Genomic DNA, 70,951 nt, shown 5'->3' with positions numbered 1-70,951 from the left:
TCAATTTCACGGGAGAGGTATTAGTTGCTGCTCCTTCTTGTGTTGGCATCATTTAGAAAACATGGTTGTGTACCCATCAGTTAACTGATATAAGTGGAGTAACTATAGAAAAACACCCAAGGGCTTGCTGTTTATCGCTAGGAATCTTTAGGTCCTCCAGATTGATTCTGTGGTCAACTTTCTCTTGTTTGAGGCGTTTTCTCAGATAAAAAATAGCAAATTTGGTGTCTGCAATATTTCATTGTTGCGGGTGTCTTGTGTCCCTAATTCCAGTGAATATGGAAAGCCGACTGTAGATTGAATTAGAGCCAGATTCAAAATGCAGCATGTTTATGTGATGTGATTATCGGATTCTCTGTTGCTTTATGATTAATCAGTTTTAAGCAGAGTGCGAACAATAGTTTTTTGATGTGTTGTCAAAGGCTTTCATGGCCGGGATCACAGGGTTGTTGTATGTTTTCCGGGCTGTATGGCCATGATCCAGAAGTATTCTCCCCTGACATTTCAATAGTTTTTTGATAAACAGATTTTGAAATCCAGGTCTCTCCTCTGGAAAATTATTGTTTTAAAGCCAATAGATGGGACCATCCATTATTCCTTTCCATGCTGTGCACATAACTAGGGTTAAGTCAAACCTAAATCAAGTTTAAAATGTGTACATTTCTGTGCAATTCTTCCTCATTCAAACAGTAAGGAATCTGTTTTCCAATGACGAGGAACCAGGTCCTGACATGTTGAGACACAGCGGTCATTTGTTTATATCAGAGTTAGATTTGCATGCATTCATTGTTTTGAAATCACTTGCAGTGCCTGGAATTGGCAAGGTAACTATAGAGGAATTGACAATACTCTCTCCTGCCCTGGACAACTGTCACCATATGGGCTGGACTGAAACAATAAACAATGTGTGTTGCTTCACAGTTTGCCTTTCGGTTCTGTCCTCAGTTTCAGAGGCGCTAGTCCCTGATGCCTTTTCGCCTCTACCTGTTTATCTTCATTCTTTTACAGTCTCAGCTCTGATCTGAAACAACTCTGTAGGTGGATTGTCTTTCATTCTGATTATAGATAGCTCTGCATAGCTGGGACTGAGTGGCTTGGGTCCACGTGCCACACCGACATCCTGCATTTGTCGAGTCAGGCAAGTTTGTCCTGCTTTATTGCCTGGCAGTTGCACACTTCACTTTGGCATGCTGCCTTCACCATAAACAAATCCTTGGCTTTCCATGTCAAGGAAATTCTGCCTTCGGAATCTTTCATAGCTTTCTCTTTAGTAGTTAATGCCAGAGGCTGGATCATAAACTTTTGTGGACACAGACTAAATTAAGGCCGACAGGTTGAGTGGGGGGAGGGCAGTTAGACAGTCTATGCAAATGGGTTCATCAACAGTGTATTTTTTTAAAAAGAAAGGAAAATCGAGGAAATGGAGGAAAAAGTGATATCTGAAATGTAGTAGCAGGATTGGCTTAATCCTTTCTAAAACTCTCTTTCCTTCTGAAAACATCACTTCCAAGTGGATCCCCCCTCCCCAAACTTATAAAACTGTGTCATTCAGGCTAGAGATTCTTAGGCCCCTTACACACAGCTATATACAGTCAAGCCCAGGACTGTCATGTACAGGAAAGCCAGGGTTATGCCTGCAAGGAACATGGGCTGGTTGTAGTAGGGGACCCATCCATCATGGAAGGTGCTGAAAGGCTCAGCCATCCGAGAAAGGCAGCTGACCTCTTCTTCCTCTGGGCTGGGTGACACAATGGCCACTTCCTTTTCACCAATGAGTTGGTCACCTTCGGTGGGCTTCACTTCACCATCTGAGGAAAGAGGCAGGGGTTAAATATTGCCAATTCTTGTTCTTGTTGCTGTTGTGTGCCTTCAAGGCCTTTTCCATACAGCAGTATAAAATCCACATTGAACTGAGTTATATGGCAGTGTCGACTCAGATAATCCAGTCCAAAGCAGATATTGAGGATTATCTGCCTTCATATTCTGGGTTATATGTCTGTGTGGAAGAGCCCCAAGGCCCTCATCAGATGGAGGTTGTCTTCTGTTTCTATACACTTAAAAGATGGAATCCCTTGGATCCCATCAAATGACACACGACCAGTTCCATGAGTTGTCTGTGGGACTCGGTCTTGGAAGTGTGTAGAAATGGGTGGATTTTAAAGATGGGCTGGGATTCACTCCACTCCATGCTGAGAAATTGGTATTTTCTTGTGAGGTGGGAAACGGCGCAGTAGTCCATTTTAAGTTCATATTCTGATGTTTCTGATGTTGAGTGTGCATGTCGGTGGTCTTTCCATGCCTCTCAATGCTCCTTCTGTTGCCATTACTCTTTGGACTTCTATCTTCATTAAAAAAAATTGTTGCGGTAACTGCAATTTTGACATTTTAAAATTCTACAACTTCACTTAAAAAAAACAAAACCCTGTGACATGGGCACTCCACGGATGACGGAAGGGGAGGAGAAATGAAGTCCAGGGTTTAACTAGAAATGAGAGGACGTGATCCTATGTGATGGGAGGGAGTAAATCTGTTTTATTTCAAGACAAAACGCAAAATAATCCACGGGACAGTGATTCCTCCCACTCTCCTCCCATCCCACTTTGAGGAATTAGGTCCTTAGTGGTTTCAGACCTCCAATGCATTGGCAAGATGGCTGAAGTTTCTGGGAGTTGAAGTCGAAAACCTGGAAGACCAAAGTGTGAAAATCATTGATGGAAATACATGATTGCTTTGTCAACAAGGCAAATGATTTAATCTTCATATGCAGTTTAAGCATCCTTTAACTGAAATGCTAGGGAACAGAAATGCTTTGGATTTTTCCAAATTTTGAAATACCTGTATTTAGATATAGATATTTAATGAGATATCTTGGAGATGAGCCCCAAATTTAAACATGAAATTCATTTATGTGTCACATATCCCTTATTCATATAACCTGAAGGTCATTTTATACACAATATTTGAAAAATAATGTTGTGCATGAAACAGTGTTTGTATACATTGAACAATAAAAAACCAAATGTATCATTTCCTCAGTCACCCATGCATTCAATTTTGGATTATGGGAGTACAGGCAGTCCTCAAGTTACGAACAAGATAGGTTTTGTAGGTTTCTTCTTAAAATGAATTTGTATGTAAGTCATAACATACACATTTTTAAGTGTAACTCCAGCCACACACACACACACACACACACACACACGTTGAATGAAAAGTAATGTCCCCACCTTCATTACTTGGGTTTGGATGGGAATATTTTAATAAATCAAACGCAGAAATAATCCTTAGAATGTGCTCTTTAATTACCACTATTCACTTTCCCACATAATCACCAGACAATTGGATACATTTCTACCAATTATGAACAAGTTTTCTGACGCTGTCACAGAAGAAGTCGACACTCTGTTTCCGCAACCAGCATCTCACAGTACCCATCGTGCACAGATCTTCCGATAGCCAAGCAAAGCAATAATGTGACACACACGTTCTTGTGAAATGCCAATTATGCTTGAAATTTCTCTCTGAGTGATACGACGATTGTCCTGAATCAATCTGTCAACCTTTTGCTTGTGAAACTCGGTGGTTGCTGACACAGGATGTCCAACTCTTTGCCACGCAAGTCAGATGTTCCCACCTCAACATCTTTAAACTTACTCGCCCAACTACACACAGTACTCATATCAACACAATCCCCATAATCAGCTTGCATTCTTTGTTAAATCTTCTTTGGGGCAACACCTTCTGCTGTCAAGAATTCAGTGACTGCACGTTGCTTAAGTCGCATTGACCGACAGTCTGCGCAGGGTTCCAAACTTCGCACTTTAACAACACAACTGTTCAATGCTAAAGCTTCCCACCAAATGGAGAGTCTACTGAATAAGCCAGTACCTGCCGCATACCAAGATTGCCATCTGTTGAGGAGTAACGAGGTAGAGGCATTACTTTTCATTCAACCCTCGTGTATATATGTGTGTGTGTGTGTTCATTCTTTGGATAGCACAGGAGAGAGTTAAGACCCTTGTGGTGCTTGTTTTGCTGTCTGTGTCTCTGTTTAGAAGATTTCCCCTCACTTTCAGAAGATTTCGCCTCACTTTCTTGCACTGGATTTTGAAACAATTGGCTTGCTGTGGAAACAAGGATTGGTGATAAAGCTTCATTTGATACACCTTTTCCCCATAATAATAACTCTTCCAGGAGTGATTTTCCCTTCCGAGGTAGATTTTTCTCACTTCCCGTTGTCTCACCCTGTTCCTGACTAGGAATAGTTTGTAAGTCGAATGTTGGTAACTCAGGGACTGCCTGTACTGTTTTTCAGAATTTCACATAAGGGATGCTCAACCTTTACTCTGATCTACACAGATGCCTTTTTCTTCTCCCAAAGCCCTCTATGTATTAAAGTTAGCAGTCATGGGGTAATAAATCAGGTTTTCTGAAATGGAGGACAGCCCTGAGAGGCAAGAGGTGACATGACTTTTAAAAACTGTTTAATCTTGGCACTTAGACCTTCCTGTCAATCAGTAACTGGAATGTAAAAGAACTGGGAGAAGAAAGGAATAAATAGACAGTTCTCTCAAATGGGGTATGCAAGTGGGAGGTTGTTTATATTGGGGCCGGTACTTTCCAAATTATTAATAAATAGCCTGGAGTGGGTAGTCAAGTTTATTGGCAACATTAAAATCAAAAACAGAGAATAAAGAATTGCAGTTGGGAAAATTGTTTGCGTTACAGATCCCACAATTCCTCAGCCGGCATAGTTCAATTTTATTATCTGGGGAATTCTTGGAGCTGTAATCCCAAATGTTATGTTTCCAAACTTTCTTTATATAATTGGCATGACCTTTCTTCTAGTTCATACGACACAATAAAAATGATGCCTATAGGTCTTGGCATTTTAGTTGTCATGTAATTTGCTAAGAAAAAGCATCAGAATAACCCAGAAAACGTAGTCCCATGCCATGCATTATCCTATCACGATTAACATATGAATGTTAATAAATTGACTGATGTTCTTTTGTGTGCTTATAATGATCATTGTGTAAGGCCATGTACATCCACACAAAAGCCCTACTGTTTCCTTTTCCTATCTCTTTCCCTCTTGAACTACTAATTTTTATATGACCTGAATGTGATTAATAATTCTTCCAGTTTTTATAGAGTAGTTTGACCCAAAGTTTCACAGCACTTGACCAGGTATGGTCTATTTAAACCTGCTGAGGTCCCATAAAACAGCTTGTTGTATAAATAAGTGTCAAAACAATTGTCATTCTATAATTAGCATTATTAGCATCACTGTCCATATACACATAATACTTTCTCCCTACTTTACAAGTTACATCATAAGAGAAACCAAAGAGCTGTGATCAACTTTGGAAAGATTTGGTAGTAATAGTTAACCCCGTGTTTTCATTTACAGACTGAAATCGTCATTTGAGCATAAGAAGATTCAGAAAGTTTGGTCATCAAAGGTAGCAATAGGGACAAAAGTAGGGAGAAAAGGATATCATATTGATGAATTAAAGAAGGAGGTGAAGCAGGGTATTTATACAACCAACCAGAATCTGGAAAAGTTACTTTTGGGAACTATGGTTCCTCAAATCCCATTAGCAGTGAGTGTGGATTCTGGTACTTGTCTAGAACAGACTCCGTGCACAAAACCAAAGGCAAAAGCCCAGCAGGAAGAGACTGGAGGAGCATGGAAGATGTATAGAAAGAGAAGATCCTGGGAATAAGGGCAAGAAGGAAGAGAGATGTTTGTCCTAATGACATACTAGAGGGCAAGGAACCGGGCACTCCCTAAAGTATAATTTTGCTCTGACCATGATTCATTGCGCTTGGCTTGGGAGACTCTCTTAGCCCTTCTCCTTCTATTAAAACATGTAAACAAAGTTAATGTTTGCCTTCCAGTCTTGCACCAATTAAACTTCATAATACGTATCCTGCTTTTAAAGCCCTGTGAAGATGAGAGTTTAAATTTGGCACCAATTAGCCGAGTGGCATCCTGTCAGCATGTTTATGCTTGGAACAACAATACTCATGGCAGAAAATAAAAAGAAACTATACGAACTGTGGATTTCCCTTCCTACTATTTCAGGTCAAGGCAATTCTCCCCTTTGTCCACAAATCACCAATGCTTTGGAGTAAGACAGAGACATTTTTTATGCTGAGATATCCTTGTCAGTTGATCCCAGCATACAGGAACAATTTGTCATTCACTGATAGATGCTTTCAGTGGATTAATCATTATATTTAGTACCTGAATTCATCATTATATTTAAATCATTGGTGGTTGAGAAACTGACGTTCATCTTTGGGGAAGCGTGCTCAAAAGCCCTTCATCAGAGCCAAGGTAAAAGGTAAAGGTTTTCCACTGACGTTAAGTCCAGTTGTGACCGACTCTGAAGCTGAAGAGCCGGCATTGTCCATAGACACCTCCAAGGTCATGTGGCCGGCATGACTGCATGGAGTGCCGTTACCTTCCGACCGGAGCGGTACCTATTGATCTACTCACTAAGGCATGTTTTCGAACTGCTATGTTGGCAGGAGCTGGGGCTAACAGTGGGCGCTCACTCCCCTCCCGGGATTTGAACCTGGGGCCTTTTGATCTGCAAGTACAGCAGCTCAGCGCTTTAACATACTGTGCCACCAGGGGCCCCATCAGGGCCAAATGAATGAATTTTATTATTACAGTCACAGACCAGGAATCATCAGGGCTATCCCTACCATTTTGCAGAATGAGACACCTGCCTTAGACAAAAGTTCTCTCTGGTCATCCACGATAGTTTCCTAGCTAAAGATCCTTGGCCATCCCATCTTTTTGGATCTCTAGCCATACCACCATTGTTACTCAGCTATCTGACCGGGAAGGCACTCCTCTTCGGCAACTGGTTGAACTCAACTACCACTTAGATTGTTGTTGTTGTTGTGTTCTGCTAATGCATATCTATATGTTCCAATCAACTGATAAGAACTTCGGGGAAGTGGGACAAGATTCTGCTCGCCCCTGTCCTCCCTGCGGAAATAACTGAGTTTAAACAACCTTTGCATGTTGAACTTAGTTTGCAGCAATGGAAGCAAGCTGAAGGCCAAGAATGAAAGTGGGAGGAAGAGAGAGATAGAAACTAGAACATTTTAAAAACAGGTGAAAATGCAGAATGGCAGAAGATTTGTCTTTGCCAGACTGAGACAATATGTTGTTGTTGCCTTAAGTAACAGACACAAAGCTCTTCATCCCACTTTTTCTTGTCTCAGGAGTGACTTGAGAAACTGCAAGTCGCTTCTGGTGTGAGAGAATTGGCCGTCTGCAAGGACATTGCCCATGGGATGCCCGGATGTTTTTCCATCCTGTGGGAGGCTACTCTCATGTCCCGGCATGGGAAGTTGGAGCTGACAGATGGGAGTTCACCCTGCTCTCCGGATTCGAACTGCTGACCTTTCAATCTGCAGTTCAGCCAGCACAAGGGTTTAATCCATGACCAGGAGAAAAGCAAAGGAAAGCGAAGGGAACTGTCTTACCCTGTTCTCTCCCATCTTTTCCCGTCTTCTGGGGTGGCCAGACATCCCATGTCTTTGCCCCGTTTTCTCTCGCTTTTCTCTTTTCTAGAGATGGATTTAGAGCTCTGTTTCCATGTGCTGTGGAAATGGATCCACACCAAAAGTGCATCATGTGACGGCCTCCATAGTACTCCAGTTTTAAAGTGTGTAGAAACGGGGAAAATTCTGCATGTGATGAGGTCTCAAGACATATCTTTCTCTATCTGGAATGAGAGGTGGAGGTGGAAACTGTTTTTCTGCTTTTAATGTCTACCAGGTCTTCTCCAGTCAGTAATGAGTTTGTGACTGATTTGTTTTTGGTTTTTTTTTTGTTGCTGTTAGAGTGTTTGAATTAATGTATGGTATATTGTTTGGTATTTCTATAACTGTGACATGAATCTGAAATCTAAACTACTGAGAGATTTTAAGTATAAATGTATCGCTATAAATAATGGCGCAGTGGGTTAAACCGCTGAGCTGCTGAACTTGCTGACCGAAATGTCGGGGGTTAGGCCCAGCTTCTGCCAACCTAGCTGTTTGAAAACATGCAAATGTGAGTAGATCAACAGGTACCGCTCTACTGATCTAGGAGGTGTCTATGGACAACACTGGCTCTTCGGCTTAGAAATGGAGATGAGCACCAACCCCCCGAGTCAGACACTATTAGACTTAAAGTCAAAGGAGAACCTTTACTTTACTTATAAATAATGCACCTGACAAAAAGCATAAAGGTAATAGAAAAGAGAGTCTGCCTTCACCCTTCTTGATTCTACTTCTTATACCTCCACCTAGCCTTTTCCAGATATTCCCTGCTGTCTGCATTGCAAATGTTGCTTCACTGCCCTCTCGTCTCACCTCTCTTGCTGGTCAGTGTGCAAGTAATCCCAAGGATTCCTGGCATGGTGCTTTGACACTTAAGACTTAAGCCTGAGGTGGAGTTTGGTCTGGACAGTCTGATACTGATAAAGCCCCAAATATCCTCTATTAAAGTAAATGATTTATTTTTGTTTTAAGCCCTTGGCAGCTGGAAGCATAGCTCTCCTCCTGATTTCTTTCTTGAAACCAAAGCAGAGCTTTGAAAGTTACTTTGAAGACAAGTGGACATACAGAGGGCATGCTATAACCACTTAGAATGGAACACAAATACAGTAGAGTCTCACTTATCCAAGCTAAACAGGACGGCAGAAGCTTCGATAAGCGAATATCTTGGATAATAAGGAGGGATTAAGGAAAAGCCTATTAAACATCAAATTAGGTTATGATTTTACAAATTAAGCACCAAAACATCATGTTAGACAACAAATTTGACAGAAAAAGTAGTTCAATACACAGTAATATTATGTTGTAATTACTGTATTTCCGAATTTAGCACCAAAATATCACAATATATTGCAAATATTGACTACAAAAATGCCTTGGATTATCCAGAAGCTTGGATAAGTGAGGTTTGGATAAGTGAGACTCTACTGTACCGAATTCTTCAATTCTCAGGTGCCATTGATTGTAGGATGGACACTAATTTTAGTATTGCGAACAGAAGAAAAATATATATGGATGATTCTTCAATTCCGAGACACCCCATTTTTAGCAACGTGTCTATGGGGTAAAAAAGTGCATCTTAGAATGGAAAAAATACAGTATGTGGATGTTGAGCGATCAAAAAGTATCATCCAATCCATGCTCCATTCTAAATGGTTTCAACATGTCATTGAATTCATTCTACGTAAAAGTAATATTTCAGGCTCTCAAATGTGGCTTCTCTTTAAAAAGGTGTATGTGCTGTTGTTGAACAAACAGTAGTTTGATTCTTGCATCAGAGGGAAGGCGTATTTCTTATTTCCGTGAGGTTTTGGTAGATACAGGACTATCCTGATCCTAAGATATAAGGGGGAGCCTGGAAAGGTGTGAAATAATTCCAGATAACCACAAACAGGGGATGTTTATCAGTTGGCGCTCTAACCAGCCAACATCTCAGATGAGACCTGGGCCACTGTGATTCATTCAACCTCAAGCAAACATGAAGCTTTAAGAAATCTATAATTATAGGAGCAAATATTTTCTCTAGCGACGTCCCCACTAATTCTGACCTGCTGCAAATCCATCTTGAAGAGCCACGTTGCATCATTCATTAATTTCCTCCCGGTCCTCTAACCACTCAAGGACAAATCCCTTCCCTTTGAGGCCCAACCCTATAATAATCCTTCAGAGTGACGGATATGGTATTTGTTTTCTGTTTGCATTACTGTGTATCAGTAATTTCAAAATGACAACAACTAACTGCTTAATCACTGCTCAAATTACTGTGTGCCAGCAGCAGGTCTTAAAGTGTTGGTGGAAGAACTTGTCTCACACACTTTTTTTTTTTGTCAAGAAGTGATTTATAGCCATTGCGGATATAGAGTAGCAACCAGGGCCAAGCACCATTTGGACTGATTCAGGATGACTAGCAGAAACATTTGAGTGTTTTCCTTTCTCAGTCCTTATTTTGTTTAGGAAATGACTGTACTGTTTGACCCCTATGTCTGCAGGTGATACGTTCCTGATCTTACCATGAAAATATACCATGGTTGGACCTGTGCCCAAGGTGTGGAACAGATTGGTAAATTGGGGTATGAGCCACTTTCCCCATCAATATTATTAAGGGAGATGCTCAGTTCTATATGTGCAATTGCAAGTTAGCAATTAGCATTTCAAGCAGACAGTTTCAACATTATTCATGCTTTGTTGCCAGTATCAAGGTTTTGTATTGCCAAGTATTTCATCAGGTGGATAATAGCAAACCCTATTGAAAGTTTTGTATTGCCAAGTATTTCATCAGGTGGATAATAGCAAACCCTATTGAAATGAATAATATCTGGTGGAATTTACTATATCCTCTTCAGGAATTTGCTAGTGGCAACTCTATGACAACTTCTGGTGGAAATTTGCCATAGAATCACCCAGGGAACTGTAAACATTCATTGACAGAATATATTTTGTTAGAGATAGCTGAAACCATGGTTACTGGCCTCATACTGTATTGTAGAGGTAGAGAATGGAGGTAGGGAATGGGGTGCAAACTTTCACACTTTGAACTCAGTTTTGAGCAACTGAAGTAAGCTGAGGATCAATGAGGGAAGAAAGAGAAACTGGGAAAACAGTTGAAAAAGTGGGATGAGAGTGGAGTAATCAGGACCTAATTGGGACAATTGGAGGATATGCAGGTTCAGAGGCCAGCTTCGATTCCCCGTGTTTTTGACATAGATTGCCAGAATATCCCAAAATCCCAGAAAAGCCTAGAAGCCCCTTTCTGGTTTTGAAAAGAACATGTAAAAAACCCTTCAATGTGTTCAAAATTGTCACTGCTAAAGGGTTCCTTGGACCACAAGAAGAAATGCCTTGGACTGCAAGAAGATCCAACCAGTCCATACTCCAGGAAATAATGCCCGACTGCTCACTGGAGGGAAGGATATTAGAGGCAAAGAAGATGTACTTTGGCCACATCATGAGAAGATAGGAAAGTTTGGAGAAGAGAATGATGCTGGGGAAATGGAAGGAAAAAAGAAGAGGGGCCAACCAAGGGCAAGATGGATGAATGGTATCCTTGAAGTGACTGGCTTGACTTTGAAGGAGCTGGGGATGGCGACAGCCTACAAGGAGCTCTGGTGTGAACTGGTCCATGAGGACATGAAGAGTTGGAAGCGACTGAATGAATAAACAACAGAGGGTTCTGGGAAGTCAATTCACTCCATGCACACCCAATAGGGTTTGGAGACTCTAGGGCATTGAGGGCTACAGAAACAGCCTTGGAAGCCTCATGTAAGATCTGGATATGTAGACATTGCAAATTAGTCCCATTCAATCAGTCATTGCTCATACTATCCCAGCTGATAATGACTCAGTAGCCCAACCTGAAGGTCCTTGTTAGTCAATCATGCATTGGGGTTGAATGGCCAAAATGGAACTCCAGTTGGACACAGGTAAGCAAACCTGCTAAACTGGGGCTCAAAATCTTACAAGGAAGCTTAAACACAGCAGCTTTATACCTACCAACCTTTCACAGAACAAAAACCTGGACACTTGTGGGCAAGCAACATCAGAGTAAACAGAGTGTGGTTAAGATGGGACAACAAAATCAGCAAAAACAAATAATTTATGTGAAGCTACAGCAGGTTGTTTAGTCTTGAGCCTCCAGTGGCCTAGGGGATAAAAGCCATGTGACTTGAAGGTTGGGTTGCTGACCTGAAGGCTGCCAGGTTCGAATCCCACCTGGGGAGAGCGCGGATGAGCTCCCGCTATCAGCTCCAGCTCCATGCGGGGACATGAGAGAAGCCTCCCACAAGGATTGTAAAACATCAAAACATCCGGGTGTCCCCTGGGCAATGGCTAATTCTCTCACCCCAGAAGCAACTCCGGTTGCTCCTGACACACACACAAAAAAGTCTTGAGCCTACTGAGAAGGCAAGATTCTTCCCTCCTTTCCTTGGAGCGGAAACATACCTTGGCATTTAAAACTCAGTTTGCAGCAACTGAATGGAGGGCGAAGTGACAGTTGGAGGAGGAGAGAAGACATTTTTAAAAGTAGTTGAAAAAGAGGAATGAGAGAGGACTAATTGGGTCTGCCTCTGCCAAATCAGGACAGTTGTGGGGTTTGGACTCAGTGATTTCAGATCTTAAATAACTATTTGCATTCACCCCCTTTTCTCACCTTTGCACTATTTGGAACTGTGTGGGAGCAACTACATTGAAAGTGTGATAACAGGACAGTTAATAATAGGTGAAATAACTTGCCATTTCTGAACCTACAACTTGAGAAGATGTCCTGATCAACAGGTTGGCCACTTCAACTTCTCCCTGTAGAAAGAAACGAAAACAGCCTTTGTTGTACAGGCACTTACCTTCCCTCTCTAGTTGACAAAAGTGAGACCTTGTCTTTTGATAAAACATATAAAATTCCCTGAACACTTAATTAATCACCAAAATTAGAATAGCTGGCCTTTCTCCTAATCACAAGAATGGAAGAAAGCCTGTTTTTACAATACAGTCATTTATTTCAATTCCACTCCAAACCTGACTTGAAGTGATTTCCTCTACTTAAGAGAAACATATTAATCACCTTTTAAAAACAACTGCCTTTTTGTTTTCAAATTGTTTGGCATCACTCAGGGCTCTGAATCACTCATGCCTTTTAGATAACAGATTGGAGCAAGTTGTATTCCAAGAGGTCCGAACAAAATAAAAATGAATTGCACCTGGACTCCTTTTTGTGTCTTTCCAAGGATAGAGTGTTATTCTCATTTGTGTTATTGTTATTACAGTCTCAGGAACAGCAGCAGTCTATTGTCTAAGGATGGGGGAGGCAGTCTCTCATTCTGGCACTATGGAACTGAGTCAGCCTTTCACATTGCCATCTTATAGCACTATGATTCTACATGGCATGGCAGCACCCTGTGGACTCTTGGCATTAACAATTTGGTCAGAGGCACTAGAGAACTCTATGGCTGAAGAACCAAAATGTCTCTAGCTGAATTAGGCCAAACTATGGCCAACAGTGGTTTTGTTTCAACCCTCCAGATTTTGCTGTACTGCAGCTCCCAACAGCCTTAGTCATAACAGTAAAGAATGATAGGAGTTGCAGTTCAACTACATCTGGAGGAAGACATGATGCCCACACTTCCACTATGGTTGTGCATGTTTCTGGCCAAATCCAGTCTAAAGATGAATGTGAGATGGCTCATCGAGGAGAAAACTTAAATGTTTCCATTTATAGCACCCGGACAGCATGAGAACCAGCAGCAGATAGTAGTTTGAGTGTTGCGCTATGATTCTTGAGGCCAGGGTTCAAATCCTTGTTTAGTCATAAAAACATACTGGGTGACTTGACCGAGTTATCCTAAGCCTCATAAAACTCCATGATAGGCTTGCCTTAGGATTGTCCTACATTAGAATTGACTTGAAGGTACACAACATCAACATCATCAGTAATAACAACAAACCTGGACAGCAAACTAATCAGGAGGCACATTAGTCACTTGGTCCTGTCATGAAATTATTGTATTTCTACAATAATTATTACGAATTATTTCTAAAATTGCATCTATATATAAAACCAAGACATAATTTTAATAAATATTGATCCGTTTGTCCTCTTATTGGTGATACATACAGGTCTATAGAGTCATCATTAGACAAAGCTGACTTGAAGACAATTAATAACAAATAAATGGACATTTCTAGGTATTCTTTTAGTAGTTTTTTATTTTATAAAATCAGTGTGTACGCAGACAACATGGTCTGCATAATAGAAAACCCACTGGAAACTTACATTTATGGGTAGAAAAAATTTTATTATTTATTTATTTACATCATTTATATTCCGCCCTTCTCACCCCGAAGGGGACTCAGGGTGGATCACATTACACATATTAGGCAAACATTTAATGCCTTTTTAACACAGGACAAAGACAAACAAACATAGCTCCGAGCGGGCCTCGAACTTATGACCTCCTGGTCAGTGACTCATTGCTCTCCCGTCTGCGCCACAGCCCCGGGCGTGGTTGAAAATTTTGGAAATCTGTCTGGCTTTAAGTTGAACAGAGGGAAAACTAAAATAATGTCCAAAAATCTGGATAAAAAGAAAATGAAATAAATGGACATTTTAGTGTATCAAGCGATGATGATGGCTCTCTGGATTTTGTTGTAAAAACCTATTGGAGTCAATTAAAACATGACAAACTAATGAGAAAGTGTACAGTTTCATGAGAACACTTAAGAAAACTAGACCTTCAACAAAATATTGGCAGTGCAGTTTGTTCCAATTTTATTTCTCGTGATTTTATAATATTATTGTATTATTTGAAATTGCATGTCCTCCCTGGACCTCAGTGGGCATCACAGTTATTTGTATGTGATTTTAATAAGTAATAACTTGAATAAATAAAACAGTAGTGGGCGTTGGAGTGGGAGACAAAAAGGTTTCAACCAAAACTCACAGACAAAAGTTTGAGTAGGAGGTGTTATGGAGACTTCACTGGATGAAGCTCCTGCTAAAGGCAAAGCAGACCTCAAATTGTACCAAGGGCTTTCAGGGTGGAGAACAATAGGAAATTCCACCTTTGGAAACATAAATGGTAGTAATAATTCAGACTGAAATTACTTCTCCATCATTATAACACTGCTAAGCAGGTATTTGCTGGCAAGCAAGACTCCAAAGCATGTAATCTGCCTTGCTTTGTTCCTATGAGATGGAACAACTTTGGAGTGTTTATTTATTTCCATTATTTCTTTACCAAAATGTATAGGCTGTTTGGTAACATTAAATATATCAAAGTGGTATGCAAGATATAATATTATAACAAATATTAAGATGGCAAAACCAATAGAGGGCTTATCTGCTGCAACTCTTCAATACAGCAGCTGTTTTGCCTTATTTGTAGAAAAACAAAAATGGATGGAGAAGATTGGAAGACTGCAAATGGAAAATTATGGCATTTAGTGTGTATATTTTTGCGCACATATGCCTTCATGTCACTGCTGACTTATGGTAACCCCATGAATTTCACAGGGCAAGGAATACACAGGGTTAGCTTTGCCAATTCCTTCCTCTGAAACCTAGCCTACAGAGACTGGCATTCATTGGCAGTATCCTATCCAAATATGGCTGATCCTATTTACCTTCCAAGATCCGACAAAATCTGGTGCCTTTCGGATATTTAGGACAGGTATAGCATCTGAACCTTTTGGATGAGGACTTAGTTGAACACATTTCATGGCCCATTCACATAATTTGATGGCTTCCGGACCCCCACTCAAATGTATACTTTGCACATATCTATAGGAGTGTTGATGAATTTCTTGTTACACCACCACACAGATATAGCTAACTTTACTCAGTTATATAAAAAGTACTAGGAGCCATTGTTCTAATGGGTGGAATTAAGTTGGACACATATTTGACATGAAAAGTTTCAGTGGCAGTTACAAGTTTGCATGCTTGGTCTGGATTATGCTCTAAACTTTAAGTGAGCTGTCCAAGGTGCTGAATCACACCCAAAAATACAACTTCAACATCTGACCAATATAGCTCTAAACCAGTGGTTCTCAACCTGGGGTCCCCAGGTGTTTTTGGCTCACAACTCCTGGACATCCCAACCAGTTTAGGATTTCTGGGAGTTGAAGGCCAAAAACTTCTGGGGACCCCAGGCTGAGAACCACTGCCCTAAACAAAACTATAAGATGCAGGTTTCAATAAAATTGGAATGCAACACTAGTATGCAGGCAGTACATCACTGTCTTGAATTTCTTAGATTTCTCATGTAGGTTTCCAAATAGCATCTGAAGATGAGCATGAGTAGGGAGGATGTGGCATTGCAACATGGGCTATTGTTGAGATTGGCCAAACTATACTCAGCAAATTATGGGCAGTAACACAAATAAGATCTCTGATGATATGAGACTTGTGAAGTTCAAATCCAAAAACTCAATCCTTGCACAGCCAGTTAGAAAAACAAAAGCTTATTATGAATAATCTTTGAGGTTACACTGCGTTTTGTGTTGATCCAGCAGCTGAATCCACTCAAGTAGACGAAGGCTTAGAAGCATTTGCTCTTTGTTTACTGTCATTTGTATTGTTATGATGGTACTTTGTTAGATTTAGAGAAATGAAAGAGACTGGCTTATTTTAAAACCAACCCTGACCAAGGCAGGTGCAAAATTTTAAACGGGATTGAAATAATATGTTTATGGAAATCTTGCTTTATATTTTGATATATAATGCCACAAATGAAGGAATAACAAAAGAGTCATTTTCTATTTTCAGCTGAAAAACCTTTGACTGAGGCAAAAGAAATGTAAACTCAAAATTATTTTGTTAGCAAGGCTTTATCTTCACAGAAAACAGAAACAAAAAACAAGATTGAGTAAATGCTTGTAGATCAAATGTTGGTTATGAGGTGGGACCTTCATGGTGCACATCTCATGGCCCATTTGCATAATTTGATGTCTTCCGGACCCCCCACTCACATGTATACTTCGCACATATTTATAGGGGTGTTTATGAGTTTCTTGTTACACCACCAACTGATATAGCTAACTGAACTCAGTTATATAAAAAAATACTAGGAGCCATTGTTCTAATGGGTTGAATTAAGTTGAACACATATTTGGCATTTCTGCCAACCTAGCAGTTCAAAAACATGCAAATGTGAGTATTTATTTATTTATTATTTATTTATTTACTTCATTTCTATCCCGCTCTTCTCACCCCGCAGGGGACTCAGAGCGGCGTACAACATATATTTAGGCAAAAACTCAATGCCACATTATACAAAGCAAATAAAACATAACAAAAAATCAATAGAAACAATCAACATATAAATATAATTTAAAACCATTAACATTAAGATATTAAAACATAAAAATATAAAAACAGCATCTGGGTACACTCTGGAGTAGCTCAATAGGTACCGCTATGGCGGGAAGGTAACGGCGTTCCATGCAGTCATGCCGGCCACATAACCTTGGAGGTGTCTACGAACAAGCTGGCTCTTCAGCTTAGAAATGGAGATGAGCACCAATCCCCAGAGTCGGACACGGCTTTACCTTTTACATATTTGGCATAGGAAGTTTAAGTGGCAGCTACAAGTTTGCATGCCTGATCTGGATTATGCTCTGAACTTTAAATGAGCTGTCCAGGGTGCTGAATCTCACCCAAAACTACAACTTCAACATTTAACCAGTATAGCTCTAAACAAAACTATAAGATGTAGGTTTTAATAAAATTGGAATGCAACACTAGTATGCAGTGAGACAAATGATGTTCAGTTCACAAGCTATCCATATCAACGCTTGTTATTATTTATGACAACTTTTAAAAATTGCTCTCTTTTGCTAGGCTGACTTTTCTAGTGATTGTACAATTTTTTTTGCCTTGTCACTCCATCCTCAAAACAAAAACAACCATACTCCTATGGCAGGAGACCATAAATAATAATGTGTGGCTTTTTAGTAATGTGTACTCAGCACTCACAAACAAGGGTTGTGTTCTCCTGTCCAGGAGGTTCCCCTCATTTACAAAGATGGGACATTTCCTCCATTTCCTTTGAATGACAGGAGTTGGCTATATAATACACAGGAACCCTGCAGGGTTCGCATGCAAGGATCCGCCCTGTCACACACCGCTGTGGCATCTTAATACTATGCAAATTCCTATTGCAAGACTGCTAATTTTCTAGGTAATGCTAAGCCAAACAGGAAGTTAACTTCATCTAACTTCCAGCTATTCAGTTTCTTTCTTAAATGCAAACATTAAGTGGCAAAGAGTGCAATGAACTCATGACCCTGCAGCAAAATATGTGTTCATAAAACTATTTCCTAGTACTTGCTTTTTTATGGTGTTTGCACATCACACTAATTCATAGTTTATACTAGTTTGGTTTGTTGCTTCAGCCAAAATTGTTTGCAACTCCTACAAATCCTGCAATTATAGGAAATGTGTGGCTCTCCAGATGTATTTGGACATTGACTCTCATCAGCTCCAGATCAATAATGATGGATGTTTCAGCCCAATATTGGAAGGCTATGCATTCCCTATGCCAGGATCAAGAAAAAGGACATTCAATCAGAATAATGCATGAGCAGATCTTTTTAAAGCAATCCTTGTTTAGAAATAGAATCTATTCCTTTTTACTACACCAAAAAGGGGCAATATGTTATCAGTTGCCAACTTAGATTCATTAGAAGGATTTACAGAAGCCTGGTAAGCAAGGTCCACAAATGCCAATCAAAAACAAGGTCTGGCATATAATATCATTAGATGTCAATCATACCTGAGTATACTATTCATAACAATTAAAGGTCTCAGAAATGTATGGGAAGCTAACAAATTGAAAGGGATTATAAGTGGCAGATTACTAGCTGAGGTATATTATATCTCAAGAGGATCTTCAGATTTCAAACAGTGTAATGCAGGGTTATTTGAATGTATGATCTTTCCTTTCATTAACAGACTGAGGATGCATAGTCTATGAAAAGCAAATGCATGATGCTCCATCACAATGACACTGTTGTTGTCAAGTCCCTGGTCCCTCAGTGTCCTAGCCCAAAGTTAAAGCCATTATACTATGCTAGAGCCCTACAAAGGCATTAGGAATACTTTATTATGTCTTCATTCTTCTGTGTTTTTTTTTAAAGTCTGTGAGAACGTTGATTAATCATTAGCTTACTCCCAAATGCATAACCAACAAACATTCAGTGACAACACAGAATTCTGCCTACACAGAGACAGATCTGAGGCTTAATTTGGGGTGCACAGATTCTGCTGGTCTGGGGTTCAGCTGAATGAAAAGGCAAAAATATCAAACTATGATGGGCTGAGAGAGGATCACAAATCTGTAAATGGCTGGGAAAATGGCTATTTGTTGATATTACACAATGTGTCGTGATTTGCAGCCAAGTTAAAAAGTGCATTACTAGTCCTAGAAGCATCCACCTTATTCTGATAAGAAAAATGGGACATTTGGAGGAATCTTGGAGGTTGGAGCCTCTGTGATGTGATTTTATATGTTTTTATGGTTTTAACCTGGATTGTTTTAATATTAATGTTGTTAAATACTGTTTTAATATTTATATATTTACATATTTAAATTGTATTGAAATGTTTTTAGTTGTGAGCCACTTTGAGTCTCTGTATGGAGAGAAAAAGCAGGATATAAATAAACATAATAATGGTAAAAAAATTGTGTTAGGAGCAACTTGAGTCACTTCTGGAGTGAGAGAATTGGCCGTCTGCAAGGACGTTGCCCAGAGGATGCCCGGATGTTTTGATGTTTTACCATCCTTGTGGGAGGCTTCTCTCATGTCCCCGCATGGAGCTGGAGCTGATAGAGGGAGCTCATCCGCTCTCTCCCCGGGTGGGATTTGAACCTGGCAGCCTTCAGGTCAGCAACCTGTAATAATAGTAATAATAACACTAGTTCATACTTTGCCTCTGAGTTTTTTCAATGGTATAATAATAGTAATAACACCAGTTCATACTTTGCCTCAGATTTTTTTAATTGGTATGTGTGTGTGTCAAAAATCTAAGTTTGCAATGACAGTCGAATCTCAACTTTTATGGCTGAATATTTAATGGATTTGATTATCCGCATGTTTGCCATCAATAATTAAATGTGATTTTTCTTGTAGTTCCACAGCCTACTGTGAAAAATCGCATTCTAGAAAACAAAAACTAAAATGTTTATTTATTTTACTTGATTGTTGTACTATTGTTTTTAGTTATTGATATGCGTTTTAATTTGTTATTCTTTGTTTCTGTGTTGGGCTCTGCTCCCTGTTAGCCGGCCCGAGTCCCTCCGGGGAGATGGTGGAAGGATAGAAAAATAAAGTATTATTATTATTATTATTATTATTATTATTATTATTATTATTATTAAGCCATACATGCATAAAATACTGTATGTGTACTTTCTGTGCTAAATATTGTCAACACTCTTAAGAATTCAGGTTTTGTGGTATAGAGACACTCATAGTTTCCCTACTTTTGTGGGTTCCTGTGTTCCAAACCTCAGAGAAGCGAAGGGCCATTTGATATATGGGCAAGTTTGACATGTTTCCTCATGAACACCCTTTGAAAAATTAATCCCACTGATTTCAATGGGACTTCCTTCTGAAATAGGGCTCCTGTAACTTAAGATCAGAATGTGAACATTCTGAGAAGGAAGTTAGGACAAAATCCCCAAATGACTTTACATAGTGGCAGTGGGGCAGTATATCCATCCCAAGTTTTAGTCTGAATCTAAGGCCCCTTTTACACTGCCTGGGAATCTAGTTGTACATAGGGTTTGCTTGCTTTGATACTGGACTGGAAATACACCAGAATCAGTGGAAATTGGAGGCGACTGGTGCATCCATTCCTGATTTTAGTGAGTTTTACAGGAACTATCCATAGTGCTGAACCTTAAGCTCTCTGAGTGCTGAAGCCTAAGTTACTCTAATGCCCCTTCTGCATTGCCCTATATCCCAGGATCTGATCCCATTTTATTTACTTTGAACTGGATTATATGAGTCTCCACTGCCATATAATCTAGGATGAGTAGATTTCTACTGGTTCCAGTGTACTTCCAGTCCAGTTTCAAAGCAAGCAAACCCCATGAACAACTAGACTCCCAGGCAATATTTAATTCATGGAGATGTTGTCAAAACTGTTGGAGCTGATCAGAGAAGTCACAACTGCTCTTGCTTTTTTTCATGTCCAGAGCAACTTGAGAAACTACAAGTCGCTTCTAGTGTGAGAGAGTTGGCCATCTGCAAGGATGTTGCCCAGGGGACACCCGGATGTTTTGATGTTTTTACCATTCTCGTGGGAGGCTCCTGTTATGTCCCCACATGGAGCTGGAGCTGATAGAGGGAGCTCATCTGCACTCTCCCCAGGTTGAATTTGAACCAGCAACCTTCAGGTCAGCAACCCAACCTTCAAATCATCAGTCCTGCTGCACAAGGGTCTAACCCACTGCACCATCAAGGGCGCAAACACAGTTTCTGTAAGCTGTAGGGCAATGATGGGCAACCTTTTGCGCTTGGTGTGTCAAAATTCACCAAAAAAAAACCTAGCATGACTTGGGTGGTGTACCACTTCGAGAACCCCCCCCCCCATAATTTCACAATATGTATAGTTTAAATAACAAAAATATATAATTGTAATATATAACTGTATTTAATAAATCAAAACTATTTACTACCATTATTACCATGTACAACAATCTATGGTACCTCGTACAGTTTCTGTGCTGATTTCTCTCTATTCTAATTTCAGTGTAGTCATGAATAATAAATAATATAATAATATAATAATAATAATATGATAATATACTACAATAATAATAGAATTATAATAGAATGACACACACACACACACACACACACACACACACATAAATGTAATGTGCATAATTCCCATGGAGTAAACAACAAAACCACTAGACCAAATCACACCAAATTTGGCCACAAAATACATAGTCATCCAATCAATCTGCATGCGGCAGCGTGTCAGCAAAAATGGCTAGGTGTGTCAATGCTGACACGTGTGTCATAGGTTGGCCATCACTGCTGTAGGGCAATGGTTTCCAACCTTTGGGCCTCCAGGTGTTTTGGACTTCAGCTCCCACAGTTCCTAACAGCTGGTAAACTGGCTGGGATTTCTGGGAGTTGAAGTCCAAAACACCTGGAGTATTTTCTGTTCTGCTGTGATTGTTCTGAGAACTGTTAATGAACAATGGAATGGTGCACCAATACTACATGACTGCCAGATATAGCTGAGATGACTAGAGCTTGTCTACATGCATTGATCTCAGGAGGAGTGAAGGTGGCATTGTGGCTTTTTGTGACCCACAACAGAGCCAGTACTTAGGCAAGCCAAGCCAATTACCATAGAAGAAAGGTGATATGTAAATGAAGAAAAGATGTTTGCGAGGAGGGCTATTCACACCAGCGAAGATGTTGTCCCATGGTCAGCATTCCCAGATGGAACCACCAATCCATTTTACTTTTCTATATGGAAAGGGGAAGAAAAGTGGGATCTAATTCCAAACGTACACCTGAATAGCCACATTCACAGAAGAAGGGAGCACAGAACCCCTGTAAATGTGGAAAAGCCACCAAGATCTGTAGACCGCCCAAACCTGTTCATCATATTTAATACATATAAGTGCAGTACATATATCTCGTACATTTCTAATTTAAACCCTTTTAAAAAAAAACACTTTCTAGTCTACATGCCATTTGCAGTAGATCATGTAAGTCCACCCTTCCCCCCCCCACCCCACCCCCCAAAAATTAACTATCAAGGCCAAACTTGTGTATAATTGAATCTGCAGAGGTTAAACCCATAAATGTCAAGGTTGGAGGGTAATAATTTAATACAGTAGAGTCTCACTTATCCAACATAAATGGGCCGGCAGAATGTTGGATAAGCAAATATGTTGGATAATAAGGAGGGATTAAGGAAAAGCCCATTAAACATCAAATTAGGTTATGATTTTACAAATTAAGCACCCAAACATCATGTTATACAACAAATTTGACATAAAAAGTAGTTCAAAACAAAATAATGCTATGTTGTAATTACTGTATTTACGAATTTAGCACCCAAATATCACGATTTATTGAAAATATCGACTACAAAAATGCAATGGATAATCCAGAACGTTGGATAAGCGAGTGTTGGATAAGTGAGAGTCTACTGTAATACCACCATGTTTTGCTTTACCCAAATGTATGTTATGGGCTATCTCTAGCACTGTGGTGAAAATCTTATAACAATATCATTAATGTATATAATATTTTGATAAAATATAAAGTAAAACACAAAGCTGACATTTTAAGATCTACAGAGATACTTGCAGGAACACCTCAGCAAGCGAGAGTCCAAAAGTGGCAGGCTAAAACCTGGAACCTGAATCCATGGCTGTTGAGTGACCTGGGCACACAGAAGACTGGGCAACTTGGAAGGCACTGAACAGACTGCGTTCTGGCACCATGAGATGCAGAGCCAATCTTGGGAAATGGGGCTACAAAGTGGAGTCCACGACATGTAAGTGTGGAGAAGAGCAAACCACATACCATCTACTACAATGCAGTCTGAGCCCTGCCACATGCACAATGGAAAACCTTCTCATTGCGACACCAGAGGCACTCCAAGTGGCCAGCTTCTGGTCAAAGGAAATCTAGTATAATGCCAAGTTTTTTTTAAAAAAAATGTGTTTTTAAATACATAACCGTAGCCTCAATTCGCTTCTGACACAATCAAGAAATAAATAAATAACATTGATATTAATCATTTTGGCCTAGGTAAAGGTAAAGGTAAAGATTTTCCCCTGACGTTAAATCCAGTCGTGACCGACTCTGGGGGTTGGTGCTCATCTCCATTTCTAAGCCGAAGAGCCGGTGTTGTCCGTAGTGGTACCTATTGATCTACTCACATTGGCCAATGCGTGGTGTATATGGATCAAGTCTCTGACAGATCTCCTCTCCTATGTGGGGTACCCCAAGGTGCAATTCTCTCCCCTCTTCTCTTCAACATGTACGTTAGACCCCTTGCTAGTTTGGCTCAGAATTTCCGCCTAGATTGCTATCAATATGCGGACGACACCCAACTCCTTCTGCGCTTGGAGCCTGGAGCAACGTCAATACCAGACAATTTCACCTTATGTCTGGAGGCTCTGTCGAACTGGCTACGTGCTAGTAGACTGAAGGTGAACCCGGCGAAGACCGAGATTCTCTGGCATGGCCGCTCGACTGGTCTGACCCACTTGCTACCCACCTTCGATGGTGCTGCCCTATCTCCTTCGCCTACCGTTAAGAGCCTGGGTGTCGTTTTGGATTCGCAGCTGACAATGGAAGCTCAGGTCGCTGCTGCTAGCAAATAGGCCTTTTTCCATCTACGACAAGCAAGGCAACTGGCATCCTATCTATCTGATGAGGCTCTGGCAACAGTCATCCATGCCACGGTCACGTCTAGGCTGGACTATTGCAACGCCCTGTATGTTGGCCTTCCGATGTCCACGACCCGAAAGCTCCATATTGTTCAGAAAGCGGCAGCCAGGCTACTCACAAGAACACCCATGAAATGCCATATAACACCAGTGCTGCAGCATCTGCATTGGCTCCCAACTGATTACCATGGTCTATATAAGATGCTAGTTTTGACCTTCAAAACCCTTTACGGCCAGGGCCCATCGTACCTTAGGGACCGTCTCTCCTTCTCCCATCATCGGAGGTCGCAATGACCATCCCAACGAGACTTACTTTATGTACCGGGTCCTAGAAAAGTGCACTTGGAAAGGACCAGGCACAGAGCTTTTTCTATTTCTGCCCATGCCTTATGGAATGCCTTGCCGCCCTATATGAGAGCCATGCGTGAGTTAGGGCCTTTTACCCTCGCACTCAAGACCTGGCTCTTTACTAGAGCTTTTAATCTATGTTAATTTTATTAATATTTTTATGTATGTATTTTTATCCTTTACAATTTTATCTTGTAAATCGCCTGGAGCATCGTGGATGGAGGGCGATGAATAAGTAATTAAATGATGATGATGTTGATGATGATGATGATGTTTTTGAACTGCTAGGTTGGCAGGAGCTGGGGCTAACAGCGGGCGCTCATTCCGCTCCCAGGATTTGAACCTGGGACCTTTCGGTCTGCAAGTTCAGCAGCTCAGCGCTTTAACACACTGCGCCACCACCAGGGGCCCAATTTTTGGCATTGGAAACCCTTATATCAAGATATAAAAAGCTTTATTTCTTCAAATATGGTAGCAAATTCAAATTCATGTCATAATATTTTGTTTGACGAGTGAGTAGAATCACTTATGAAGCTCCTTTATTAGTGTGGCTTAATTTCTGTACCAAGAAACTGTTCTTCCTGTGTGAAAGATGGCTCTCGTGATTCATTGACAGAAACTGTTGGCACCACATTAAAGACAAAAATATCTTAAATAAGAGCCTCCATCTGAGAGCAAATTACTGGTAGCCATGTCTCTAGTGATGGCCTATATACCTAGTTAAGCAGATGTCCCACCGTAAATCTTGCTTGTTTAGAATATTATATAAACATCCCCACCCTTACTAAGAGGTCATTCGTTACACTGAAAAGTTTTATTCTCTGTAATACACTTTGCGGTGCTGTGACTATCAGAGCAAAAGTGACCTTGTTTCAATATATTTTCTTATTTGGACTCTAGCATAGGTGCACTGAAGTCTTTAAAAATGTTTTCATATTTTTTGGGGGATTAAACATGTCTTGTGATGCCATCCCATCCTAATAAACTGTGGCAAACGAATTATACTTAACTATATTTGGTTTGAAATTTCAACAAACCATCATTCACTTTAATTAAATTATTTGGTTTTGGCAACTTGCTAAACTGTGGCTGATCAAAAATGGAAATCAATTTTTCTGATCTTGTTCTTGTTTCCAGTGCAATCCAGTAGAAGTGCACCATAGAACTTCCATATTTTTAGAAAGTGTTCCCTCAGTCAAAAATATAGCAGTTTTTTGGGATTGCTTTTTAGTTTTGGCCATGTTCCAGAAGCATTCTCTCCTGACTTTTCACCCACATCTATGGCAGGCATCCTCAGAGGTTGTGAGATCTGTTGAAAACTAGGCAAGTGGGGTTTTTATATCTCTGGAATAATGTCCAAGGTGGGAGAAAGAACTCTTGTCTGTTGGAGTCAAGTGTAAATGTTGCAATTAACCACCTTGATTAGCATTGAATGGCCTTGCAGCTTTAAAGCCTGGCTGCTTCCTGTCTAGGGGAATCCTTTGTTGGATGGTGTTAACTGCCTCTGATTGTTTCCTGTCTGGAATTCCCCTGGTTTCTGAATGGTTTTCTTTATTTACTGTCCTAAGTTTTTTTTAATACTGGTAGCCAGATTTTGGTCATTTTCATGGTTTCCTCCTTTCTGTTGAAACTGACCACATGCTTGTGGATTTCAGTGGCTTCTTTGTGTAGTCTGGCAAGGTGGTTGTCAAAGTGGTCCAGCTTTTCTGTGTTCTCAAATAATATGTTGTGTCCAGGTTGGTTCATCAGGTGCCCTGCTATGGCTGATTTCTCTGGTTGGGTTAATCTGCAGTGCCTTTTGTGTTCCTTGATTTGTGTTTGTGTGGTAAATTTGGTGGTTCCTATATATTCACAGGAATACATATGTATTCACAGGGGCCCCCTGGTGGCACAGTGTGTTAAAGCGCTGAGCTGCTGAACTTGCGGACCAAAAGGTCCCAGGTTCAAATCCCAGGAGCGGAATGAGCGCCCACTGTTAGCCCCAGCTCCTGCCACCCTAGCAGTTCGAAAACATGCAAATGTGAGTAGATGAATAGGTACCGCTCCGGCGGGAAGGTAACGGCGCTCCATGCAGTCATGCCAGCACATGACCTTGGAGATGTCTATGGACAACACCGGCTCTTCGGCTTAGAAATGGAGATGAGCACCAACCCCCAGAGTCGGTCACGACTGGACTTAACGTCAGGGGAAACTTTTACCTTTTTCTATGTATTCACAATTATATTCACACTTTTTCAAATTTACAATGAATGCTGAGGATTGATTATAGTTTGTAAAACTAGAACCAACGTTCTGGGGAGAAAGAAAGAGCAAGTTATGAATCATGTTGGGAATGTAAACATTAGAAGTAAAACATGTAAAAGCAACACAATAGGGAAATCATTACAAGAATTCTTTCTCCCACCCTGGATTTTACACAGATATATAAATCTCCCTTGTCTAGCTTCCAACATATCCTACAACCTCTGAGGATGCCTGCCATAGATGTGGATGTAACGTCAGGAGAGAAAGGTTCTGGAACATGGCCATACAGCCTGAAAGACTCACAGCAACCCAGTGATTCCGGCCATGAACACCTTCGACAATACATTGAAACCATTACCATTGCAGTCACCTTAACTTTAACTGCTGGTGCTACTTTAAGGTCCAGAGTGCGTCAAGTCATCTCATCAAAATGTCCTGGAGGAAGTCAGCACCGTGGTTGTGTTGGGAAAAAGAGAGAAAAGACTACATGACATTTGTTCCTTATTCCACTGCTATCATGCAGCACAGCATCTTCAACATTTTGAGGTCAAGGTCCTATTCTGCAACTCTGTCCTTTTGCAATACCCTAGATGCATAACTTCTACTAAATGATATGGTTCAGAAAATATGAACCTGCTTCTGCTTTCCATGTGTTGCAGACCCTACCAGCTTTTTAATCTTTGAATGCTGGCCTGGTGTGATATCATCATCCTGTCAAGGAAGACAGGAACAGATCCTTCTTGTTTGTTCTTGGTGCTCATCTCCATTTCTAAGATGAAGAGCAGGCGTTGTCTGTAGACGCCTCTAAGGTCATGTGGCCAGCATAACTGCATGGAATGCCATTACCTTCCCGCCTGAGTGGTACCTATTGATCTACTCACATATGCATGTTTTTGAACAGCTAGGTTGGCAGAAGCTGGGGCTAACAGCAGGCGCTCATTCCGCTCCCGGGATTTGAACCTGGGATCTTTTGGTCCGCAAGTTCAGCAGCTCAGCGCTTTAACACACTGTGCCACCAGGGGATAATAAGGAGGGATTAAGAAAAAAGCCTATTAAACATAAAATTACATTATGATTTTACAAATTAAGCATGTTTTCGAACTGCTAGGTTGGCAGAAGCTGGGGCTAACAGTGGGAGCTCACCCCATCCCACAGATTTGAAATGCCAACCTTCTGGTCAGCAAATTCTGCAGCTCAGTGTTTTAACCCACCAAGGCCTCTTATCCAGTCTCAATCTAAAACAGAGAATTTGAAGTTGTCTATTTGCAGTGAGCATCTAGAAAAGCCCACCAAAGAAGTGATTAGGTTACCCAGTCATAGTTTTAAACTTTTACTATGCTGAGTTGTTGGGACTATATATCCCTAAAGCACAAGATCCTGTCTCTGATTTTGGGAACTCAGAAGGATCAACACTGCTTAACGAACAGGTAATGTAGGCTATATTTCAGCAGAAGGGACTGGCTAAACCACCTGAGTATCCCTTGCCTTAAAAAAAATCCTATGAAATTAATGGGATCAACAGGTGAGTTGAAGGCAGTAATGCATACAGAAATGTGCTGAGTTGTGTTGTTTTTCTGTTTGAATCATAGTACGTATGGCTGTCTATACATGCAAATTCTCTCATACTAATTTTATGCAAATTGCTATCCCTTTTGAGGTGATGCATTTCCTCTCTTTTAGGTGGTGGTGCATAAGTGGCTCCCGTAATCTGCACTGTATATATTTTTTCTTAACCATTCTCCTTAGTATGATTTCAAATAGGCAATAGTGGGCCATATGTGACCCAGGGGTGAGGTGCAGCCCATCCCGCCATTCTTATTCCTCTTTCTCTACAAAAATATACCACTTTTGTGGCTATATTGCAAAGAAAAATACATTTATCCTCCTTCATATTGAGGTGTCAATAATAATAATAATAATGATGACAAAATTACGATCTGTCAACTGCAAAAGGCCACCTTACTGGGATCTGCACGCATCATCCGAAAATACATCACACAGTCCTAGACACTTAGGAAGTGTTCGGCTTGTGATTTTGTGATACGAAATCCAGCATATCTATCTTGTTTGCTATGTCATAATATAATAATAATAATAATAATAATAATAATAATAATAATAATAATACTTTATGTATATTCCATCCTTCTCACCATGGGGGCTCAGAGTAGATTACAGTATAAACAGATAATTAGGCAAACATTCAATGCCTTGTTACAATACAAAGAAACACACAAGCACAAACAAAGGCAAAGGCTTCTCCTTTCATTTCCGGCTTTGGAGGCGGTGGGAGAAGTACTTGTCTCCATTTCGAAGCTGAGGAGCCTGCGTTGTCACCGCCTGGTTGTGTGACCGGCACAACTGCTTGGATCATCTTATGCCTTTCCTGCCGAAGCGGTACCTATTTATCTACTCACATTTGCATGTTTTCGAACTGCTAGGTTGGCAGGAGCTAGAGCTTGACAGACGGGAGCGCATCCCATTTTGTGGAATTGAACTGCCAACCTTCAGGTCAGCAGTTCAGCAGCACAAGAGTTTAACCCATTGTATTACTGCAGTGCTGCGGCACTGTGTTGAAACAAGCTACTCACCTTTCCCCCGTTAATCATGAAAGACTTCTAAATGTCACTTATAATTTGACTTTTTTAAAAGGTGAAAAACCCTGTTGTCATTCGGAAATAAGTCATCCAGGAATATTCTCCCTGATTTAAAGTGTGTGTGTGTGTGTGTGTGTGTGTAATTTTTGTTACTGGCTTAGCAAACCTGGTGATATAGAGACCCTTATGAGACGTCCTAGAAAATATATGAAAGTTTTCTTAATGGCCAGCTTTTTCTCTAGAAATCTCATTTCCTCAACTGACAACTTTCTCTCTAGAAATCTCTAGATTCTCTAGCATTATATGTGGAAGTTGAACAAAGAGTCGCACTGGAGGAGCTAGAGATTCCTAGAGAGATTTTTGCCTCCCAAGTGAAGGCTCCTTCGCTCCCCATATTTCTAGCTTTGCAATAACATCAACTGAAAATTTGGAAATGCAGCTTAGGCATCCAAAGAAGGGGAGGCAAAAGTTAGCAAGAGAATGTGAACACAACAAACTGTTGTTGGCAATTCTAAGGGCTCTTCTAGGAGTGAGGGACTGATAAGTACCCAACTACCCAAATTTACTATTCGAAGGAACAATAACAGTGGCATCAGATGCTCATGTGGAAAAAGGAAACCAGTTGAACAGCTCAGGAATGCTATATCAAGGCAGAATTCAAACTGTGATATCGGAGTGTTAAATCAACCTACAATAGGAAATGACTGGAGGGATGAGTACGACAGGAAATGAGTGGGAAATTTGTAAACACAATAGTGCTTGAAATTGTTGAACAATAATGTTTTTCACTAGCGGTTCTTTTGAATTTATTCTCATTGGCCTGGGAAAGATTTCTGCACCACATGCTGTTAGCGAAAAGGTGTTTGACAGCAACAACATACAGTGCAGTACCATCCTCATATCCATGGGGCTAAGTTTCACATGGCTGCACAAAATTTCAGATAATAGCAAACACTATGAAGAACCTTTGGCCCAAGAATACTATATATTTCAGATGGAGGACTGCTGAATTGAAGGTTGGATTGCTGACCTGAAAGTTGCCGGTTCAAATCCAACCCAGGGAGAGTGCGGATGAGCTCCCTCTGTCAGCTCCAGCTCCATGCGGGGATATGAGAGAAGCCTTCCACAAGGATGTAAAACATCAAAAAACATCCGGACATCCCCTAGGCAGTGTCCTTGTGGACTACCAATGCTGTCACATCAGAAGTGACTTGCAGTTTCTCAAGTTTCTCCTGACACGAAAAAAATCTGGAGGACCTAGAAAGTTCCTAGGGGGAAAAAATATATTGTCCAACATGAATAAATGAAACTATGGTTACAAGCTCCAGGGATCATAGTCCACATTTCAAAAAAGGCATCCAGAGCCCAAACAAAATGGAACAAAAACCATGGTTAGCTCAAACTGAAGTTAAATAAAATTAACAAAATGCTATCATAGAACCCCAGAAATGTAGGATTGAAAGGGATCCTAAAAGTCACCTATTTCAACCCCTTGCAGGAGCAGGATATTCAAAATTTCCAGCCAAGGAGGGTTCATAGTGGCACTGGGCAACAGATCCACTATTTGGAAGTTCCTTACGAAAAGTACAAAGAAGTATTAGTCTACATTAATTAATGTAGTTTAACACCACTTTAACTTGATTCTATGGCAATGTTGTCTGCTCTTGAGACTCTAAGAAAAGATGACTTAATTTAAGTTCAGACCCTACCAAGAAGCCATGAGGTCATCTCTTTGACACCTGAGTCTGGAAGACTAATCACGGAGTTTCAAGGACTTCTCACGGTCTTTCTGACTGTTTAATTAATTTATCTTTTACTCCTTCTGCCCAGAGGCCCAACCTGATATTGGGGGTAAACTCCTCATCTGTTGAAGGCCAATTCTCTCTGATCTAAGGCCTACAATTCAGCCTGCGTTTCAGTCTGATCACGATCACACACAGACTCAGTGAAAAAAAATCATTCCCCTTGTCCTCTAAGGATTCCCCAGCATCCTGCTGCTGAGCCCCAACACTTGGGAATGCTGGGCAATAACCTGGGCCAAAACAAAGGAAAATTACTACAATATATGATATCTGCAACGAGAATGGTCTATGCCCAGAGATGGAAAGCACCAGCCACTCCAATGCAAGAAGAATGGCTGATGAAGATATGTGAATTGATGAAGCTGATCTTGCTGATTAAGGAGGAACTCTTGATTAATTTCAAGAAAGACTGGGATGTGTTTATAAAAATATATATAGCAAGGATGGGGATATATTTAAATAATTGGATTTATGAGTTAGAGGAAGCAGAATATAGTGTTATCTAACAGTAGTAGGAAAACAAGGAGTAAAAATCAACAGGTAGTGAATGTGAGGTTTGTAGAATAGTGCTAGTAGTCTTGTGCCTAATATGTGTTTATTTGTGTAGATATGTTTTAAGTTAAGCTGATTGGTTAGATTTGTTTGTACAGTAGAGTCTCACCTATCCAAGCTAAACGGGCCGTAAGAACCTTGGATAAGCGAATATCTTGGATAATAAGGAGGGATTAAGGAAAAGCCTATTAAACATCAAATTAGGTTATGATTTTACAAATTAAGCACCAAAACATCATGTTTTACAACAAATTTTACAGAAAAAGCAGTTCAATATGCAGTAATGTTATGTTGTAATTACTGTATTTATGAATTTAGCACCAAAATATCACGATATATTGAAAACATTGACTACAAAAATGGCTTGGATAATCCAGAATCTTGGATAAGCGAGGCTTGGATTAGTGAGACTCTACTGGATTACTCTTAGTTTTATATGTTTTAAAATGTGTGGAAAGGGGGTTATTTCTACATTCTTATTCTTTCTTGTCATGGTCATAGTTCAGTTCTTATCTGTTTTGATCAGACCTAATCTGGAATATTGTGTCCAGTTCTGGGCATCATAATTTAGGAAGGATAAGATATTTGAAAGCCAAGCCCTGTAAGGAGTAGCTTAGGGAGCTAAGTCTGTTTAATTTGCAAAAAAGAAGGATGAGAGGGGACATGATAGCCATGTTAAAATACCCTTTTTATCATGTCAGAAGCGAACATATTGCAAGTCGCTTCTGGTGTGAGAGAATTGGCTGCCTACAGAGACGTTGCCAAGGGGACGCCGAGATGTGTTACCATCCTACTGGGAGGCTTCTCTCATGTCCCTGCATAGGAAGCTAGAGCTGACAGATGAGAGCTCACTCTGTCTCGCGGATTTGAACCACCAACCTTTAGGTCAGCAGTTCAGTTGACACAAGGGTTTAACCCATTGCGGCTCCATTTAAATACCTGAAAGTATGTCACACTGAGGAGGGGAAAACTTGTTTTCTGCTACTCTGAAAATCAGGACATGGAACAATGGAGAAAAAATTCCACCTAAACATTAGGAAGAACTTCCTGACTGTAAGAGCTGTTCAGCAGATGAATATGTTGCCTTGGGGTGTTTGGTGGAGTCTCCTCTGGAGGTTTTTAAGCAGAGGCTGGATGGCCATCTGTCGAGGATGCTTGATTGTGCTTTTCCTGCATAGCAGGGGGTTGGACTGGATGGCTCTTGTGGTCTCTTCTCCAATACTAAGATTCCATAATTCTATTTTTGAATAAATATCAATGTAAAACTCTGTGGATTGGAGTTTTCCAAACTATGGGTTGCAACACATTGATGCAGACTTTTCCAAACGCTTCAAATCTCCTAACTTCCGGTTTTCTAATAAAACCGAATAACTATGTTGCGAAGCGCTGCATGTCTAAAAAGCGGAGGTTAGGAGATCTGGACACATACAAAAATGGTAATAATGAAATGTATGGAGACACAGCATGTCTCATGAAAACCTTTCATATTTTAAAATATATATGCTTTCTTGTTTATTTTGCAAAGACTCAGACAAAGACACCTACACACTGCAGCCAACACAGCAACATGTTGCGACACACTGCTCTGCGGTTCCTGTGTTGGCTGCCGTCTGTAGGTGTGCCGTGTAACGGGTGACAACAAAAATCTCTGAAATGTTTATTATTACCTGATAAATCATTTTTGTCTTAAAAAGTATAAATGAAAAGTTTTCACGAAATACGTCGGGTTCCCATACATTTTGATCTTACAATTGATGCATGGGTCCATATCTCTTGTAAGGATTTGTCAGCAAAAGTGGAATGTTTGGGAATTGTACCGTCGAAGGCTTTCACTGCCAGAATCACTGGATGTTCTCTAGTTTCCAAGCTGTGTGGCCGTGTTCTAGCAGCATTTTTCTTCTGACATTTCGCTCGCATCTGTGGCTGGCATCTTTAGAGGATCCTCTGAAGATTCCAGTCACAGAAGCAGGTGAAATGTCGGGAGAAAATGCTGGTAGAACACGGCCACACAGCCCGAAGATGCCACCCACAGATGCAGGCGAAACGTTGAGAGAAAATGGTGCTAGGACACAGCCATGCAGTCCAAAGATGCCAGCCACAGATGCAGATGAAACTGCAGGAGAAAATGCTGCTAAGATATGATCATGCAATCCAAAGATTTTGTGTGTGTGTGTGTGTGTGTGTGTGTCAGGAGCTACTTGAGAAACTGCAAGTCGCTCTGGTATGTGAGAATTGGCCGTCTGCAAGGACGTTGCCCAGGGGACGCCCGGATGTTTTGATGTTTTTTCCATCCTTGTGGGAGGCTTCTCTCATGTCCCCTCATGGAGCTGGAACTGATAGAGGGAGCTTATTTGCGCTCTCCCCGGGTTGGATTCGAACCTGGCAGCCTTCAGGTCAGCAACCCAACCTTCAAGTTACAAGACTTTAACCCACTATGCCACCGGGGGCTCCAAAAAATCCAAAGATGCCAGCCACAGATGCAGGTGAAATGTCAGGAGAAAATGGTGCTAGGACTTGGCCATGCAGTCCAAAGATGTAAGCCACAGATACAGGTGAAAAGCCGGGAGAAAATGCTGCTAGGACATGACCATACAGTCGAAGATGCCAGCCACAGATGCAGGCGAAACTGCAAGAGAAAATGCTGCTAGGACATGACCATACATCCCAAAGATGCCAGACAGATGCAGGTGAAACCTCAGGAGAAAATGGTGCTAGAACACGGCCACACAGCCTGAAGAGGCCAGCTACAGATGCAGGCGAAATGTCAGAAGACAATGCTGCTAGAACACAACCATACATCCCAAAGATGCCAGACAGATGCAGGTGAAACGTCAGGAGAAAATGCTGCTAGGACAAGGCCATAGTCGAAGATGCCAGCCACAGATGCAGGTGAAACATTAGGAGAAAATGCTGTGGGCACACAGCTCAGAAACCACTGCTGCTGCTGCTCAATCGCATAGTCATTTCCGACTCTTTGTGACCTCATGGGCCAGTCCATGCCAGAAGCTTCCTGTCGGCCGTCGCTGCCCCCAGTTCCTTCAAGGTCTAGCCAGTCACTTCAAGGATACCGTCCATCCATCTGGCCCTTCGTCGGCCTCTCTTCCTTTTTCCTTCCATTTTCCCCAGCATCGTGATCTTTTCCAAGCTTTCCTATCTCCTCATAATGTGGCCAAAATACTTCAGCTTTGCCTCTAATATCCTTCCCTCCAGTGAGCAGCCAGGCATTATTTCCTGGAGGATGGACTGGTTGGATCTTCTTGTGGTCCAAGGCACTCTCAGGATTTTCCTCCAGCACCAGAGTTCAAAAGCATCTATCTTCCTTCGCTCAGCTCTCGCATCCATAGGTTACTATGGGGAACACCATTGCTTTGACTATGCGGACCTTCGTTGCCAGTGTGATGTCTCTGCTCTTCACTATTTTGTCAAGGTTAGCCATTGCTCTCCTCCCAAGAAGTAAACGTCTTCTGATTTCCTGGCTGCAGTGATCTTCGTCTCTAGAAATATAAAGTCTGTCACTGCCTCCACGTTTTCTCCTTCTATTTGCCAGTTATCAATACGTGTAGTTGCCATGATCTTGGTTTTCTTGATGTTTAACTGCAACCCAGAAACCACACAACACCGCAATGTTTGTAAAGCTCTGTTGTGGAGGGACCCTTGGGATGCTCCTTGGCCCTGGAGGGCTGCTTGAGATCCGGTTTGGCTGGAGAAAGAAGGCAGGCAGGAGGAAAAGGGAGGCAGAGCTTGTGGCATCATCTTTGGGGTGTTGTTTGGAAGGGCCACGATGGATGGAGAGGGGGAGGAGACTCCGGCCAGCCGGGCCAGCCTTATAAAAGGCCCCCCCAAGGCCTGCCCGGGCTCCAGCCTCCCCAGAAGCCTGCCTGGGCTTGCAGCCTCTCTCTCTCTCTGTGTGTGTTTTGCACTGCTTCTCCCGCAGCCGGGAGGGGCTATGCAGATCAGCGCGGCGCTGATAGGCGACACAGGCATCTCCTCCACCTTCTCGGCCAGCCCAGCCTGGGGATAAAAAGAGGAGGACGGTCCCGAGGAAGGCACGCAAGGGAAGGGGTCAGCCTCGGCTTCCAGGAGAAGAGGCCCGAGGAAAGCAGTGGGCGCCTTCTGGGGCTTTTCCCCCCCGCAGCAAGAGCGGCGCCTCGGCCCCTTTGGGCGCATAAGGCCATCGCTTTCCGACTTCAGCTACAGTGCTAGCTAAGTTTGGAAAGACCAACAGAGGAAAGGACGCGGCTCGCTCTTCTGGGCGCTTGCTTTGCAGTGTTGTCGCTCCTGTTACCACTTTTTTCTCCATCTCTCCGCTGATCACCAACCATGGCTCGGGAAGCCACACAGCAGCAAAGAAGCGGCCAAGGATGCTGCGGTGAGTCGCTTTGGGTTGCTAAAGGGCGCATCCACACTGTGGAATGGACGCGGTTCGATCCCACTTCAATTGCCATGGCTTAAAGCAGGGGTCCTCAAACTTTTTAAGCAGGGGGCCGGTCCACAATCCTTCAGACTGTTGAGGGGCCAAATTATCATTTGAAAAAGAAATACGAACAAATCCCTATGCACACTGCACATGTCTTATTTGTAATGCAAAACAACAACAACAATGAAAGAACAATAAAATATTTTAAAATGAAAACAATTTTAACCAACATAAACCTGTCAGGACAATGAGATAGTCAAGTTAATTAGGATTGTTGTTGTTGTTCATAGAATCATAGAATAGTAGAGTTGGAAGAGACCACATGGGCCATCTAGTCCAACCCCCTGCTAAGAAGCAGGAAATCGCATTCAAAGCACCCCCGACAGATGGCCATCCAGCCTCTGCTTAAAAGCCTCCAAGGCTGTTGTTGTTGTTGTGTGCCTTCAAGTCAAGTGGGCGAGCCTAAGTCTAAAATTATTTATTTATTCATTTACTACATTTATTTACTACATTTATATCTCACCCTTCTCACCCTGAAGGGAACTCAGAGCAGCTGTATGTACATACAAAATATTATATTATTAGCATAGCACAATATTAGCATTATATATTACTATATTGAACTATACCACTATACTGTAATATTATATGTAATATATAACATGTAATTAATATTATTATATGGTATTATTATTAGTATTACATTGTATAACATCATAATATTACCATTATCATATGTATATTTAATATATTATATTATTAAAACTGATATAACAACAACAAAACAACTGCAAAACAACAACAACAATGAAAGAACAATAAAATATTTTAAAATGAAAACAATTTTAACCAACATAAACCTGTCAGGACAATGAGATAGTCAAGTTAATTAGGATTGTTGTTGTTGTTGTTGTGTGCCTTCAAGTCAAGTGGGCGAGCCTAAGTCTAAAATTATTTATTTATTCATTTACTACATTTATTTACTACATTTATATCTCACCCTTCTCACCCTGAAGGGAACTCAGAGCAGCTGTATGTACATACAAAATATTATATTATTAGCATAGCACAATATTAGCATTATATATTACTATATTGAACTATACCACTATACTGTAATATTATATGTAATATATAACATGTAATTAATATTATTATATGGTATTATTATTAGTATTACATTGTATAACATGATAATATTACCATTATCATATGTATATTTAATATATTATATTATTAAAACTGATATAAAAATATATTATAAATGAAGGCGGGGGCCAGGTAAATGACCTTGGAGGGCCGCATCCGGCCCCCAGGCCTTAGTTTGGGGACCCCTGGCTTAAAGCTATGGGGATCCCTGGGTTTGCAGTTTGTCCATGTCCTAGATCTCAAGATCTCAGCATGCTATAGCATTGAGCCATGGCAGCTAAAGTGGTGTCAAACTCCCTTGGACCTCATCACACTAGAGCTTGGATCCACTTTAAATCCACTTTAAATCCACTTCAGGGAGGGGGCTTTATACAGCTAGACAGGCCCTGAGCCTCACCAAACTACAAACCCCAGAATTCTGCAGGAGGTAGAAACCGGATTTAATTATTATTACAGTAGAGTCTCACTTATCCAACATAAACGGGCCGGCAGAGTGTTGGATAAGCGAATATGTTGGATAATAAGGAGAGATTAAGAAAAAGCCTATTAAACATCAAAATAAGTTATGATTTTACAAATTAAGCACCAAAACATCATGTTATACAACAAATTTGACAGAAAAAGTAGTTCAATATACAGCAATGCTATGTAGTAATTACTGTATTTATGAATTTATTTATTTATTTATTTATTTATTTCCAATATTTCTACCCCGCCCTTCTCCCCGAGGGGACTCAGGGCGGCTTACACAAACTGGTAGGATCACTACCAGTACATCATAATACAATAAAATAAGGATAAAACAGTTAAAATAATTAAATAACATAGTAAAATACAATATATAAAAATTTAACACAATTTTTTTAACACAAAATTTAGCACCAAAATATCATGATGTTTTGAAAACATTGACTACAAAAATACGTTGGATAATCCAGAATGTTGGATAAGCGAGTGTTGGATAAGTGAGACTCTACTGTATTTATTATTATTATTTCCATCATTTCTATGCTACCCTTCTCACCCGAAGGGACTCAGAGCGGCTCACAATCTGGCAAATTCAATGCCGGTATACAGTACAAAAATAAAACATAACAATTAAAACAATCAATTTAAAATAATCCAATACATACATTTAAAACAGTACAATAAAAATACTTAATCCATTCGTCCACATAAACCTTTAAAGTGGATTCATGTTTTTATATACAGTAGAGTCTCACTTATCCAAGCCTCTGGATTATCCAAGCCATTTTTGTAGTCAATGTTTTCATTATATCATGATATTTTGGTGCTAAATTTGTAAGTACAGTAATTACTACATAACATTACTGTGTATTGAACTACTTTTTCTGTCAAATTTGTTGTCTAACATGATGTTTTGGTGCTTAATTTTTAAAATCATAACCTAATTTGATGTTTAATAGGCTTCTCCTTAATCTCTCCTTATTATCCAAGATATTCGCTTATCCAAGCTTCTGCGGGCCCGTTTAGCTTGGATAAGTAAGACTCTACTGTATTTGATGTACAGTAGAGTTTCACTTAACCAACATTCGCTTATCCAACGTTCTGGATTATCCAGCGCATTTTTGTAGTCAATGTTTTCAATACATCGTGATATTTTGGTGCTAAATTCGTAAATACAGTAATTACTACATAGCCTTACTGCGTATTGAACTACTTTTTCTGTCTAATTTGTTTTAAAACATGATGTTTTGGTGCTTAATTTGTAAAATCATAATTAATTTTATGTTTAATAGGCTTTTCCTTAATTCCTCCTTATTATCCAACATATTTGCTTATCCAATGTTCTGCTGGCCCGTTTATGTTGGATAAGTGAGATGCTACTGTACTATATTTACAAATTTAGCACCAAAACATCACAATGTATTGAAAACATTGACTACAAAACATTGACTACTAAAAATTGACTACAAATAAAGATAGAATTGCATAAAGTGAACTTGCAGTAACAACATTGTCGGAAGTTAAATCCGTAAAAAAATTCAGCCTTTGCTGCTTAGAGAAACAGCTGTGGATCTGGGTGGGAAGCAGATTGTGTTGGATAATCCAGAACGTTAGAAAGCAAAGGTTGGATAAGTGAGACTCTACTGTATTATTATTATTGACACAAAGACAGAGTATGACACAGCAAACGAGATATATATGCTGGATTTCGTATCACAAAATCACAAGTCAAACGCTTCCCAAGTGTTTAGGAAAAGTTGTTGTTATTACTATTATTATTATTCATGCTCTAGTGTGATGAGGCACTTTAACAGTATGGAACAACATTTGAAAACAAAATCTGTTCCTGGTTTGAAAGTGTTATTTCTTCTTTAATTGTGCAGTATTTACTTTGAAAGTAGTTGCTATATTCCAGAAACTTTATTTTTGTAGCTGATGCAAACTAGATTGCATTGGTTGAGACTCTTGTAAGAGATTCATTGGAAAACTAGAGCAAAATGTGTGGCAGAATGTGCCACAACAGTTTGTGCAGTTTAATACACTTTGACCATGTTTTTATAATAGAAGCAATTAGGAAATGATGTTTATAATCAAGGAATAAAAATCGGGGTGCAACATTGGGCAGGTGGGAGAAGCTCATGTGCCAACCACAGTGTCTTCCCCTTCCTTCTCCTGAGATTTGGCTTCCCAAGTGAAGCCAGGTTGGCTCAACTCTGCTTGACATTGAGGGAGAAACAGATCAATGGACTAGCTCCCTCTTTGATTCAATATTTCAGTGTAATACTAATGATATTAATGAATATTATTATTAATGATATTAATAATGATGATATTGGGTCCGCGGTGGCGCAGCGGGTTAAACTGCTGAGCTGCTGAACTTTCTGACCGAAAGGTTGGCAGTTCCCAAAATCAGAGACAGGATCTTGTGCCTTAGGGATATATAGTCCCTACAACTCAGCATAGTAAAAGTTTAAAACTATGACTGGGTAACCTAATCACTTCTTTGGTGTGCTCACCGCAAAAAGACATCTTCAATTTCCCTATTTTAGATTGAGACTGAGACTGGATAAGGGGCCATGGTGAATTAAAATGCTGAGCTGCAGAACTTGCTGACCAGAAGGTTGACATTTCAAATCTGTGGACGGGGTGAGGTCCTGCTTTTAGCCCCAGCTTCTGCCAACCTAGCAGTTCAAAAACATGCAAATGTGATTAGATAAATAGGTACCGCTCAAGTGGGAAGGTGACAGCATTTCATGCAGTCATGCTGGCCATATGACCTAGGAGGTGTCTATGGCCAACGCCGGGCTGTTTGGCTTAGAAATGGGGATGAGCACCATTTTAGTGCGATGGAATCATGGGAGGTTTCGTTTGACAGGGTCTTATAGAGATGCCTTGGCAAACTACAACTCCATAGCATTGAAAAATGGAAATTAAAGAGGCCTTGAACGGCATTCTTTCTACAGTGTAGAGACGTACCCTGAGTTGACCATCCTTTCAGAGTCTTCCTGTGTTCAAATGTAATTTTCAGTCTTTTGTATCTTAAAGTAGATTGTTTAGAGCAGTGATTCCCAAACTGTGGTCATCTCACTGTTTTGGACTTCAACTCCCAGGCCCCTTCTACACAGCTGAATAAAATCTCACGTTTTCGGCTTTGAATTGGAATATATGGCAGTGTGGACTCAGATAACCCAGTTCAAAGCAGATATTGTGGAATTTTCTGCCTTGATATGGCTGTATGGAAGGACCCCCAGAAAGTCTATTCAGCTTCTCCAACTGCCTGGAGCTGAAGTTCGAAATATCTGGAAGACCAAAGTTTGGAAAACATTGGCTTAAAGTGTTTGTATAAATAATACATTTTTGTAAGCACTTTGATTGTTGCTATATATCTGAAACACGTGGGACCATACATCTCTGGGATTTTGGATTTTTCCATATTTTTCAATGTTTGTATATGCACAATGAACCAACATAGTGTATTTGTTTGAACATTGGACTCTGGAGACCATTCACTGATGGAAACCCTCTGGGTGTCCTTGGGTGAGTCACATACTCTCAGCCTCAGATGAAGGCGAGAGCAAAACTTGTGAACAACTCTTGCTAAGAAAAAAACATTGCTAGGATTGCTGTAGATAGAAATTGACTGGAAAACCCACCACAACTACCATGATTCTGTAGCCTAACAAGATATCTTGGAGCACAAAATCCATTGATGTTCATGCCCCTAGTGTGAAGATAATTTTATACTCAATATATTACATTAGTTGTGTCCAACTTTGATCCTCCAGGTATTTGGGTCTCCCAATTCCTAGAAACCCTAGCCAGCTTATCCAATGGCCAGGATTTCTGGAAGCTGAAGTCCAAAATACCTGGAGGACCAAAGGTTGGACACTGTTGTATGAAACACAGTTTGTGTACATCGAACTACCAAAAAGCAAAGGGATTGCTGTCCCGGCCACCAGTGTGGACTGTTGAATTTGGGAGCTTTGGGGATAAGAGGTGCCCTATCTGTAGTAAAGAGGGAATTCTTATGCATGCGCAGAGTGCCTTGCTTTGGCTGAGTATCCTTGGCCATCTTCTCCTTCTACCCGAAAAGTGAGAAAGCATTCAAAGTGCAGCGGCACCCTAGAGTGTCATCTTGTGTTGAAAGTATAGGTTTTTGAGGAACGTATGTGTTTTATAGGAGTCCCTGGTAGGGCAGTGGGTTAATCCGTGAGCTGCTGAACTTGCCGACCGAAAGGTGGACGGTTTGAATCCAGGGAGCGGGGTGAGCTCCCTCTGTTAGCCCCAGCCTCTGTCAACCTAGCAGTTCAAAAACATGCAAATGTGAGTAGATCAATAGGTACTGCTCAAGTGGGAAGGTAACAGCGTTTCATGCAGTCATGCCGGCCGTATGCCGGCCGTGTCTATGGCCAACGCCAGCTCTTCGGCTTAGAAATTGAGATGAGCACCAACCCTCAGAGGCGACACAACTAAACTTAATGTCAGGGAAAACCTTTACCTTTACCTATGTGTTCTGTAATGGTGAGGTAGGTAGCTGTGTGATCTGTATGCGGACTACATTCCTACTATAGGAAAAGGCAGGTGCACACTTCCAGACACACAAAGGGTATGCTGGACAGGACAACAGGTCGGAGGGTAGGTTAAAAGTCTGCAAACTGACACAGTAATCATTACATCATCTTGTTACTCTTAGAAGAGTCCTGCAAGTTCAAAACTATGCAGTGTAACTTCAAGTATTTTTCATTCAGTGGCATTTTTGGAAAAGGACGGACAAATCAATGAGAGAGAACTTGGGTGAATTAGTAGTTTATGTCCTTAAAACTACTATTGACATTTTGTTTTCTCCATGAAATGGCATGTAGGATAAAGCTCTGCTGTTTCCTGTTATCAGTCCTAACACAGTTGTGTATGGTCTGGACGGCTGTATCTCCATGTAGTATATGTAGGATATCTGAGGCTCTTCCACACAGCTGAAAAAAATCCCACATTATCTGCTTTGAACTGGGATATATGGTAGTGTGGACTCTATCTCAGTTCAAAGTAGATATCATGGAATTTTCTGCCTTGATATTCTGGGTTATATGTATATGTGGAAGGGCCCTGTGGCAGAGACATTTTTGGGGTTAGATATGAGATTGAAGCTTTAGGTAGCAGGGTTTGTGGCATGAAATTATTTGGAAAAACTCTTTCAAACTCCTTAATCTGTCCATTTTCACATGTGTTGGGCTATATCCCCCTATTTCATAGTTGTGCTGGATGTGGATGATGTAGCTTGTAGTTTGGTCCAGTTGAAGGGAAATGGCACCAAGTTGGGGAAGGCTGCAGTTTTTAGTAGAAGTCATTGTTGAAACATGCAGGGATATATATATATATATATATATATATATATATATATATATTCCAAATCAAAATATTATTTTAAAAGCTTGTGTCAATAGACACAGTTGCAATGCTGTTCTAAAACCAAATAAATGCATACAGGCAGCCCCCAAGTTACTAACAAGATAGGTTCTGTAGGTTTGTTCTTAAGTTGAATATATTTGTAAGTTGGAAAAGGTACATTTTAAAGTATAACTCCAGCCCAACATGTATATACTATATTAGCTTTGGATAGCACTGGGAGCCCCCAGCGGTGTAGTGGGTTAAACCGCTGAGCTGCTGAACGTGCTGACCCAAAGGATGGTGGTTTGAATCGGGGGAGCAAGGTGTGCTTCTGCTCTTAGCCCCAGCTTCTGCCAACCTAGTAGTTGGAAAACATGCAAATGTGCTCCGGCGCTCCATGCAGTCATGCCAGCCACATGACCTTGGAGACGTCTATGGACAACACCAGCTCTTCAGCTTAGAAATGGAGATGAGCACCAACCCCCAGAGTTGGACACGACTAGACTTAATGTTAGTGGAAAACCTTTACTTTTACCTAGCATAGGGAAGGGTAAACAACACCCATGGGTCCCTGTTCAGAAGATTTCCACCTATTTTCTGTCCTTGTGATAATTGGATTTTGAAAAATTTCCCTTGTGTAAACCAGGATTGGTGATAAAATTTCAGTGGAGACAGCTTTTCCCCTTGAGTAAATTTCCCTTCTTAGGAGTAGATTTCTCTCACTTCCTGTTGTCTCACCCCCATTCATAACTATGGGTTGTTTGTAAGTCGGATGTTTGAATCTTGGGGACTGCCTGTATTAGCTTTCATATTTATTATTTTGTAGTATCATATAAAGCAACGTCAATCATACAAGCTTGGCCAGTGTGCTGGTGCACAAAGAAAAGAGTTCAGTAATAACCTGCAAAATATACTTGAGTTACATCTGTTCTTTCATACTTCTTTCTTAGGATCCTGTGTCAGTTACTTCACGTCTGCAAAATTCCTCCTGTACCTTGGACATGCCCTGTCCACTTGGGTAAGTAGTTTATATCTACATCTGAATTGGTTTTTGTTGTGATGAGTTGCATATAATCGTATTTTTATTGCATGATTCATCAAGATATTTAAGAACAGAGCCATGAATTAAGATATCTTGTCTCTCTGTTGTAGCTGAATGTTTATGAGACAAACTGGTGACTAATGCACTGTAGTTTTTAGTCCAAGCTTTAAAGGAGCTATCAAAGATGCTTAACTTTTTGGATAAATGAGCACACTTTACATTTTGGATTAAAGCCTGGAGCATTTTCACCATCCTATTAGCTCCCGCCCTGGTCACAATCATGATCCTTGTAAACTGTGAAGCAATATATTTACTAAATCATATCCTGGCCTATTCTGGTGGTGATGATGATGATGATGATGATGATGGGCCCGGCATAGCACAGTGGGCTAAACCTCTGTGCTGCAGAAAAATCCTGTAAGCCGCTCTGAGTTCCCTTTGGGATGAGAAGGGTCGAGTATAAATACTTTATTAAATAGTAAATAATGATGGTAATGATAATAATAATTTTATTTGTTACCCCCCTTTTCTAATGTCTTGAGGCAGGTTACAGCATAGTTAAATTACAAAGGGCCATAAAATACATATAATAAAAACATAGAACAAAGATTAAAACACCAATACTAAAAAAAGGTAAATATTCCTTTAGCAAAACATGCAGGTTCTAGTGGTACCACACTGTGCCTGGGATTTATAATGCTGTTTTATTTACATTTTGCAAATGTGAAAGTATATAGCTTTGGCAGTCTTACTTCCATTCAATACCATAATAAAGCGTAATCCCTAAAGTTACTTATAGAACATTCTTGGAGTCTTTGATCGTCTTGGCAACTCTACATATTAGTAGAATCAGGATTAAAATGCCTGAAGTTTTGATCGCTTAGCATGCCGACTTATACTTTGAGCCCCAAGTAAAGCATTCTATATTTTAAATATTTTATATTGTTTTATGTGGTTTTAATTATTTTAGATTTTATTGGAAATATTTTAAAATTTATTGTTATTGGGAGCTATCTTGAGTCCCACTCTAGAAGAAATGACACATACAAATGCAATAAATAAATGAATAAAGTTTATATTCTGGACAGTAAAGAATCGGGGCCAACTAACACCTCCCAACAAAGGGTTCCCCCAGGCAGGAAGCAGCCAGGCTTTGAAGCTGCAAGTCTATTCAATGCTAATCAAGGTGGTCAATTGCAACATTCACACTGGTATCAAACAGACAATAGTTCTTTCTCCCACCCTAGACCTTCCACAGATTTATAAACCCCACTTGACTAGTTTCCAGCAGACCTCAAAACCTCTGAGGTTGCTTGCCATAGATGTGGGCAAAACATCAGGAAATTATGCTTCTGGAACATGGCCACACAGCCTGGGAAACTCACAGCAATACAAAGTTTATATGCTTTTTTGTCATTAACTGCAAAGTTTGCCTGCCTCCTGAACCATATGTAAAGCTTAGTCACTTTATAATATATTAGTTTGCTTTCATTATCTCTTTGATGTTCGGTGGACAAGAAGTTCAAGGTTCTGCACTGTGAATTATGTAGAAACTACTTTCTGTAAGCTAATTGCTCAAGAAGTTTGTTTTCAGTCTGTGGTATGAGGAAGCATATTCCTTCACAAGCAATAGGCAGACAGGTCATCTGACTTTTGCAAGCAACCGTTTAGAAAACGTCTTTTGGAAACCACCTTCCTGGGTCAAAGAAAAGTTAATTTCTCTTTTTCTTTTTATAAAGAAATGATTGTTATATATTTTAATATTTGTTCTTATAGCAACTCTGTCCTAGACAAGATTCCACACAGCTGTATAAAATCCACATTGAACTGGATTATATGGCAGTGTGGACTTGGATAACTCAGTTCAAAGCAGATATTGTGGGTTATCTGCCTTGATATTCTGGGTTATATGGCTGTGTGGAAGGACCCCCTCATCGAGACCAGAATTCTCCAAACATGACAGCGACACACTTTTTTTTTGACATGCAGCATACCAGAGGTTTAACCAACTCTTTATAAGAAACATGAACTCATACATAAATTGTATTAGTAAAATATATGCGGACACATCATGAAAATCTTCCATTTATATTTCTGAAAATATATGATTTATTGCTTATTTCAGATTGGGCTTCTCATTAAATCCACGCAACACACCTACACTTTGCAGCTGACACTCTAATGCATTGTGACACCCACTTTGGAAAGCTCTGATCTAGAGTTACACATTTGTGACTAGTTCATGTTCACAAACCCTATGTATTCCTCTATTTAGGTGGTATATAGAGACTGTGGGCCCTTCCACACAGCCATATAACCCAAAAAATCCCACAATATCTGCTTTGAACTGGGTTATCTGAGTCCACACTGCCATATGTGGTTGTTGTTTATTCATCTGTTGCTTCTGACTCTTCGTGACCTCATGGACCAGTCCACGCCAGAGCTCCCTGTCGGCCGTGGCCACCCCCAGCTCCCTCAAGGTCAAGCCAGTAACTTCAAGGAGACCATTCATCCATCTTGCCCTTGGTCAACCCCTCTTCCTTTTTCCTTCCATTTTCCCCAGCATCATGATCTTTTCCAAGCTTTCCTGTCTTCTCATTATGTGGCCAAAGTACTTCATCTTTGCCTCTAATATCCTTACCTCCAGTGAGCCATCGGGCATTATTTCCTGGAGTAGGGACTGGTTTGATCTTCTTGCGGTCAAAGCACTCTCAGGATTTTCTTCCAACACCACAGTTCAAACACTGCCATATATTCCAGTTCAAAGCCAATATTGTGGGATTTCCTGCTGTGACATTCTGGGTTATATTGCTGTGTGGAAGGGCCCTGTAAAAGTTCCTTAATCCTCATTTACCAGGTAGCAGTAGCTGTGATTGATAGAGATCTGTTCTCCTGCTGCTTGGGAATCAGTGGGTTATTGTTCCCACTCTGCTCTTCCCCAATATCTCACATTGTGAACAGAGGACCTGATATTCTAGACCAGGGGTCCCCAAACTAAGGCACGTGGGCCAGATGCGGCCCTCCAAGGTCATTTATCTGGCCCCTGCCTTCAGTTTTAGATTTAGGCTCGCCCAAAGTCTGAAATGACTTGAAGGCACACAACAACAATCCTAATTAACTTGACTATCTCATTGGCCAGAAACAAGCCCACACTTCCCATTGAAATCCTGATAAGTTTATGTTTGTTAAAATTGTTCTTATTTTTAAATATTGTATTGTTCTTTCATTGTTGTTGTTGTTGATTTTGCACTACAAAGAAGATATGTGCAGTGCGCATAGGAATTTGTTCGTTTTTTCTTTAAATGATAATTCGGCCCCTCAATAGTCTGAAGGATTGTGTTTAAAAAGTTTGAGGACCCCTGTTCTAGACTGTCAGGGTACAGGCAGAACATATGTGTAGCCAAGAATGGCTGATTGGTTTGACTGGTGCTACTGCTACACTGCCACATAAAATCCACATTATGTTCTCTGAACTGGATTATATGGCAGTGTAGACTAAAATAATCCAGCTCAAATCAGATAATATGGATTTTCTGCTTTGATAACCTGGATTATCTGGCAATGTAGAAGGGACCTGTAGCTCAGGCATGAGCAGCTGATGAATTTCCTATGTCCTGCTATAGTAGTGGCTCTCAGTCTGTGGGTCTCCAGGTGTTTTGGCCTACAATTCCTAGAAATCCCACCCTGTTTACCAGCTGTTAGGATTTCTTGGAGTTGAAAGCCAAAACATCTGTGGACCCACAGGTTGAGAACCACTGTACTATAGCCTAATCTCAGTAGACATCTGCAAGTGGTCAAGTTCAGTTAATTTGTATTTTCCTTAATGCTTTATGTGGGAGAGAAAAAAGAGTATGAGATGGAAGGAAAGAGAAAGAATTGGAGTAATTCTTCACCTAATTGAACTTGCAACCTCCCATTCAAATCTAGCTTGTCTATGCCAGTGGTTCTCAACCTGGGCTCCCCAGATCTTTTTGTCCTTCAACTTCCAGAAATCCTAACAGCTGGTAAACTGGCTGGGGTTTCTGGGAGTTGTAGGCCAAAACACCTAGGGACCCCAAGTTGAGAACCACTGGTCTATGCAGATGACCAGTCCTCTGAGTGTGCATCTACCTCTGCCCTTCATGCATGACTCTCATATGTAGGTTGTAAGATTGTGCTGTTGCTCCTTAAAAGAAAGTAGCCTTTTAAAGGTCTCTTTTACATAGCCATTAAAATACACCTCTAGACTCTGAATTGACCATAAAACCAAAGGGCTGGAAAAATAAAAAGTGGATTTTGTTTCACAACAGAGGAAAGAATGGGAATAGAGTTCTGGGTAAAGTCAGGCATTTGTTGTATGGTGCCTTCATGGCCATATAGCTCAGAAAACTCACAGCAATCCAGTGATTCCGGCCATGAAAGCCTTCGACATCACATGGTCTTAAAGTTGTTTCTGGCTTAGTGACTCTTAAGCTGAACCTATCATGGGGTTTTCTTGAATAGATTTGTACAGAGGGTTTTTGCCTCTGTCTTTTTCGGATGCTGAGAGTGTGTGATTTTCCCAAGGTCACCCAGTCAGTTTTCATGGCTGAGCAGAGTTTCGAACTGTGGTCTCTACAGTCACTACCCAAAATTATGCCACACTGGTATACACTGCATTAAGCTCACAAGTCATTTCAGTTTCATATGGTGACTCTGAAATGACCCAGTCATGGGATTTTCTTGGCAACATTTGTTCAGAAGGGTTTGCCCTTGTGTTCCTCTAAAGCTGAGAAAGGATGACATGCCCAAGGTTGCTCAGTGGATTTCCATGGCCAAATGGGAATTTGAACTCCGGATTCCTGCAATCCTAGTCTGACTCTCAAACTCAAGTTACTTGCCAACACCAGCATTAAATGAGTGATGTTGTGAGTGAGATCAGTGCCAGCTAAAAACTATCTGACCAGTTGGGATTCATAAATGGAGCAGAAGGTGAATAGTTAGCTCCAGCTTGCGAGGATCAGTGATGATGATCAAGGTCAATGTTCCTTGATGGACCTTCTGTTAAAGACTATCATTGTAGTATTAACAAAAAAGGCATTCGATTCCATTGATTTTGTTGGAACTTGCTTGTAAAGTAGAACCTATTTAGCATGGTGGTTAGTCTGTCAAATGGTTATACTGTTTGGATGCAGGTAAACTATATTAATAATCCCCAGGTTTAGTTTACTAACTATTTAGTTTACTTTAATAGCTATTTTTGACTCCCACAAGCATCTTATGTTGTGCTTTCTAATTGGAAAACAAGCAATCTAAGAAACATATTCTATGCCTGATAGTTTCTCTATATAGTACCTGCTTGTATGTTTAAAGGATGAGGCTGGGAGGGAAGAAGGGAGCAAAACACATCCAACTTCGTAGGATGAGATACACATGCTGTGGACGAAGGGATGTTTACATGCTGTATAGGACAACATGGTGATCAACTAAGAGTCAAGGTCTTCACGGAAATGCTGTGCTGAATGTTAGATTGTGAGTTGTCGTCAACCCAATCTGTGTTTAGTCTGAGATTTTCTGCTGGTCTAGTCATGGGATTCCTGAAAACGTCCTTGACTGACATTGATTTTTAGAGGCACATTAATATGTGAACTCAGCAGTGCTACTACTTTCCTGGACTTCGAGGAAATCTATTTATTTAGGCCATTTCACCATACAAATGCAAATCCAGAATCCAAATTACCAGCAAAGTGTCTTTCAGCTAAGGGTAGTGTAGTTCTACATTAAGTGTTTGTGTATGATGTATTGTCTGTTGTATTCACAGCTTATCCAGTGTAATGATGATGATGATGATGATGATGATGATGATGATTTGATTTTTATATCCCGCCACCATCTCCCTGAAGGGACTCGGGGCGGCTTACATGGTGATGGACCAAGCCCAGCATAAAAGATTGCAAGCTAAAACACAATTAAAAACATAATAACACATAAACAATCTAATTAAAATAATTAAAAACAGAAGAGTAAAAACATCAACCAAAATACATCAACCTTGATTTCGTGCTCTGCGCCCCCTGCCTATATTCCACACATTTGAAAAAGAGGACAGTAGTACCCACAACTGATATAATCACCTATGACAGCACCAACCATGATTTGTCACAACATGGCAACCTCTACTTCAAAAATCGTTATGTTTTTCATTTTTAAAAAAAGCTAAAAGGGACACTTTGAAAGGGACAGCTTTAAGTAAACACTAAAATGCTGTCTGTGAAGCTGTCATTCAATGCATTCACATGTACTATTAAAAGACTTAATAGCTTTGCACAGTAGCAGTATCGTAGCCAATGAGGTTAATCCGAGGCGCGATTATTGCTAATTGCAGCAGCAACAATTATTACTATCCTAGAACTCAATGACAGACCAGCTATCAGACTCGAAATGCGCCAATTGTATACAGTAGAGTCTCGCTTACCCAAGCCTCACTTATCCAAGTTTCTGGATTATCCAAGCCATTTTTAGTCAATGTTTTCAATATATCGTGATATTTTGGTGCTAAATTTGTAAATACAGTAATTGCAATATAACATTACTGTGTATTGAACTGCTTTTTCTGTCAAATTTGTTGTAAAACATGATGTTTGGGTGCTTAATTTGTAAAATCATAACCTAATTTGATGTTTAATAGGCTTTTCCTTAATCCCTCCTTATTATCCAAGATATTTGCTTACCCAAGCTTTTGCCGGCCAGTTTAGCTTGGATAAGTGAGACTCTACTGTATTTATATGTATATTTTTATCAATGTTTTATGTATTTAATTTTAATTGATTTAATTGTTGTAATATTTTTATATTGTGTTTTATTGTAAGCTGCCCTGAGTCCCCTATGGGTGAGAAGGGCGGGATATAAGTATTGTAATAAATAAATAATAAATAAAAATAGTTTTTTTAATGCTGAATTGATACTAGGTTGCAGTTTTTCCTTCTATCTTTATCTGTTTTCAGGCATTTAACATGTCATAGCTGGTCTCTTGCTAACTAGCAGATGGGAAAACAGTATGTATTTTCAGTGGTTGGGGTCACAGTCCTGTTCTGATAACCATAGTTTGCATTTCTGTATACTTATTTTGAGTAACAGTGAAATAATTACAGCCATAATGATCCCTCAGCACTTTTCCTAATCTCATTCAGCATGCTATCAGAGTTTCTGGGGTCATATCAAAATTTTCCACAACTTCAGCCAGTGACTCTCCCAACGTCTATGGGATGGATTAGTTTATAAGTATACAGAAATTGAAATATAGTTCATGTCAGGCACAGTTTCTGGGACCACACCTTCCACGGTGAGCTTTAAGTGCCGTGTAGATAGAAGAGACTCCAGGATGGGACTCCAGCCAAAGGAACTGGCATGAGAAATGTAAGAAGCAACCTATGGGGAGGATTTCATTATGGATTATAATAGAAAGCATTACTTTTGAGATAGGATGGGTTTTCTGTGAAGGACATCAATACAGTATGTTTGTGTGAGGAGGAGGGCAGATTGAGAAAGGACTTGAAAGACATTTGTGTATATTGGGTCTGAAATGACCCAACCCTGGTGCTGGGAAGAATGTTACAGCAATTTGCCCCTAAAATGAACTCTTAAATATTACTGTAAGTGAGCATATATGCAGAACATTGCCACTAAAAATCTCTTGCCTGTAAAAGTAATACAACAGGAGCAGCAGCAAGCCTAACCATGTTGATTACCACAAGTTTCTTGTGAAAAAAAAGTAAGTCTGGAATTGAAGATTTCCAGCAGAGGCATTCAGCTAACACAACAAATGCACGACTCCATGCCAGAGTCGTTCCCAAAATGTCTGGGAAATCCGAAGAGTTTTCGTTTAAAAAAAAAATCAATTTCCCAATATCTCATTATTCTACTGGTGATAATTATGGTACTACAATAATTTTTTTGTCAGTGAATCCTCATAAGAGCCTTCCTGCTTAAAGGCATTTTGTGAAAACAGTCATTTCATCAACCAGGTAGTTGACAGGAGAAGTTTATAATCAGTACTATTCTGTTGTGGAAGATCAACAAGAAGTCAATTCTTTTTCCATGCCATTTAGATTGGAAATAACAATGAGTGTGTAAGTGATTGACAATGACTTTTCCTTAAAATATGTGATGACACTACATCTATATATATAAAAGAGTGATGGCATCACGGCAATTCACAAAACAACAAAAGTACAGGCCCCCCAACCTCAAAATTTGACAACACAAACCATCATCCACGCCTCAAGGTTGATACAACAAAAAGAAAAGAAAAATAAAATCCTAATTAGAGGGAGAGCAATATTTTTTTTTATCCAATTGCTGCCAGTTTAGAGGGCTAATCTCTGCCCACTTGGTTGCCTAGCAACCAAGGGACAGCCAGGTTTCAGTTAGGGGACAGGCCGATTTAGGCCTCACTTAGACTTCTTCCACAGATTATCTAATTTGCAATGGATTATATGGCAGTGTAGACTCAAGGCCCTTCCACACAGCTATATAACCCATTTATAATCTTATATTATCTGCTTTGCACTGGATTGTCTTGACTCCACACTGCCATATAATCCACTTCAGTGGGCATTTTATACAGCTGTGAAGAAGGAGCCTCATATAATCCAGTTCTGAGCAGATAATACAAGATTAGAAATATACAGTAGAGTCTCACTTATCCAACGTAAACAGGCTGGCAGGATCAGTGAATATGTTGGATAATAAGAAGGGATTCAGGAAAAGCCAATTAAACATCAAATTAGGTAATCGTTATACAAATTAAGCACCAAAACATCATATTATACAACAAATTTGACAGAAAAAGTAGTTCCATGCACAGTAATGCTATGTAGTATTTACAGTAGAGTCTCACTTATCCAACACTCGCTTATCCAACGTTCTGGATTATCCAACGCATTTTTGTAGTCAATGCTTTCAATATATCGTGATATTTTGGTGCTAAATTCATAAATACAGTAATTACTATATAGCATTACTGTGTACTGAACTACTTTTTCTGACAAATTTGTTGTCTTAACATGATGTTTTGGTGCTTAATTTGTAAAATCATAACTTAATTTGATGTTTAATAGGGTTATCCTTAATTCCTCATTATCCAACATATTCGCTTATCCAACGTTCTGCCGGCCCGTTTATGTTGGATAAGTGAGACTCTACTGTACTGTATTTACAAATTTACCACTAAAATATCACAATGAATTTAAAACACTGACTACAAAAACATTGATTATGAAAAGGCAGACTGCGTTGGATAATCCAGAACATTGTATAAGCGAATGTTGGATAAGTGAGATTCTTCTTTAATATGAAATAATTACTGGGATAGAATAATGCAGAACAATATAATCGCTAAAACCAGGACAGTAAATAAACAGGGGAATTCCACACAGGAAACAATCGGGGCCAGCTAACACCTCCCAACAAAGTATTCCCATCATCAAAGTCTGGCAAATCCTGTTTTCTCAGGGCCACAGACAGTAGAAGCACATAAAATATCGCAAACAACACCACTCTGAAAACAAGGGAATTCCAGACAGGAAACAATCAGGGCCAGCTAACACCTCCCAACAAAAAATTCACTCAGGGAGGAAACAGCCAGGCTTTAAAACTGCAAGGCCATTACATCCTAATCATTTTTCCTAATTGCCGCATTCATACTTGCCTCCAACAAACAAAAAAAACCAATCAGAAATATTGTATATTCACAACCTTTAGGAAATAATATCCCCTGATGGCGCAGCGTGTTAAAGCGCTGAGCTGCTGAACTTCTGGACCGAAAGGCCACAGGTTTGAATTGGGGGAGCGGAGAGAACCCCCACTGTTAGCCTCAGCTTCTGCCAACCCAGAAGTTCGAAAACATGCAAATGTGAGTGCATCAATAGGTACTGCTCCGGCGGGAAGGTAACGCCGCTCCATGTAGTCATCCCACATGACCTTGGAGGAGTCTACGGACAACGCCAGCTCTTCGGCTTAGAAATGGAGATGAGCACCAACCTCCAGAGTCAGACACGACTGGACTTAATGTCTGGGGAAAACCTTTACCCTTGACCTTAACTACCACCAATTCCTCAATACTTTATTTCCCATACCACCAGACTTCGCCACAGCAACGCGTGGCCAGGCACAGCTAGTATACTATAAGTTGCCAGACTTGTAGTGCAAGCTTACTCCTGCAAAGCAGGCACCATTGTATTCCTAGAAAATCACTTCCCAATGAGCATGCCCATAGCCAAGGGGATGGTTTAGACTAAGGTTCAACCCACGACCCCACTGAAAAAATTCAAGTAAAAGAAACCTGATCTATTCATGAATTTTAACTAGTTAACCAAATCCTCATGCCAAGTCTATGAGAAGTAAAAATTAAGAGTCCCTACGGAACTACAAGCACGATCTCAACCACATTTTGATTATCCACACTATCATTACCTAACTTTCTACCCATTTACATTGCAATAGCAGAAAAGCTGACATAGTGGAAGCGACCATAGTGGAAGCTGCCAAAATATAGTAGCCGGCAGGCAAAGCCTAAGGTGCGGGATGAGATGGGACAGGACGGGACGGATTTGACCTGGATTGCAGTTGAAAACTGAAAAAAACTGTGGAAACTGTGTTGTCTCTTACTGACTGGTTCATCTAATCCAGTGGTTATCAACCTGAGGTCCCCTGATATTTTTGGCCTACAACTCCCAGAAATCCCAGCCAGCTTACTAGCTGTTAGGATTTCTGAGAGTTAAAGGCCAAAACATCTGGGGACCCCAGGTTGAGAACCACTGATCTAATCCAAGCCCTGCCAAAGAAACCATGGAACAGGAGCAAAGAGAAAAAGCTGTGTCATTGTTAGACCTTGGACTTTATATGAACAAAACTGTTTCTGATGACCAAGTGAAAGCTCAATTAGTGCAAAATCCACAGACTCCATTGTATTTCCTGTGGATAAGAAGAGGCATCTAAGATTTCAGCCCAAATGGTTGATTGGATTCCCCTGGTTAGCCTACTCATTTCATGTACAAGCTGCACTCCGTATGTAGTGTGGTGTTTGGAGGAGAAGTTGTGGCTAAAGGTGGTCATCAATAGCTTGGTGCATTGGTTGCTAAACCATATATGTGATTGAAAAATGCAAGTCTTCAATAGACACCAAAAACAGAGTACCATCAGAACAACTTGTGCTTGGCTGAAAACTTCTTGCTAATTCAGAGTGGAAAATGTCTTGATGATAAAGGCAATAAGAAGAAAGCAGAAGAAAACAGAAAGAAACTTCTACCAATTGAATTGTCGTGTTGGTTGCTCCTGACACGGAAAAAAAAACCCAATTGTGGAAACTGTTGTCCTTTATGGCCAACAAGAACTGACTTTAAGAGGGAGCAAAGATTCAGGATCTTCTACCTGTGAAGAACCTTTGCACAATGATGGTCATTTCAGAGCCTTGTTGAGATCCTGTGTCAGAGTGGGTGACACTGGCCTGAAAAAGTCATTTTTGGGGGAAAAGTGTCAACCCCACCCAAATGTTTTTCTGGCTCTGGCCTGCCAATGACTATGCTTAACATATCCATACACATGTTTACTCTGATCATAGCTGGCCAACTTTTCCTTTTGTGGCGAAAGGTCCCAAAATCCTAGAAGTAACTTTTCCAAAAACTGTCTCTAGCATAAGCAGTACTGTGGTTGAAAGGGCATGTTGCTTAATCAGAGAGTGCAGCCTTTGGAGTGCAGTTCAGTGTTAGGCATCTTGTAAATGTGGATTTGCTTATGAAGATCATTGGGATGAAAATTGTTTGTGGTACATACTCCATCTGGTGACCTTCCTCAGTGTTCTATGGTAGGTGAATGGGCCTTATATATATGAAAATTTGCCTTTTGGGATAATAGTATGAGAACAGTGAGCAGCAGGGTATCTGCCAAGGGGTTCCTACTACTGGGCACCAGAGTATCTCCAAAAGGGGGCCCAGTGCTGACTCCTGGAATAGTCTGGACATGGTCTTGTGTTTGTCATCCTCTTTCTTGTTGCTACCAGTTCCCTTTTCCATTCAAAGCATGTGAACAGTATCAAGGGGGGAAAGAGCAACTTCTTCCTCACTTAGCTCTCTCTGCTGGGAGTGTGGTGCGGATTGGGCCCCAAGAACAAAGCAAAACAAAACAAAAAGCAGCGGAGACAGTAATTAAAAAGATGGAAACCCACTCAGAGGAAGTAAGCTCAGCATAACATCATCTTGTCCAAACCCTACTCCTTGCCATAGAGACAACATTGTTGATGCAACATACTTCATGTATTGTAATGTTTCTATATACAGCCTATGTATCTTGAAATGAACTGTTTCCTTCTAGGGAGACCGTATGTGGCATTTCGCAGTGTCTGTCTTCCTCGTTGAACTATATGGAAACAGTTTGCTCTTGACTGCTGTTTATGGCTTGGTTGTGGCAGGATCCGTTCTTCTTCTGGGAGCCATAATTGGAGACTGGGTAGACAAGAACCCCAGGCTCAAAGGTCAGTAACATTGTATGGATTTTTACTAGAGGATATCTGCATGTGTTAAGAGTGATCTAAGAGCCCTTCCAGACATACCTAAAACCCATGTCAAGACAAGTTAAAGTAACCTTCTTCGGCATGGGTTATAGTCCCCATCCTCTCCCACAACCCCAGAATTTCCCTCTCAGGGTGACTACACGTTATCCCAATTTAAATAGGGATAGCATGAAGCCATCCCGAAGCTCCCCATTTACCCCCTTCAACTTACTGAAAAAGGTCCCTGGCAGCCATGAAGCCTCTCCTTTCGTCGTACTGAGGGGAGGAAATTATAATCCACATAAATTCACTTTTACTGAAGACATGATTTGGACACCTCTAGTAAAACCCAGACAGGTCTCGTGTTTTGAACCTGTCTGGATAGGCCCTAAGACTGCAGCTGCTGGATAAATATAGTGAAACTCTTCCAGATGCAGTCTGGGAGTGTTCCTGAAATTCACATGGCTGTCCAAGTTAAGGTCTCATCAGAGTTGCCCACCACCACTACTATACAACAAGCAGCTCCATTCCAAAGGCTTGTTGGTGATGTTGCATTTCTGTTCATGTTGGACACAGTAGTGTAACATCACCAGAAATGCGACATCACTAACAAGTCTGTGGGAAAGAGCTGCTTGTTGTTGGTGATGCAGTGGTGGATCTATTTGGGATCTGAACAGTGGACTCGGCCAGATCCAGCTGTCCACACCTCCGAAAGTGGAGGGTCACCCAGAACTTCCAGGAAGGTATATAACATATAGATAAAATTTCTTTTAAAACTTGGGAGCAAGAATGTAGGGACACATGAAAACAAGGATGAGGAACATACTGTATATCCTTCCAGGCCTGAGATAAATGGATAGATGGATTATACACACATACACACAATTATTACAAGCTCCATTACCCCAAACTTTTTGTCAGTTCTTGCTAGGGTTGTTAGGAGTTGAAATTAAGCAACAAGTAGGGTGTCACACATTTTAGCTGCAATCCTATGCATGATTCCCTGAGAATAAGTACCCAAGAAGTCATTGGCACTCATTTCTGAGTCGATATGGGAGTCTTTCAAAATTGTCGCCAAAGTAATTGCCCCTAATTGTTGGATCTAACTGTGTGTTTACACTGTGACTGAGTTCAGTTGGATTGACTCCAAGGCTAGGTGTAGCTAGAGTTACAGCTTTAAAATAGTACTTGTAAAATATGTGGAACAAGGATACTACTTCACATCTCAGTAACTTCAGTAGTGACAGCATGTATGCTTAAGTACATGTGTTTTGTCTGTTGGACTTAGCACTTTACGTGTAATGTAATTATATGACGTACTTAAAGGTAATTTTAAATAATTAGTTCCACAAGCAGTGAACTTCACCAACTCAAGCTGGGTGTTTCCTCTTTGATTGTAGCGTTAGCATTCACAAAACACCGCATCTTAAATATGGAAACACAGCAAATTGGATGAACACGGATTTCTTGTTTTTCTTTGAAGGCTAGTCTAAAGGGACTTTACGAAGAATTAATTTTTTTTAGCTGACAAGGTACACCAGCCAGTATCCCTTTGGACTAAGGATATTATCTCATTTCTTATTGTGTAGTCTTCATTTGAAGTGCTGTGGTCAATCGGGTTTTGTATATATCAGTTTTTTTCATGTCAGGAGTGACTTGAAAAACTGCAAGTTGCTTCTGGTGTGAGAGAATTGGCCGTCTGCAAGGACGTTGCCCAGAGGACGCCCGGATGTTTTTGATGTTTTACCATCCTTGTGGGAGGCTTCTCTCATGTCCCCGCATGGAGCTGGAGCTGATAGAGGGTGCTCAACTGCATTCTTCACAGATTTGAACCTCTGACATATCGGTCAGCTGTCCTGCCAGCACAATGGCTCTGCATATAGCAGTGATTTTCCAGCTTTGGTCATTCAGGCCAAATGGGTCATTTGGTCACTCGGCGAATGAAAAATTGGGAATCGCTGCTCTAAAATGTGCCATTTGATTGACCACATTATTTGTAAATGAGGAACACACAATAAGGGCATCACTGTTATAGATGACACATTAGTTTTGTTCATACTTCTTTCTTCCCCCTTCTGTCCTTGCTCCCAAGGTTTTGAAGAAAATAATGTATGAACTATGTTTCCTTGAATGGAGTTCTCTAGGGATGCCAAAGTACAGTACAATCCATTTATTTAGCACCTTTTTCTTCTTATTGGAGAAAATGGGGCAAGGCTGTAATGGATTAATTGGCCAAGTAACTTAGGCTGGAGTCATGTATTCATTCACCTGCAACTAAACCTTCATTGGACTTATTACTTAGAAGTGTACTTTTCAATTGCAGTGGTTATCAACCTGTGGGTCTCCAGTGTTTTGGCCTACAACTTCCAGAAATCCCAGCCAGTTTACCAGCTGTTAGGATTTCTGGGAGTTGAAGGCCAAAACATCTGTGGACCCACAGGTTGAGAACCACTGATTTACAGCAACTAGCGCAGGGGTGGATACATTGTGAGGTTTTCTCAAGATTCTCAAAACCTCAGACTTTAAAAGTTTTAAAAAATATTTTCCCCAAGAAAGAGTCTTTAAAAATCTGGATGAGGTTGTTTTGGGGGCTGAAAACTCAAAGGACAACAAACTGCTGCTTCTGAAGCAAGGATTTACTCTTTCCCACAACCTCAATGGCTCGAAACATACAAAACATACAAAATCCTTACCCAAAACCAGAAGTGGAAACTGGAGTTCACTTTGGGTTTCATTCTTGGAGAAGGGATGTTGTGCAGAAGATGTCTGCATATTTCCTGTTATCAGTGTTGACACAGCCTCAAGTGTAATCCGTCTCTCTTTATCTTTTGTCTCAAACAGTGGCCCAGACGTCCTTAATTGTGCAAAACGTGTCTGTCATTTTGTGTGGCATCCTATTGATGATTGTCTTCATCTATAAAGCTGACCTTCTAACGATGTATCAAGGGTGGCTTCTTGTAAGTATACAAATCTTCAAAAGCTTTAAAGCATTGGGAGAAGGGTTGTTACACTTTAAAAAGAAAAAAAATCAGTCTTCTCATTGCAGCAGTCCCTTCATTAAGTACTAAGATCTATTGTTGTTGTTGCTGCTGTTGGTTGTTGTTGTTGTTATTTTCTCTTTTTTATTTGTGGAAATTTCATTCTGTCCCCACAGACTTTGTGCTATATTTTAGTCATCACAATTGCAAATACTGCAAATCTGGCCAGCACAGCCACTGGAATTACCATCCAGAGAGACTGGGTCGTTGTTGTTGCTGGTGAAAACAGAAGCAAATTGGCAGGTGAAGTATATTGGCTTTTGGCTACCTTAAGCTGTTTCACTCTGTGTGCTTGGACTTATGTAAACAGAAATCAGCAAGGTTTTTTCCTAGATTACAGACATCACAAATCAGCAATCTGGTTTGAAAGGGCACTTTAGACGCATGTTTCAACTTCTTTGGTCTCTTTATCGAGAGCAAAATATGGAATCTGGATTACCAAGTAGTCATAGAGGAAGAATTCAAAGGCTGGATCTCCATTGCCATATAAAACAGTTTCTGAATCCAGATTATCTGTTTTGAACTGGATCATATGACCAAAATGTCAGCAGTTGGAATCTGGGGAGCGGGGTGAACTCCCACTATTAGCCCTAGCTTCTGCCAACCTAGCAGTTCGAAAGCATGCAAATGTGAGTAGATCAATAGATACCGCTCCAGCAGGAAGGTAACGACACTCCATGCAGTCATGCCGGCCACATGACCTTGGAGACGTCTATAGACAATGCCGGCTCTTCGGCTTAGAAATGGAGATGAGCACCAACCCCCAGAGTCGAACCCGACTAGACTTAATGTCGGGGGAAAACCTTTACCTTTATATGAGTCTATACTGCCATATAATCCAGTTCAAAGGAGAAAATCTGGATTTAAAAACTGCATTGTATGGCAGTGGAGATAGGGCCAAAGACATGGCTGTGTTAGTCTGGCATATCAGTATGGAAAAGGATTTTGTAGCACTTTAGACACTACAAGTTAATAGTTTTTGTAGGGAAGTTGACTGATGGTGCATTTACACCAGTGGTTCCCAATCTTTGGGCCTCCAGGTGTTTTGGACTTCAGCTCCCACAATTCCTAACATCTTGTAAGATGGCTGGAATTTCTGAGAGTTGAAGTCCAAAACACCTGGAGGCCCAAAGGTTGGGATCCACTGATCTACACTGTAGAATTACTCCTCCCATGGCTCCATGCTATGGAAATGTGGCAGATAATGGTTTTCAAGGCCTTTAGCCTACTTCTTCAGCTTCCTTTACAAATGCTTATGCCACTACTTCATTCCCTTGGTTTAGTCTCTAAAGATGCTGTAAGATTCCCAGTACATTCAGGTAGCTCTATAGTCATGATTATATTTTTCAGTTCTTCATTATTTACGTATTTCACTTTCAAGGTTCGTCAGACTGACTTTTTAGTAATTCGTACTTTGAATCAGTTCTTTGTCACCTGCTTTATTATGAACATTTTATTTATAGTGTAAGGGCAGTGCTTAAGGATCATAATATTTCTGCTAGGTAGGATAAGTTTATGTCAGTGTACCTTTTAATAAGAGGAATGAACTATATAACCACCCATTTAGTATAGGGATGGTCAGCTTGTGGGCCTTGGGATATTATTGGATTGAAGCTCTCATCATCCCTTATAATTGTCAGTGCAAACTAGGGCCGATCGGGCTTACAATACAAGAACATCTGGAGGATCATATAATCCTTACATTACTATAATGGAGATGACGTGGTAGAGTAGCTACTTCAGCACTTTGACCACAAGTATATTTGTAATTAAGGAAATTAACAAAACTCAAAGAACAAAGAATACTGACTTTAATTATGGTTTTGATCAAGTTATATTGCATGGTCTTGAATAAGTGTCCATTTTTTTAAAGAGGACTTGCTCTATGTTTGCATAAATGTGGGTTTTCTCAATGATCATATTATGAGAAATCCACCAAGATAAAAGATATGTTTGGGTATTAGGCTGTGAACCTTTGGAATAAATGTTACTGAGTTAACTTAATATGTGTAAATAGATACTCTTTTTTATTATCCACAACTAAAATCTCTGTGTTGTCTTCAAATGTTATGAATCAATCAAAACAAGAATTTAGCCATAGGAATGGAAAGTATACTATAAATAATGTAACTATTACAAGGGTTACCTAAACTGCACTGGAAGTGTAAGAGCAGAAGCAGTATCAGAGTGACATAAATCTTAAAATTGGATATAAAGATAAAAGTAAAAAGCTTGGCAAAAGGAAACAGGCACTCGGCCCCAATAGTTGCTCTTCCATAACCGGAACATCACAATTAAATGGCCAATACTTCCATATACTTGAATGCTCAAGTATAAATATTGTCTTCTCACATGTCACCATATAGATATGAATGCTACAATACGAAGAATTGACCAGTTGACCAACATCTTGGCCCCAATGGCTGTCGGGCAGATCATGACCTTTGGCTCCCCGGTGATTGGATGTGGCTTCATTTCTGGCTGGAACTTGGTTTCCATGTGTTTGGAATATATGCTGCTCTGGAAAGTTTACCAGAAAACCCCTGCATTGGCTCACAAAGCCAGTTCAAAGACAGAAGAATCAGAACTGAAACAACTGAATGTACAGAAAGGTACCAATATTGTAAATAATTTCTTTGACAGACAACAAATGATCTACAGCACAATCTTACATATGTATACAAGTAAAAGCTTAATAGCATGTATAGGATGGCAGGCCTATTCATTTGATGTCACTCCTCTCCGACTTATTATTATTCCAGAAATTTTGGCTCTGTTTTCAAGTTCTGTGAGTTTCTTTGGAAAATTACTCTTGCTTGCTTTATTCATTCAAGTGCTAAACCATCACTCCTATGATTTTTCCTCATTTAAAATGCTGCATACTCCACAAACTGAAAATCTTTTATGCATTTTGAGGACTAAAGGGTTTAGTTATTTCTCCATGCATATATTTTGGATTGTAGCAAGAGAACGATATACAAAATTTTGCTCACAAAACAGGCCACTCTTGCAAACAGAAGGGGCGGAGGGCTGGTTTTGTGAAGCTCCCTTTTGGAAGTGATACAAGAGGTTGCATGGAGACAGATACAGTGCTGAACACCTCCCATTTTTCTACTTTCAGAAAGCTCACCTTCTGCAAACAGACTTCCAGAAATGGAAAGACTTTTATTTGAAAACTGCTCTTCTTCTTTGCCAAACTGTATTGAATACAAGCCTTAGCAATGATGCCTGTTGTGATTTTCAGACTTCTCACATTAAACCCCAGACAAACATTGTGAACCTTTCCTGGTTATAAATAGCATTGAGCCATAGCAGTTTAAGTGGTGTCAAATTGCATTAATTCTATAGTGTAGAATTGCAGTGTAAATGCAATTTAACACCACTTTAACTGCTATGGCTCAATGCTATGCAATCCTGGGGGCTGTAGTTTTACAAGATCTTTAGCCTTCTCTGCCAAAGAGTGCTGTTGCCTCACCAAACTACAAATTCCAGCATTTCATAAGATTGAACCATAGCAGTTAAAGTAGTCTCAAACTGCATAAGATCTGAAGCATAGCTGCACCTAGTAGAGCCGTGGTGGTGCAATAAGTTAAACCAGTCTGGGGTCCCCAGATGTTTTTGACCTTCAACTCCTAGAAATCCTAACTGCTGGTAAACTGGCTGGGATTTCTGGGAGTTGTAGGCAAAATACATCTGAGGACCCCAGGTTGAGAACCACTGAGTCAAACCCTTGTGCCAGCTGAACTGCTGACCCGAAGATTGGCAGTTCGACTCCACGAGCTTGGATGAGCTCCCATCTGTTAGCTCTAGTTTCACATGCAGGGACATGAGAGAAGCTTCACGCAGGATGGTAACACATCCAGGTGTCCCCTGGGCAACTTCTTTGAAGACGGCCAATTCTCTCACATCAGAAGTGACTCGCCTCAATTTCTCTCCGACATGATAAAAAAAACCTAGTGAAAAATATTTCCACACAAAAACATTTTAGGAAGAAGCATTCTCTGGTTTCAGCCAGAAGTTTGTATTCAAATGTAATTAAATCGAAAGAAAAGCTTTGGAAAGTTCCGTTTTTGGACTATAACTTTCAGAACTTTGTTGCCAACATGCCAATGGATTTCTAGCAACTGTAGTTAAAACAGTAACCTTTCTACACTCTGAAAGAAAGCACCTGACAGATTCGGTTCTGCTGGATTCTAACTATGTTTCTGACATTAGTGGGTTTCACAATAAATAAATAAAGTGTATTTCATCATATCAGTCATGGAACAAATTCTATCAAGCAAACCCTGTGGTGGGTTTATCTGAGGACTGCCAGAGGTCGGAAATGATGTGGGCCCTTCCACATGTCCATATAATCCAGAATATCAAGGCAGATGATTCACAAGATCTGCTTTGAACTGGATTATCTGAGTCCACACTGCTATATAATCCAGTTCAATGTGGATTTTATACAGCTGTGTGGAAGGGCCCTTGAAGGCACACAACAGCAACAAGAACAAAAATTGGCAATTTTTAATCCCTGTCTCTTTCCTCAGATGGCGAAGTGAAGCCCACCGAAGGTGCCCAGCTCATTGGTGAAAAGGAGGTGGCCATCATGTCACCCAACCCAGAGGAAGAAGAGGTCAGCTGCCTTTCTCGGATGGCTGAGCCTTTCAGCACCTTCCGTGATGGATGGGTCTCCTACTACAACCAGCCCGTGTTCCTTGCAGGCATGGCCCTGGCCTTCCTGTACATGACAGTCCTGGGCTTTGACTGCATTACGACGGGCTATGCGTACACGCAGGGGCTGAGCGGCTCCACACTCAGCCTCTTGATGGGGGCATCTGCCATCACAGGAATCCTAGGCACAGTGGCCTTCACCTGGCTGCGTCGCAAGTGTGGACTGGTGCGCACAGGCATCATCTCCGGAGTGGCACAGCTTGCCTCGTTGGTCTTGTGCGTTATCTCTGTGTTCATGCCCGGCAGTCCTTTGGACTTGACAGTTTCCCCATTTGCCGACATCAGTGCTAGATTGTTTGAAAGCAGTCCGTTGCCTACGATGGCACCTGAAGGCGATCTCCTTGAAATCCCCTTTACAACTGCAATGTCGCCTTTGGTCAATGGGTCTACCTCTGATCCAGGACTGGCTCCCGACTCTGTGCCTCTTATCTCTGTTAGCCTTCTGTTTGCAGGCGTCATTGCTGCAAGAGTTGGTAAGTTCATGCCTTTTCTTGTCTGAAGAAACATATTTGTACATTCTTCTCTTTAAATCATGCATTGATAGAAGTTCTCAGTCTTGGCTCCCCAGATGTTCTTGGACTCCCAACTCCAGGAATCTCTGACCATTGGCCATGGAGTTAAAAGGTCAGCAACAAATGGAGGCCATTGTCACTCTTGTCAGAAAGGGAGTTGGGGTGTTAGCTGAATGCCTCATTTTTAAACCTATAGTAGCACAATTCTGTGCAGATTCAGTGGTGAATGTGAGTAGAAAACTGTAGTCTAAAAGTAGTCCAAAATACTACTAACCTCATGTAATATAAAATTGGTAATGCAAAATAATAATAATAATAATAATAATAATAATAATAATAATAATAATAATAATAAACTTTATTTATACCCCGCCACCATCTCCCCAACGGGGACTCGGGGCGGCTTACATGGGGCCATGCCCAAAACAATACAATATAAACAGCATATAAAAGAACAACACATCACAACACAATAAGCAATACAATAAATAATAATATCCATTACAAAATAAATCAAGGAAACAATGAAAAACAAGGGCGGACCACATGAACATTAAGTTAAAACTCGGGGTGAGTAGCTACAGTAGAGTCTCACTTATCCAACACTCGCTTATCCAATGTTCTGGATTATCCAACGCATTTTTGTAGTCAATGTTTTCAATATATTGTGATATTTTGGTGCTAAATTTGTAAATAGAGTAATTACTACATAGCATTACTGCATATTGAACTACTTTTTCTGTCAAATTTGTTGAATAACATGATGTTTTGGTGCTTAATTTGTAAAATCATAACCTAATTTGATGTTTAATAGGCTTTTCCTTAATCTCTCCTTATTATCCAACATATTCGCTTATCCAACGTTCTGCTGGCCCATTTACGTTGGATAAGCGAGACTCTACTGTATTTGACATTCCCTCTTTATATCTACATATCTACAGATACACACACACGTGTGTGTGTGTGTGTGTGTGTGTGTGTGTGTGTTTTTCTATTGACTGATGTATATGTAGGGTTGGGTCCAGCAAAACTTCTCATGGAATGCAACTTCCATCTGTAAGAGGTTTTGGATTTCTTAGGACTTTTTCACTTTCTACACTGCCATATAATTCAATTTATCAAAGCAAATATTCCACTTTATCTGCTTTTAACTGGATTATATGAATCTACACTGCCATATCATCCAGTTCAAAGAAGATTATCTGGATTTTATGTGGCAGTGTAAAAGGGGGTCTATATTTGTTGACTTCCCTCCCATTGCAGTCCTGGATGTCTCCCCAAGAAGAAGCCTTCAGGATAATAAGGATTCTGTGGGTTGCGGAAAAAGTTAGGAATTAGCAAAAACGAATATCTTCCTGCTGGTAGAATAAAAATTCTGAATCCAACACACGTAGTCTTTTGCAAAACAAGGCAAAATAAAATGTTCACGTCATCCTGAAATCACTTTGAAATGTCTACCAACAGGAAATCAGTACTGTTACAGTAGAGTCTCACTTATCCAAGCCTCGCTTATCCAAGCCTCTGGATAATCCAAGCCATTTTTCTAGTCAATGTTTTCAATATATCATGATATTTTGGTGCTAAATTTGTAAATACGGTAATTACTACATAACATTACTGTGTATTGAGCTACTTTTTCTGTCAAATTTGTTGTATAACATGATGTTTTGGTGCTTAATTTGTAAAATCATAACCTAATTTGATGTTTAATAGGCTTTTCCTTAATCTCTCCTTATTATCCAACATATTCGCTTATCCAAGCTTCTGCCAGCCCTTTTAGCTTGGATGAGTGAGACTCTACTGTAATATTAACCATAGATTGTAAATCCCTTGTTAAGATAATGGTCATGTTGCAGCTCTCTTTAAATTTCAGTGGTCTGCTCTTATGTTTCTTAATATATTTCATTAATTCATAATTATCCTGAATTTGGATATCAACCCAACACCTTCCTATGATGTAAGGCCCATTTAATAGTGTGAGACTTGTTTCCAAATAAACATGAGGCAAACGGGGAAGTAACAGGCAGTCTCAGGCCTCTTCCACCCAGCTGAATAAAATCCCACATTTTCTGCATTGAACTGGCATATATGGCAGTGTGGACACAGATAACCCAGTTCAAAGCAGATATTGTGGGATTTTCAACCTTGATATTCTGGGATATAGGGCTGTGTGGAAGGGCCCTAAGAATATTTAAAGAGATGAGTGACAACAGCTGGATTTACACTGCCCGCTGGGCTCTTCTACATAGCCGTATAACCCAGAATATCAAGGTTGAAAATCCCACAATATCTGCTTTGAACTGGGTTGTCTAAGGCCTCTGCCACACAGCTGAATAAAACCCCACATTTTCTGCATTGAACTGGCATATATGGCAGTATGGACACAGATAACCCAGTTCAAAGCAGGTATTGTGGGATTTTCAACCTTGATATTCTGGGTTATATGGCTGCGTGGAAGGGCCCAGTGGGCAGTGTAAATCCAGCCGTTGTCACTCATCTCTTGAAATATTCTTAGGATCCTTTCACACAGCCCTATATCCCAGAATATCAAGGCAGAAAATCCCAGGTTATCTGTTTGTCCCAGATTATCTGGCAGTGTAGACGTAGATAATCTGGTTCAAAGCAGATAATCAGGGATCAGATCCTGGGATATAGGGCAATGTAGACCCAGCCTTAAGAACAATTATTATATGTGGAGAAGAAACCTTTTAGCAAAATAGTAGTCGTTTCACTATCACTAGTTGGGGAAAATATATTGTATCTTTCTGATACTTTTTAATATGAAATCTTTTTGAAAGTGTGAGAGATATTGGCTCTTCCATTCTCGCCAGCTGGAATTCAACAGCTTTTGCTTTCCTTTTGCTTTTACAGGCCTGTGGTCATTTGACCTGACAGTCACTCAACTGATCCAAGAAAATGTGATTGAATCGGAAAGAGGAATCATCAATGGGGTCCAAAACTCCATGAATTACCTTCTTGATCTGATGCATTTCATCATGGTCATCCTGGCCCCTAACCCAGAAGCCTTTGGATTGCTCGTCCTTATTTCTGTGTCCTTTGTCGCAATGGGCCACATCATGTACTTCCGATATTCCCATAAAGTCCTGGGGAGGAATGTCTTCCTTTGCTGTACTCCCGAGCTCAAACCTGTTGCTAATGATCCTCCAGTGTCTGATGCATCAAGTGTCTAGAGGGTATCCGTTCTGGCTGCCAACTCCTTTTCCAAGTCTGTGTAAAATTACATGTTTTCCTTTTTGGGCTTGGAACAGCTCGTGCTTCTTTTAAAATAGTGGTGTTCATGACTTTGCCCACTCACCAAGCCCTCAACCTGTCTTGACTTCTTGCTGTCATTTGTCCTTGGGGAAGTAACCAGGTATACCTTCACATAGAGGTGGCATAGTTTATTTATTTAGGGAGATACCTCCCCCATAGTTATAAATTAACTACAAATATAAAGACAGTTAAACTAGGAGGTGATGATTCTGGTTATTTTTGAAATACAGAAGTGCTGGGTAGGCAATAATAAGAATTACATGAAGTATTGGATTATGAATAATCTGGTTAGTGGGTTCCGTCCTGTCAACCCCCATTTAACATAATTGTGTATTTTTTGGGATTCTTTAAACAAACGAATGGCTTGGAAACCTGTCCAAAATGTTACACAAATGAGCAGCAAGAAAAACAAAGTGCTTTATTCATAAGCAGAGCTCTAATATGTGCCTGAGGTGGGCAAGGAAACAAGTTCACCTTCTTGCGATGTTTGAACATGTTGGTTGCTTCATTAAACGCTGTAAATAGAAAATATTGCAAAATATTGTAGAATATATAATCTGTTTGCAGCACTTTCTAGGAACTCAGAATAGCCTGGTGTAAACTGCTATAAATATTTTGTTGTTGTTAACTGCTGCCAAGTTGGCTTTGAATTTCTCCGACCTCCAAGTAACCTTTCCATCACCAGCCCTGCTCAGGTTTTGAGGATTCAGGGCTATGGCTTATTTGACTTGAGTCGATCCACTTGTAAGGTGGCTTTTCTCTTTTCCTATTGCCTTTCGCCTTACCAAGAATTGTATTTTCCATCGAGTCATATCTTCTCATTACTTGACCAAAGTACAACATTTTCTGTTTAGTCATATTGGCCTCTAAGGAGAGTTCAGACTTGATTTGCTCTGAGATGTATTTGGTTTTTTCCCACAGTCCATAGTCTCATTAGAAATCTCATCCAGCACCACATTTCACATGAACAAAATTTCTTCCTATCCGCTTTTATAGACCTATCAGCTGTAAATATATTACGCTGTAAAGCATAGATTTTTTTTTAAAAAAGATTAAGAAAATGATATTACTATATTTTGGAGTCATCGTTAAAGATATGACTTGGAGGAATCAAGATGCATGTGTGTGTGTATATAATAGAGAGTCTAAAAACATATATTCTCAACCACTTATTTTAGGATAGCTCCCCTGATGTCAAGGAATGTATTTAGCTAAGGACCAATTTGGTGGGGACATCTCTATCCAAAGCCACTTTGAAATGGATGTGGATTGTTAATGTGCACAGTCTTTTCAGTGTAGCTTATGTAGAAGCCATTTGGAGTGGTTTGATGCCTCTGTGGGAATAGATGTGTGCAGGTAGGTGTGTATATTTGTGTGATGATAGTATTTCTGAAAAGTCAGGTACGTTGAGCATAACATATTGTCAAATGATTCATAATCTTTTACTAGTCCTTTACTAGTTGTATCCATGCAGATGTGCCTTAAAAACCTACTTGCTGAATAGATAGCTGGCAGTGTTGTTGACGGCAATGCCAGGAGCAAGTTGAGACAGGATTGCTGTAAATCCTGGATTGCTCAACCTGTGGGTCCCCAAATGTTTTGGCTGTCAACTCCCAGAAATCCTAACAGCTGGTAAACTGGCTGGGATTTCTGGGAGTTGTAGACCAAAAACATCTGGGGACCCACAGGTTGAGAACCACTGCTGTAAACTGTCAGTTTGTGCAACCTTTCTAGAGTTATGTTTGGGGGGCTGTAGTATCATATAATGTAGTCTTGTTTTTTGTCGCACCCTTTAGCCGTTGTGGATTGCACAAAGAAGGATGGTTTTCTTTCCATCCATCCATCCCTTTATTTATATCCCACTCTTTTGCCCCAGGTTGGGACTCAAGGCGAATTACAAAAGTCAGAAAATTACAGCACAACCAGATAAAGTATAAAAACCTGAGATAATTTTGCAGAAGCCTGCTTAGGATCACAGACTTGGTGGTTTTGGGGCACATATGGACAATCGTACAAGTTTTATAAAGCTGATATGCACTCTTTTGTGTAAAAAAAGTATCTTTTTACATCATATTACGTACTAAATGAACAATTGTATTTAAAAACTTCCTTTTTTAAGAAAATGTTTGTCGCTGTATGATCTGGTCAAAGCAGCTTTTGATGATTAGTAGTATTAAAATACTGTTTATATTGAGTCTTTTTTGCAGTGTACAGAAATGGATACAATGTCCTAAATTCAATTGTTGGTCCCAAAAGTAAACATATTGAATTAATGGAACTCATGTTAGATTTTAAAGACTCAGGGTCCTTCCACACAGCCATATAAGCCAAAATGTCAAGGCAGAAAATCCAACAATATCTGTTTTGAACTGGGTTATTTGAGTCTACAGTGCCATATATCCCAGTTCAAAGCAGATATTGTGGGATTTTATTCAGCTGTGTGGAAGGATCCCAAAGATCCTTTGATCAGTCTATTTTGGTTCAGACTCACAACTGGATTTTGGCCAATGCATTTTCCATTCATAGTTTTATGCACTTTTGTGGAAATTGCAGTAATGTTGCTACAAGCACTTTGCTTTCCAGTAGCGCTGAATCCTTTTTACTGTACTCTGGTGTTTTCTAAAAGACAAGTGTGATTTTAAATCTCTGTTGATAAATATTTGTACAATATTTCTTTGCATAAATATAAACTATTTTTCAAACTTTTGCTATCCAGTTTTTTTTCTTGGTTACACTTCTCTGCATGTCCACCCAATAGACAAATCTAGAGATTTCCAGCCTTTCCCCTCACAATCAAGAACCTAGTGCTTATAAAAGAAATGAAATGCAGACATAAGTATTTTTGTCATAATATAAATTGGAAGAATTGTTTGAGAAAATTGAAAGTAACAAGTCTCAAAAGCAAGA

The 70,951-nt window shown here is 40.3% G+C and overlaps 1 protein-coding gene and 1 non-coding gene across 2 annotated transcripts; both read left to right on the top strand.

Moving 5' to 3' along the window:
* The first annotated feature begins 35,461 nt into the window (after positions 1 to 35,461).
* Positions 35,462 to 70,746, top strand: slc40a1 (solute carrier family 40 member 1). Its single transcript, XM_008122175.3, has 8 exons — positions 35,462 to 35,908; positions 43,906 to 43,973; positions 56,325 to 56,484; positions 59,344 to 59,459; positions 59,657 to 59,783; positions 61,907 to 62,152; positions 64,076 to 64,732; positions 67,643 to 70,746. The coding sequence occupies exons 1-8, from the start codon at positions 35,860 to 35,862 to the stop codon at positions 67,960 to 67,962; spliced, it is 1,743 nt and encodes a 580-aa protein (XP_008120382.2). The 5' UTR covers positions 35,462 to 35,859; the 3' UTR covers positions 67,963 to 70,746.
* Positions 50,274 to 50,339, top strand: LOC134295765 (U4 spliceosomal RNA). Its single transcript, XR_010002376.1, has one exon. It is a non-coding gene; the product is annotated as a U4 spliceosomal RNA (small nuclear RNA).
* Positions 70,747 to 70,951: the final 205 nt, after the last annotated feature.

This window comes from Anolis carolinensis, chromosome 1, assembly GCF_035594765.1.
Source record: "Anolis carolinensis isolate JA03-04 chromosome 1, rAnoCar3.1.pri, whole genome shotgun sequence".
NCBI classification, from domain to species: Eukaryota; Metazoa; Chordata; class Lepidosauria; order Squamata; family Dactyloidae; genus Anolis; species Anolis carolinensis.
The sequence above is the reverse complement of the archived record's forward strand: the minus strand, read 5'-3'. Positions and strand labels throughout refer to the sequence as shown.

Coding starts and splice junctions, on each gene's coding strand:
- slc40a1 (XM_008122175.3), top strand. CDS start 35,860: ATGGCTCGGGAAGCCACACAGCAGCAAAGAAGCGGCCAAGGATGCTGC. Junction 59,784..61,906: donor AAACAGAAGCAAATTGGCAG/GTGAAGTATATT, acceptor GTCACCATATAG/ATATGAATGCTACAATACGA. Junction 62,153..64,075: donor ACAACTGAATGTACAGAAAG/GTACCAATATTG, acceptor CTCTTTCCTCAG/ATGGCGAAGTGAAGCCCACC.